At 33.6% G+C, this 72,089-nt stretch overlaps 1 pseudogene; it reads left to right on the top strand.

Moving 5' to 3' along the window:
• Positions 1-17,590: 17,590 nt before the first annotated feature.
• Positions 17,591-34,352, top strand: LOC120607732 (transcription initiation factor TFIID subunit 12-like; annotated as a pseudogene).
• Positions 34,353-72,089: the final 37,737 nt, after the last annotated feature.

Genomic DNA, 72,089 nt, shown 5'->3' with positions numbered 1-72,089 from the left:
GAACACTATTGTATGTAAGTCAAAGATATTCTAGTCCAAGAATATTAACAAGGCTTATCATATTTGAGAATGATGGAAGTTTAGTGCAGAGAAACAAAAAAAGTAAATATTAAAAATTTTATCACATAACGTATTTCACAATATGCATATCTACATAAAATTATATACACAGGTATAAAAAGAATCTTTAAATGAAAAATAGACTCTTTTATATTTTTCATAGATACTTTAAATAAGCTTTAACTATTGAAAAGCACACTATTCTTATTTATGCCAAAAGTATTGAAGCTTTCAAATAATATTACCCTCCAGATATTAAAGTCTCAAATAAAACACTGACAAGGAATTGATTTTGTAAATAGAACACTAAAATTTAAGCCTTCTTTATCTTTAAATATTGTTTTTATCAAATAATTTATTTTATCAAATAACTTGAGAGTGTTTTGTCTATCTTTGTGTTAAAGTTAACTCTATCCTTGGATAACCAGTTGAAGCTTAAATAAAGCCATTGTCACAGTGGATGTGATAGTCTTTACTGCATGCTTTATTCAAATGATGACATTTTATTCACAGTATTAAATAACGCTTAGCCACATTGTATACAGTTTAATAACTTGAGTAGAACACTGTAAAACATAAATCGGCATCACTCGCAAATTATATGTTAAGATTCATTCAAAATAGTGAAGCCTATTATTAGCCTATATGTCTCTTTTTATAAGATTTTCCTCATTTGTACAATATAAACTCACATGAGATGGGTTATTATATTTTGGGTTGAGCATAGACACACAGACATTTCCTTTGCCTGAAACTTTTAAGTAGTCACAAAGAATATTCCTCTGTTTTCATAATTTCTGGTATATTTTGTGAAAAAAATTCGCCCTCTGCCTTACATTACATGTATAACCTGAGACTGTATCAGAGTGTCTAGCACCTAGATTAGTGTTCCAATATTTTTTTGATGTGAAAAAAAAGAGACTAATGTGTATTGAAATCATAAAATAATTGAATTTTAAGAAATCTAACCTTTTTGCTGACTCTTACAAAAAATGAAAATATGTTCTCATATGAAAATAAAATTCCAAAATGGAGTGAACCAAAATCAAAATCAAAGTAATTATTTTACTAAGATGTATTTTATACTTTTTAGAGGAAATTAGTACTAAATAAATAACTACATATTTATACACACACACAATTTATTTGTTTATCTATTTATCTATTTAATTTTCTGATGTAGGCAAAAACTAGGCTGTGTTCACAAATCAACCTTGAAATCTCAGTAGAATAAGATAATAAATGTTAATTTCTTGCTCCTGTTGTGAGATGTGAGTCTGGCAGCTTTCTTCCAGGTGGTGACTCAGATTGAACTTCATCCATGATGTAGCTCAGCTATCACAGAATTTTTTTCTTCCAGCTTTGATTATTGCAGACTAAGATAATAGTAGATCATATTCAGTACATGACAACTAGATCCTAAAGTAGTGTATATTATTTATATTGATGTCCTGTTGTCCTGAACTAGTGCCATTGTACCAATCTAAATGCTAGATCAGCTGAGAAATTGAATTTTCCTATGCCTCAGGAAGAGAAATGGGAGTAGTGAGACTCTAGTATGTTTCTGCCAAAGTGTGTATATAATGGTAAAAATTTCAAAAAATAGTAATTTATTATACCCACTTAGTCTACCACACAACCAAATTCAGATTATTTATGCTTCAAGAAAATTTCAGTAAGTTTAGAAGAAAGTGTGTGTGTGTGTGTGTGTGTGTGTGTGATATCATTAGATTACATGTATCTATTGAATTCTTTTAAAATAACTGTAAATTATTCTATGTATCAGTCTATCTTTTTTTAGTCTTTTCAAATTATAAATGTATCTTTGAACATGTTCTTTTGTGTAGATTTTCAAATGTACTTTTAGGTTTACAATCTTGGTCTAATGATATGTGCGTGTTAAAATTTTGTAGATATTTCTAATTTTAGTTACAGGCAAGGTATACCAATTAGCATTCTCACCAATAATTCATGATGTGCATATTTTCTCAAGCTAGTCTAGATAATACTTTGTTACATTAAACTGTTTTCATAATAAATAAAACATATGTATTTATGTTGTACATTTTAATTAGTGTTATAAATTTATGATCAGTTTTAGCATCTTGTTTTTTTGTCTATCCAGTACTTATATCTTCTCCCTCTTATTCTATACACACACAAACCCACACATGAGATATATATGTATTTGTGTGTTATACAAATTTATAACATATATATAAATAAATATATAAAATACATATTTATATATAAAACTGAATAATTTTACTCAATTGTTGATTGCTTAATGATTTATCAGTGATCTTTATTAAACATTACTGTTAGCTTTTTTGTATCCTATGTGAAATATTTTTTTTCATTTTATTGTTTTAGATGTGATTTTATTAATGGTTTCTTACCCTACAGAAATGTTTAATTGTTATGAGAATTTATCATTATTTTCATGGTACATAACTGGAATATTATGACCTGGTTAAGAAATCTTTTTACCCCAAGTTTATTCCTTGAGCAATGTTTTTTCTAATGCCTTTATGGTTTAATATATTGTTTTAAAAACAACTATGGAGATATTAAAATGTATTATTTAATTAAGAAAATCTAGAGGTCATCTTTTCACAGCTAATTTTGTCAACTTTTATTATATTAAAAATACGTTCATTTACATCTAGGTCTGTCTTGATTTTCTATTCTCTCTATTGAGCCATTTATTTACCAGCATTGAACTGTTTTTAGTTATTACAGCTCTGCCATCCATTTAATATTTACAAAGAAATCTGTTCACTAACCTTATGGTCACTATTCTTTAACAGTTTTGTTACCAAAGAAAAATATCAAGGGTAACTTTATTATAGTCAATTTATACATTAAATCAGGAATATCTTTAAAATGAAAAAAACTATAAAATTATACATTTTATAATGAAATATTAGAAGTGATTTAAAAATATACACATTTTATGTGATCAGCATGTACATTTATAAAAGACTTATATGTATGCAAATATTATTGCATTTTCTGCTCCAATATTCTATAAATTTTTCCATTTAATATATATTTTTAAAGTCCAACATCTTTTCTATTTCTTCAAAGTCCTTATATCTTTTATGCTCTTTCTAATAGAGATTTTTTTAATCTAGAAATACATCACAAATGATTCTTCCTATTTCATTCCGTTAGAATAACTTATAAAATTTTCTTTCCTTACAGCAGATCTTTGTTTTTCTTTCGAAATTTAAACCTTTATATTCCTCTAAACTATATCTTCAGTTTGGTATTTTATGAACAAGTACATCTTTTATCGGCCTTTATTAAAGATTTATCAGCAAATCATGTCTTTTCTAGTTAGCTCGCTCTTATAAGGGTACACTTCATTCCTATTCATCAGAAAGTCTCCCTGTTTTTTCTAGCTCTCCAAGTCCCCTTTGTAAAAATTCTCCTTCCTATTTTCATATTCCTCTTCCTTTGTTACCTCTTTTATTTATTTTTTAATCCAGTCAGAGAATTATGGGTTAAGTACTTAACACTACAAAGTGATTCTTCACTGTGATTAGGGTGTTCTTTCTAAAAATAAGTAAAGAAAAATAAAAATGCCATAGATTATTTTTGTTCTTTTTTTCTCCAGATTTTGAAAGAGTAGAGAGAAAAAATAATTATCTTTATAATAAATATATAAATATGATTAAATATAAAAGTAGGGATTAAAATTAGGTGTCTTTATGATAATAAGACTTGGCTTCATGAAAATGCTTTACCATGGTTAGGGATTCAGTCCTTGGTTTATTAGGTTCTGAAAGTCAAGACATAGAATGAATGATAATTTTACTAGGAGAAGTATTTGTAGAATCAAGATTGCTGTGGTCAATATCCCTAGAAACATGAAAGCCAAGTTTTTCAGGTGAATATCCATAGTGGATGCTTATATACTTCTTGCTCCAGCTACTATGAAGTTTGGCTGATAATAACTAACTGTTATTCCATTCTACGGAGAATTATCTTAAACTGTCTCACCAGGAGACTGTGTCCCCTTAGATCCCTCATAAAGGATAAAGCTGACCTCAGCTGAAAACTGACTAGTCTGGTTATAAGAGTCACATGGCCCCTTTGTCTGAAAGTTGGACTAACTCTGTGTGAAATTTAGCTTTGGAGCATCCCATGGAATCAGCTCTAAACTGTTCTCCAGCTGGGGCCATATTCTTCCCCCTCTCAATCCTGCTACCCTGAATCCACTTCAAGACTGACCCCTTATTAAATCATAATCACAAGGGAAACTAAGAAACAGTTACTTTTGAGGCCTCCAATAAACTCATGCCTCCTTAATTCATGCTTTGTGTAGTTCTCCTCTACTTTACTTTGAGCTTAGCCTGGTGCCTAGCTTTAGCCAATGGGATATTAGCAAACATGATGCAAGCAAAGGTTAGATAAGCTTTCATTCATTGGAATGTACCTTCTTTGAATACTCCTTCTTGGAAACTAGAAGAGAAGCCAAACCCACATGGAGGAGTCAAGTGGAAAAGAAATGAAGCATTTCAAAAGTTTCATGTGAGTTCACAGCAGCCAGCCAGCACAAGTGTAAGAGACATCTTGGATTCCCAGTCCAGTCAGGTGACATCACAGGAACAAAAATCCACCCAACTAAACCATGTCAATCCAGTGGATGATAAAAGATATTAAAATAATCACTGTTTTGAAATGAATTAAAATTAAAAAGAAATAAAATAAAATAAATAAAATAAACCACTAAGCTTAAGAGTGATTTGTTACAGAGCAATAGATAACTGAAAAAGAATCCAACTTAAGAAATCACATAATTTGAACAAATGGATTCATAGTAGAATATGTTTTTTATGCTATGGTAGAACCTGGAAAATTGCTCCTACGTTACTCTCTATTAAATAAATCCTTCTAATCACCAAATTTGTGTTTATTCCAGTCTCTCTTTTACACAGGGCTGGCTAGATGTACTAATTTCCTTTTGCCATTATTTCTTGCCAGGCGATTCGGTGACTTATGGAAGATTTTAACAGTATATTTTCATATTTTATTTCTAAAACTTGAAAATAATTTATTTATATTCCAAAGTCTTACTCTTTTTTTTGTTTTTTTTAAAATTAAAGTTATCGAGGTGACATTGGTTAATAAAATTATATAGGTTTCAAGTGTACTAGTTAATAATACATCATATGTCTATTGCATTGTGTGTTCACCACCCAAAGTCAAATGTCCTGTCACCATATATTTACGTCCCCCCACCCCCTTTCCCTCTTGTAACCACTAAACTGTTGTCTGTGTCTATGAGTTTTTGTTTATCTTGTTTGTTTGTTTGTTTATTGTCAGTTTTATATCTCACATATAAATAAAAGCATAGGGGCCTCAACTTTTTCTGTCTGTCATATTTCACTGTTTATAATAATCTCAAAATCCATCCATGTTGTCACAATGGAATATTACTCGGCCATAATAAAAGATGAAATAAAGCCTTACTCTTAAAAGTGAGTAATAAATCATATACCGATTGCAATGTAAAATAGTTATCTAACCAAAGTTCCTTAGAGTTGGTGAACATTGTCTACTGTAGTTAGGCCTGGTCAGCTTCACTTCTGAAAATGACACTGGCTGCATATTTCTATTTGGTAAGCAATAAAAGCTTAGACCTATGTATATTTATTTTAATTACACTCATCTTAAATTTTTTTCTGGATTATGCAATCATTATTATCCCTAAGCATTATCAAAATAGCGAATCAGTCATATTTATATTTTCTTTTTCTCAAGAAAATATTCAATACTAAGGAGTAAAAAATCCCAATTATATTAACAATTCTAATAAACTTATGGATCTGCATGAAATTCATTTTAATATACAATTATATACAGAGTTATATATTTATTTATAGTTATTAAGCATGCATGTGTATAAGTGTACATATATAAATGCATATAATTGAACAAGAATTAAGATAATGAAATAATAAACATTTTTATTATTTCATACAGCATTTTTTTGTTTTCTGAAATCAACATTTTCATATCTAAATATAAATTTATCTAATATGCTACCCATATGGGAAATAAATATATGCTGAAAGTATACAATAAGATTCGAATATACATTATCTAATAATAAATAACAAATAATCACAGTAAAATTGTCTACAAGCCTTAACTTGTACTAAAGGCACTATACTACTTAGGAACAAAGACTGCACTGTGAGAACCTCTTTTAAACAGGAGTTGAAGTGGTAAACAAGTCTTTAGACATATTTTTTTCCCCTCAGACAAGTTTCTGTTACCACATTATCTTGTCAACTCATATGAGGTTTAGATGGATCAATACTTATGTAGGTAACTTCTAAGGAACACCTGGCCTTCCAGGAGGTGACATGTTAATTAAATAGATAACATTCTCCCTCTTAATGTACAAATACTTAAATTTTAGTGCTTCTTTTGAATTCTTTAGTCTCTGTTTTAATACTTTTGTGAGCTTGAGGGCTAACATCAGCCAAGAAAGCTGGTAAAACATAATAATTTCAGAAACACTACTAATGACATTTTGGCTTAAAGAGAGAAAATGAAAATTTTTTCTTTTATCTCCTATGGCTTTTCTGTATCCCTAGTTCACCACCTAAGCAAGATGTGTATTTCTGAAGGTTAAAACAAATGTTTGGAACTTGTGGAAAATACAACCAAGAATCTTAACTAATAATTAAACTTGCACTTTAGTGATTTCCTAAGCCAAAATGTCAGAGTTTGTTAGTTTACAGATCTTCAGAGCAGGAATTCAGAATCAGTACCCACACCACACCAGGAGAGAATCACCTTTAACCTGACCAGGAAGAGTTTAACTCTGTCTGCAGCACCAGATGAGAAGAATCCTGACAATTGATAGATTACTGACTGAAATAAGTTGTGTGGCAAGTATGATTGATAGAAATTTTATAAATAGTGCATACATCTTGGGTCCTTGTTCGCTTATTTTCACATTTATTTGTAATCATTTTAATCCAAATAAAATGTGAACAATTTTTAAGTAAACACGTACGTTCTCTCATACACACGCTATACCTTTGAGTTTTCAAAGTTGTTCTCTCCCACCAAATCATAGGCCTCAAATGATAAAATATAGAAATAGAAAAAAAAAGTTAGCCATCTCTATGTTCTCAGTACAGAGATATTGGTTCCTTTTGTAAATATTTTCCTGTACTGATACTTCATTACTTTTAAAAATTTGCATATAGAGTCTATATTTGCATATAGAGTCTATACTTCATTACTTTTAAAAATTTGCATATAGAGTCTATATCCTTGTCTTATTTAAGACTTATTTTTTAGAAATTCAGAGCTAATTTTATTCCAAATAAAATGTGTAACATTATTTTTAAAAAGGAAAGTAACTTACTTTGATACAATTTCAAAGAATACTGTTATGTATAATATGTATCTCGTATAGCACAGAGATGATTTATAATAAGTATATATGTAATAGAGAATATAAGCCTTTTATTTATACATGTGTAATAGTATATTTCATGATTTTTCCATTTTTATGCAGAGATATATGACATTTGTATATATGTAAAAATAATCTCAATCCATAATCTAAATACATATATACACACACATACATATATATTGCTGATATTAAAGAAATTATATTTCAATTAAAAATTGTTTTTCTCCTTAAAATAGGAATACTTGGCTCAATATTAAAGTTCAGTATTACCACTTTTGCTACTTTGAAACTTAAACACTTCTATACACTTTAAAATAGCAATTTCATTCATTTTTATTGTGGCTTATGAACATCAAACATCAGTTTTATATGATATAACTCAACATTCTGTGATGAGAGATCTGATATTATAAGAAAAAAATGAGCCTAAAAAAAAATATCTAGTTTCTTGGATTGACATAAAAATAATGCTTAAGTTTATTGACTATTTCAATTAATTCAAAACCATTTGTGACTCAACAAAATTTAAAACATTTGTTTTTTCCCTGTCAGTTTTTTTTGGTAATACTTCTATTTTTAAGCAAACATCTTTTTTTTTTTATTTATTTAATTAATTTATTACAATATTCTTGGTTTTCAACACCTAATTTCTAAGAAAGGAGCCCTTTGAGAGGGCAATGCTCTCACTAAATTCCACATAACCTTTTACCATAGAAATAAGAATAAAACATTACTTATTTAAAATTATCTAATTAAAAGACCATAGAATTCGAAGTCAAAATTGGTCTTAAATCATATTGATCCCACTTAGTAAAGAGAATTTCTGAAAACTTAAACTTTCTCAGATTCAATTTCCTCAGCTACAATATCAATAAAATCCCCAAGTTGTTATAAGAATAGACATGTTCAAAAATGTTATTTTTTTCCTTCATTCTTAAAAATTGCCTTCATTATTCTGTTTCATATAAAAAAGACTTTCTTTTGCATTTTTTAATTGGCAAATTTTTATTCTAGTCCCTTAAATTCAAAGAAGTAATAAAATAGATGATTGTTAGTTTTCTTTCTCTAAATGTTTTGCTAAAGCAGGAAGTTATACATCAATTTTATTAATGATTAAAATTATTAATAATTGATATTATGTGAATTAAAAGAGTGAAGTTACATTAATAAAGTTTTAAAGCAATAATAGTCAATGTTAGAATGGGTAGAATGAGACATAAACTCATGAAATACTAGTGAAATCTTTTATTTGTACAATTTTCTTGGAAAATATTTTATCAATAAGTATATAGATCTTTAACTCTTTATATCCCTTATCTTTGCTACTATATCTATCAAAATTCTACTTCTAGGGATCTATCCTAATAAAATTATTAAAAATACAAACCAAGGATTCTGTACAAAAATATTTATTGTAATATTGTTTATTATGCCAAAAATTTGGAAAGTTACCTAATAAAACTGGATTTTTAAAATAAATGATGATCTACCTATATGGCAGACATTACTTAGTTATTTAAAATGATTCTCTAAATTAAATAGAAAAGAAAGAAAAATAAAATGCTTATGGTATAGTGTTAAGTTAAAAAGGAAATTTGCGAAACTACATATGTATGAAATACTAATAGATATTTGTTCCATCTTTCAAAAAAGCAAAATAACCAAAACTACTCTAGTTATTAATATTTTTCTCCATTAATACATGTTGATTCTAATGACATTTGAAATAAAAATTTATCTCTCCTAAATTCCATTTGCTACTGAGAATGTACAATTTTCTGGGTTTCATTTTGTCTTTTTGTTTTGTTTTATTTTACTAGAAGTCATTTTCAGTGAATTTTAGAGCAAACGCTACAAAGGTCTTTAAACTTCACATAGAGGCACAGATAAATAATCTTAATCCTTTTCCAAAAGTCAAGTAACATCTACTCATCTTCCAAACCAGAACAGCCACTTCTTAAGGTTCTAATTCCAGATACTTCAAAGTCTTTCTGCAGTTGCTTTTTTTATATGAGGTAATATGTGAGTTTAAGATTTTAATGGTTCCACATAGTTCTGGTGAAACAGGATCTGGTCTAGAGGAAGCTGAGAATCATACTTTGGTTATTGAAATCTTGCCCAGCCTCTCCTTGTAAAGCACACATGCTGAGTACTTCCTTCTCAGACGCAGAGCTTCCTTCATTCACACTTTCCTCAGCACAGAGTTTCCCAAACTAGGTTGTGTACTGGAATCACCTGAAGGTCTTGTAAAACCACTAATGCCTGACTTCCACTCCCAAATATTCTGATTAAATTGCTGTGGGGTGCCACCTGGGCATCAGAAGTGATGCTAGTGTGAGGCAAGTTTGAAGTTAGAAGGAGGTATAAGTAGCTATTGACTACCAAAGTATCCTAACCTGATGTAGAAGGAATAAGAAAAGATAGAGAGTAAGATATATCAACAAATAAATAATTATTTAAAGTAACAGATTTCCTACAAAATTTTCTATTTAATTTTTTTTAAGTAAGAGCAAACTCTTTCACAGATAATAATCTATGTGAGAGGAGGTAAGGAAAACTATTTAAATTAAAATAGAAATAAAAGATATTTTCTCATTAACTACTTTAACATTAGTGATGCTTTTAAGATATAATACTTTTTTACTGTATCCCAAATTTTTTTTACAACTATAAAGTTGTACCTATATAAACCTCAGACATAGTACTTAGTAGCTCTGTTGAAAAATTAACATGTTCTTCCAACCCCTAATATGAATATTTTCCCAAGGATTTGTTCTTAATCATCTTTTCTCATTATTTTCTTTTCATTAGCAACCTAACTTAAGCTAATGGCTTCAACAAAAAATAGAAAACAAATGTCAATTCCAAGATAACCTGTCTCCCAGATTCCAGTCCTACACTTTCACCTGCATGCTGCCATCTCAGCATGTGAGAATATTTCATAGCTAGATCCCATATGAGCTCTTTATTATCCCAATGTCATTCTGTTTCTGTCAATGACATCAGCATCTTCCCGGCAATTCAGTTTTTAATATTGTCATTTCTTGGGGCTCCTCTCTTTCTTTGCTTACTTCTAAGACATATCAGCTTCTTTCCAGCTTTTCTTATCTCCCTGGTGTTTGCCCAACTGGGCCATATGGGGGTGTCATATTAAACTAGCATACATGACCAGGAAACATGGGCAGGGGCTTACCGACGTAAGGGAAAAAAAAAATCTGATGTAATTATTGGTATAGGCAGAGAATTATTATGCACCAATGAATACAAAACAAATTGAATACTTTCCAGCTAGAGAGAGGGAGAGAGAGATTGATTGATCGATTGACTTATATTTTGGACTCAGTTTACTTGCAGAAGTTTTTAAGAATGATAGTCAGTTCATAGTTTTCTTTTTCAGTTTTGTTTTTAGGTGCCATCAGTGATAGGAAAGGTTAAATTCTACTCTTCAGCAGTGATAGGAAAGGTCAAATTCTAGTACTTCCTAACGAAATACTTCTTTTAAATAAATACATCTATAATTCGGAATGCTGATTTGCAAGTTTGGAATTATGGTTCTTTCCTTAGTCTGTCACTATGTTTTGTGGCTTGCAGTGAGTCAGTTTTTATCCCATTGCCTTTAAAAACAGAAAAACAAAAGTAGCCAGTATATTCTATTGCATGACTACTCAGCTCATTTGTGAAGTTTAATAAAATGACACAAAATTACAATCATATTATAAAATATGACATGGTGACAAAAATTACAGTATAATTTACGTTATGATACAATGTTAATTTTAAAATTTACTTTAAAAATCAATCCACCTCATCTCCTCATTTAACAATAAGAAATCAGGTCCACAGAAATTAAGTGACCAGTCCAGGATCACAAAGCTAGTTGATGTCACAGCACCCAGGCCTTCTGATCAATCTCAAATCAGTATTTTTTTCCAGCATATTTCTCTTCCACCAGTACATTCATAAATATCTTCATGTAACCTTGTAAAATGAGCACAGAGAGATTTAAAAAGTAGGAAGGATTCTGGGATCCATGTTGGGTCATGCCTGAAAAAATGCTTTGTCTATAACTGTTACTCAACTATTTCCTGAAAGACAAATGAGGTGCAACAAAGAACAAGAGAATCCATCTCAAAGGTCTCATTTGAGTCCCCAAGCTCCTACTCAGATCATTATCAAACTCGTTAGGATGTTTTTCCTTATAACAGAAATCACAAATTTAACTTACTTTAAAAACAATTTTAGAGAAGGTCATCGTAGATATAGAAAAATGCAGTTTTATTTGAGAAGTATGGGTAAAAATTGTATTTTTATGTAAAATAAAATTATGATACCAAAGTCTTATCAGATACCATATAATTTTATTTCAATTTTCTATTCTATACAATAAAGAAGCTCTGAGTCAATAGGAGTTACGAAGCATTTTGAGACTTTATTATTATTATGCAACAAGCCTTCATTTCTTTTGTTATTTTCTTTTCCACATCTGTTCCATTTTTTTTAAAAAAGTTATTTCCAATAGTTGCACATAGTTAGGTAGTGATGAGCTAGTATGAGATTAAAAACTTAAAACATAAGACAAATCTAACGTTTTCCCAACGTTCCAACTAAACGTGTTATATATTTTTTTCTTCCTTTCCATTGACTTCAACGATTGAAATTTTATTTTAGGAATATAAAAAGAAATCAATCTCTAAATCACTTTAATTTCTGTAGCTGAATTCACAAAATCTGATGTTTGAAAAACTAAAGAAATATTCTGATAGTACATTGTATATATGTATATATCATTTTTATATATATGCGGATACCAGTATATGAAGCATTGTTTCCCTTTTAATTATTAACCCTCTAATAATAGTTACATTTTATTCGTACATGTGTTCTTTTATGTGCATTATCCTGTAATTTAGAGTCTTCTGCCAGTATTGTAGAAACATTTTTCTCAGCCTCCAATCTATCTTTCAAGTAATCTGGTCTTTGTCTAACTATCTGACTTATTTGTGAATTCCTTTGTGAGCTTTCACTGTGTTAGGAAATGTTGTGGTGTATGTTGTTATGCCCTGTTTACCAATAATTTTATGCAGGCAGCTAGCTTAGTTAAAATGTTGGGTTATTGTGAAAAGATGAGTTGTTACTTTTTAAAAGAATTTTAGTATGTTAAAATAAAATAAAAGAAAATGTATAACAAATAAAAGAATAAATCAATTATTGATATTGATTTTTATATTTCTCGGATAAAACTTTGGTAATCTTTTGATATATAGTTCAGTCCTTATGCAAATATGATCCTTAAATTTGTATTTCATGATGAAAACCTATAGTTTTAGAACTCCCAATGAAAATATAATTTCATTTTTGAAATTACATTAATCTTTGCTTTCTGTCATTCCCATTACTTTTATAATCATCTTCCTTTAGGAAGTGTGGGTAGGAGGATGAGCAGTTGATACACATTTTAGAAAGCCCATTTTCTTAGCTCCGCTTTAGGCCTATAGCCTTTGTAGCAATTTTCAGTGGTCTCTACTAGTGCAAAAGTTTGGTCTCCTGTTAAATTGCCACCTGCGCTAAGGAGAGCTAATCCATTAGAGCTGAGCAGCACTGAGAAGGTGCCATGGTGCCTGGGGCAATCTCTTGAGTTTCAGTTATAGCAGCTGCTGGGAGATGAGTTTGGGATGGTCCTTGTTACAGAAATTAGAAGGATCAGGAAGTAAACAGAGGTGCCTTTCATCTGACCCAGCTCTGAGACAAAAGGGTGGGGAATGGGGGGAATTCCTCTTCTAATTACTTTACGGGTCAGTTCTCTGAGACTGATGTCAATGTCTGACACTCCTAATCTTTAGGGGAAACTTCTGAAAAAGAGAAAGAAAAAAAGTCACATGCAATTGAAGCTGTCAAGTTTTTCCTTCTGAAAAAATCTTGCCCTCTTGTGTTTGCAGTGCTGCTGCCCTCTATTGGGTCCTGCCCTTTCTCCATTGAGGAGCAGCTGTAAGAGGGAACTTGCAAGTACAGCTCTCCTGACCTGAAAACTTTCCCCTAAATTTCAAGAGTACCCCTCTTTCTATATCAGTTTGTTATTTTAGATTTTCAGACTGAATTTTATTGCACTTGATGACTTGGGACAAGTTCTAACTACTATGTTCCTGTTGGTCTTATCATCTTTTAGAGTTGACCTCTCAAAATTTCAGCCATGTTGATTAGCTGCCAGCATCCTTACTGAGCAAAATATGAACAGCATACAATCAAGCGTCTGTTGCCAACGTATGATGACAAGGTTGAAGGAAAGGTAACTAGATAAAAGATGTGTGGACTTACTTGAGGTAAAAGAATAATTCAAGTATCGGTTCAGGCAGATAATCCCCAATTTTTAATTTCTTATTGCTCTAATATCAAGTATATGTTTACTTCTATGTGACGGGTTGTCTTTTTTGTTTGTTTTGAGCACAGAGATTCTCAAGCTATATTTTAACAATGAAAAGTAAGCTATTGTTTTTTTTTCCATTTAAAAAGTCAAAAGATTATATTTATATAAAAGACATATTTTTCCTTAAAGAAAATGTAAAATGTTTAAATAAGGGGAAAAAAAGACAAACTTTATATTTTGAATTATAGTTTTATAATTATTTTTCTAAACATATCCATATTTGTTTCTCAAATGGAATCATAAATGCATGAGAACCACATTTTTACTTAGCAATAACAAGGATGTTTAAACGGTCTGTGATATACTATTGTGTGGATTCCTGTTGTTAGGTAGCTAGTCAGACCTGAGTGACAGGGGAACAAAGGAATAGAGGCCTAGCTTAGAGACAGCCCAAAGAACAGCTTATTGGTAGTTAGAGAATCCTTCCTGCAGCACCAGAGATAAAGGACAGGAGGGCCATAATCTACAGCTGGTTTATTCTGGCCACAGATGTCTGCTCAGAAGATACTACCCTAACTTGCTCACAACCTCAGCCTCATTATACTGTCATTATAATACCATGTTTATGCCCAGAAGTTCATGAACTTAATTATAACAGACTGAATTCTGGGTAAGCACATGCACACTAGGTAAAGAGTTATATAGCAGCGAAGTGGCAATCAAAATGACCTTAGGTGCCAGTCACCTAGGAATGCCTTTGTAACGACCCATCTTGGCCCTAATACAATACAATCTTTCTCACTTCTAGGGGTTTACAGATTGCTTTGATGAAACCCCATTCTTCCTTTGGAGCATGCTCTGTCTTTCTAAAATATACTTTTAATAAATCTTTCCTTATTCTCACTGACCTGTGATACTTCACTGCATCAGTGAGGAAGAACGAAGGAAAAATTCTAATTATGCTTCTGTGTCGTTGTCCCCCCACCCCATGTTGCTGGGGTGACACTGAAGTTCAGGTAACACTGTGCCATAATATTGTGCACACTATTCGTTATGTAATTACCTCAAGGGCAAAGATAAGTTCATTTCTATGCTTTTCTTTGATGTGATGTAAGAAATAGAGAAAAGGTCATTATAATGATTAAAAGTTCTTTTTTTTTATTTTTGGTGGCCTACTTTCTAAAATTTATATTTAATACAAGATTTTACTTTTTCCTATACCTTTTTCAGTAAAGATATAAAACTTTTTTGACATTTTATATTAATAAGATTGATTAAAAAAAATACTCTGAACTAAGATAAATATCTACTTCTAATAGCAAAATGCCATCAAAGATTATTTTTCTTTTTTTCTTTTTAGTAATTTTTTTTATTTTTCAATTAGAGTTGGTATACAATATTATATTTGTTTCAGGTGTACAACTTAGTGATTATACATCTCTATAACTCACGAAGTGATCACTCCAATAAATCTAGTACCCCACAAACACAGTACATAGTTATTATATTATTGACTATATTCTTTATTCTGTAGTTTATAGGTCCATGACTGTTTTGTAACTATCCATTTGTATTTCTTAATTTTATCCCCTTTTTCCTCTGACTACCCTTAATCACCCCCTCATATGGTAACCCTCAAAATATTTTCTGTATCTATGAGTTTGTTTTTGTTTGTTTGTTTATTTGTTTTGTTCTTTAGATTCCACATGTATGTGATATCATATGGCATTTGTCTTTCTATATCTGTCTTACCCACTCAGCACAATACCCTCTAGGTCCCTGATGAAATATCTTTTCCATCCCTTTACTTTCCATCTGTGTGTGTCTTTTAATCTGAAGTGAGTATCCTGTAGGCAGCCTATGTAAGGGTCTTGTTTTCTTATCCATTCAGTCAACCTAACTTTCGATTGGAGCATTTAATTCTTTTTCTTTTGAAGTGCTTGGTAGATATGTAGTTATTGCCATTTTTTATTCATATTTTTGATACATATTTTTTCTTCTTAAAGAAGTCCCTCCAACATTTCCTGTAATACTGGCTTGATAGTGATGAACCCCTTTAGTTTTTTCTTGTCTGGGAAGCTCTTTATATGTCTTCTGAATCTTAATTATAGATTCATCAGGTAGGGTAATCTTGGTGGTAGGTCCTGGGTTTTCATCACTTCGAATATTTAGTGCCAATTCCTTCTGGCCTGCAAAGTTTCTTTTGAAAAATTGGCTGACAGTCTTATGGGAGCTCCGCTATAGGTAACTAATTGATTTTCTTTTGCTACCTTTAAGATTCTCTCTTTGCATTTAAACGTTGGCATTTTAATATGATGTGTCTTGGTGTAGGCCTTTTAGGTTCATCTTGTTTGGGACTCTCTGAACTTCCTGGGGTTGTATGTCTATTTCCTTCACCAGGTTAGGGAAATTTTCCATCATTATTTCTTCAGATAGGTTTTCAATTTCTTGCTCTCTCTCTCCTTCTGGTACTCTTATGATACCAGTCTTTTTACTCTTGATGTTGTCCCAGAAGCTCCTAAACTATCTTCATTTTTTGGATTCTTTTTTCTTGTTGCTGTTCTGATTGAGTGTTTTTCGCTACCCCATCCTCTAAATTACTGATATGATCCTTCACTTCATCTGCTATGTTGACTCTTCCTAATGTGCTCTTCATCTCAGATATTGTATTCTTTATTCCTGAGTAGTTTCTTTTTATGTTTTTCATCTCCATTTTTATGTTTTCTATTTGTTGTTGTTGTTGTTGTTAAAGTTCTCACTGAGTTCACCTACTCTTCTTTTAAGCTCATTGAGCATCCTTTGAACTCTGGATCTGGTAGATTGCTTGTCTCCATTTTGTTGAGTTCCTTTTCTGGAGCTTTGTTCTTTTGTTTCATGTGGGACATGTTTCTTTGTTTTGCCATTTTGGCTTTCTCCTTGTGTCTGTTTCTATGTATTAGATAAAGCTCTTAAGTCTGCTGGTATTACTATATAAAGAGTGACTTTATATAGTAGGTGTTCTGTAGGGCCCAGTGGCACAGTCTTCCCTGGTTACCTAAACAAAGTGTTCAAGATATGTCCTTTGTGTAGGTTGTGTGTGCTCCCCTATTGTAGTTGAGATTTGATTGCTGTTAGCATGTTAATGGTAGGGATTGCCCCCTTGGGATGATTGGCTGTGAGGATTGGCTGATGAGGTGCTGACCCTATGGAGCAGGATTCACTTTAGCAGGGCTCTGGGGCCTGCCCGATCTGCCCTTCAGATGTTTTCTCCTCAGATGCACCCCTGGGTGGTATTCTGGCTCTGGCTCTTGTGCTGGTTGAAGCAGGACATTGTGTATGCTGGCCCAAGGGCCTCCTGGGAGGGGTCCAGGTGCAGGCCAAGTTCAGCTGCAACTGTGTACCTCCAGGGCCATCTAATAAGAGTCATTAAGCAATTCACAGATGACTGCCACCAGTACTAGGCTTATAAGTGCCTCAAGAGGCCAAGCCAGAAATGGGCTGGCAGCCACTAGTACTGGGCTTGGGGATGCTCAGCAAGAGGTATGGGGCATGCTGAGGCTAGATTCTGCTTCTTTAGGTTTTGTGAGCCTTGGAGAGATTTTAGGAAAGTCTGTACCATGAGCCAAGACAGGATATTTGTATGAAATAAAACACTGGAAGCAGTTTGGTGGTCCCAGAAGTTGGGAGAAGTGCAATCTCAAGGAATCACCTGGGTGGGGCAAGGGCTCAAACAAGGAGTAATGGATACTGCCAGTACTTCTATCCAGGAGAAAGCCACCTCTCAAGCCCTTTCCCTGAAGCCCAACAACTCAGTGTCTCCCTGCATGTTCCTGGCATTCCTTGAGCAGCTAGCTGCCCCAGATGGAGCTCAGAGCAAGTGAGTCTATCAGCGAGTAAGTCCAGGTATGGGCCCTTTAGGAGTAATACCTGCAACTCCTACAATCCTCTGTCTCACTCGGCCACATTTTCCTCTCTGATTTTCATAGCCAGAAGTTGTGGGGACTTCTCTTCCTGGCACTGGAGCCCAGTATGGAGCTAGGACCCCTCTCTCCTCAGGTGGGGGTGGGGGTTCTGCAGTCAAGATAATCATCCCCCCGATTCTCAATCACCACACAGTGGTTGTGAGACCAGGCCATTTTGCATCTCCTCCCATCCTACCAGTTTGAGGTGACCTCTCATGTTTGTCCATAGATGTAGGGCTTCTGTTCAGCCAGACCTCAGGTGACTTCCAGTGACAGTTGCTTTGTAGTTTTATTGTAAATTTGGTGTGATAGCAAGAGGATGCATGCACAGCATCTACCTTTTATGCCATTTTGACTGGTCCCCAAAGATTATTTTTCTGAATCAATATGATAAAAGATCTCCTGCTAGAGGCAACAGGATTGGTTATAAATTTTGTTTTCTATGAAAACTAACAACTTTGGAAGTGAAATCTTACTTATTCAACAATTTAGTTTTTGCAGATTAAAATAGAAAAACTTAAATGCTGCAAAATCTTCATTTCAAAAGACAAGTGAACAGTTTCAGAAACTAAGGAATTTTTTACTACAAAATCCCTTGAAAGGATAAAGGCCCTTCAAGAAATGGATCTCTGTAATCTTTAAAGATCCACTTCTAATCAACTTGTACCTAAGTGATTTTCCAAATGAGTGAAACTCTTCCTTCCAGTTTGGAGTAAATGTCAATTCTAAAGCTTAAGTTTCTACAAACAACTCTCAAACACTCCCCCTTTGCATGACGCTTGAGTACAAGGTGAAAAAGAGACATTTCAAGTTTAATATAATATAGTCTGTGTGTAATAAAGTTAATATAGAAACATACCTAATATGTTATAAAGGCTTAAATATTTTTCAGGCACAGCATATGTATTCAAACTTTTTACACTTATTATTATAAATTTTGATATGATCCCTATTAAATGTGTTTTTAAACCATAATTCTAATCTCTTATGCATTTTTGCATTGTGATTTTTTTCAGGAAGTTACAATACTATATACACATCAGGATTATTGTCTATAATACATTTTCATTTATGATATAGATATATTTCTCTGTCTCTATATATTTAATGATAAAATTGTTTGTAGTGGCTGGAATGAATATACTCTAATTTAGCATTAGTACTGTAGAGATAGCTAATTGTCTCCTAGGTATGTGCCCAGCTACAGACTATACACTAAATACACACACACACACACACACACACACACACACAGATATACTCACAAAATTATACATACACACAGAAACATGCAAAAATGTACACATACATGGTCATAGGAAATAAAACTGAAGAAACTAAATGAAGAAATTTGCAGTAGTTATCTCTTGGTAGTGGAAATATTGGCACTCTTTTGTTTTATCTTTTGTTTACTTATATTTGGTATTTCTCTGAAAGTTTAATGTTGGGGTGTGGTAAAAAGTATTGTATCTTAAGTACATTAATACACAATTTGAAATAGCTAATGGTATAGTATCACTTTTTATTTTAATTTCCATCAATATAATGGAAATAATTGATGGGATCAGCTAGAGAAAATAGGTAAAAACTTAATGGGGTAAATTTCCCTACTTACATTATATTTGTGTAAATCTGAGCTAAGATCGTGCAAGAGTATAATAAAGAAAACATGGTAATTTCTTAATGAAAACTGGTCAGTCAGGAGAGTCCATTTGTTGTAAGAAGCCATTAACTTCTCCTGTAGGTATATAGTGCCCTTGACATTAACTCAATCTGTTTTTAGAAGGTGATCAATCTGTACAAAATGAGCCCTCACCCTATTATAAATGAATTCCAAAAATATTCCTCAATTGGGAGAGACAAGATACTATATCACAGATGGGAATAGATGTATATACAGTTTAACAACACCAAATCCAAACAGAATTTTTTTATATTGCTAATTTCCTTCACAAGTTGTAATGAGATTTGGTGTTAGCATTATCAGAATTTAATAATGAATGAATATTGTTATTTTACTCCTGGAAAGATTATGCATTCACTTTAACAGAGAAACATTTATTCTCTTTGATTATGACGGTATTCATCAATTTTTCATTTTTTTCATAAGTGCTCATGATAAGGATAATGAAGTTGAGATAGGCAATTCATCAGTTTCTGATAAAGGTTTGTTGAGGACTTTTATTATTCTAGAAACTTGCCCTCATTTATTCAGTGCAACACTAATATTAATCCCTTTCCTTGCCTTAAATTTTTCTTCCTCTTTTAGAAATTGATAAATGAGATAATGTGCATAAAAGTGCTTTGTAAACTCTGAAGTGCTACGCAAATGTAAGGTATTATTATTTAAAATTATGATGTATGCTTGGCCTTTAGAATGGTGCTTTTTGTTTAATAATGATGTCTAGTTCTTTCAATTGCTTGGAGGATCAACTAAAATAGTTCATTGATTGGTAAATTAATGCTACAGTCTTCCTTTTGTAGAGGTTTCTGAGATGATAATTTTTCCTGTCTTGAGGATTTCATGTGATTCAGAAAGGAGAGAAATGTAGCTTTTTAACATTTTATGACTTTGCCAGATAAAAGGGTACTACTTTTAGACCTACTTTCTGTACCCTGGTATTCAATTCCTCTTTGAATCTTTTTGACACTAATGGCATTGAAATGCTCTATACAATCTCATCACTAAAGGAAACTTTATCTTAGGGGGACTTGATCCCTGGGAGTATCTTGCTGTTCACTTAATTTTTTTTTTCTTAATCAAAACACATTTTACTACAAGGAGTAAACAATCTTCTCCTGGGCTCGATTTTTTCCACGCTCTAAAATGTCCTTCTCTTTGGTGCTCATAGATATTCTAAATTAATTTGTATTCTGAATTCTTCAGTGGGATCTTAAGGAATTACCTCTGAAACAAGTTATCTCTACTTTCATTTTTTAAGTTTGGATTACTCATTCTAATTTCTCTGCAAGAGTCATTCTCACCCAGGCTTTTACAATCCACATGTATATTCTGAGCCCTTGATAAATGTGCCAGTAACGTGAAATGACTTTGGGAAGAGGGGAAGTTACTTTAACTGTGTAGTTATTTGTAGGATAATGTTTTTCAGACAGAACACCTTATAGAATGGATCCTGTGAAATGAGGAACAGCAAAATTCAATCTGCTATCTGTTGTAAGCAAGAGGTAAGAGGCTTAGTTTTCGTTTAAAGGAAAGTTGGTAGCAAATTAAGAGCCTAGTGTTTACCAAAATTAGTTGAAATGTCCTTGTGAGTATAGCAAGTTCAAGGCAGAAATTCTTCTATGTAAGACCAATGTGGTTCTAAAAGTGTAAATAATCAAATGACTATAGACCTCTTTGAAGATACTTTATATCAGAGTATGGTTGTGCTATAGTTTTTGCTTATGTGTTGTTTTGAGACTTTATATTATTTTAGCTCTGCTAACTAATATTCCAACGTTTGAAAGTATTTGCTATAAATTCTAAAAGGTTGAGGACTACCTTCCACAGGATTAGCCAACTTTAATCTATCCAACAAGAAGATGGTTACTAAAGAAGGAAGATCTCGTTATGAAATTGTTTTATTTAATTGCCTGCATAAAGCTTTCTAATGAAATGATACTTGTAACCGGTTTTAGTCAGTGTCTTATGACTTACATTTCCTACAAGTAATTTATTTCAAAATTGAAAGTCAAAGGCAATACTACCCACAAGCTCTTGAAAGAGTTCACCATAATATACCACATAAAAATGTTTTGGTCAACAATAAACTGCATATATGAAGGTGGCCCCATAAGATTATACAGGAGCTGAAAAATTACTATCACCAAGTGACCTCATAGCCATAGTAACATCGTAGCTCAATGTATTACTCATGTGTTCATAGTGATGGTGATGTAAACAAACCCACTGTACTGCCAGTCTTATAAAATTATAACACATACAATTATGCACAGTGCATAATATTTAATAATGATAATAAACAACTGTGTTACTAGTTTATGTATTTACTATACTATCATTTTTATTGTTATTTTAGAGCGTATCCTTTTTACTTATAAAAAAGTTTGCTATAGAACAGTATGGTATGTTATGCCAGAAGCAGCCTCATATACATCTCATGTTTACCAAATGTCCTAATTGCATCATCTCCCCTTGTGCTTGACTTAATCTTGTGTCATTTTGTTCATCAGGGTCCCTACGCATACAAGTTGCTAAAGTTGCCAGTAAGAAACCACACTGAGTGATTTACCTGGGAAAAAAAATTAAAACTGATTAAGAACTACTAAGGTGGAAAATCAGTGATGGTTATTGATTGCCAGTCAGACATGTACCATTCCACCATAGCTACAATCTTGAAGAACAAAGTGACAAAAGCTGTGCTGTTAAAGCACATGTTTCCTCAAAGGCAATGAGTAACAAAATTCATTAAGGGCCTATATTAGACATGGAGAAACTTCTAAGACCCTGGTTGAAGACCAGGCACAGAAGCATATCCCTCTCAGCACCATAATGACCATAGCCAAAGCAAAAACTTTCTTTGCAATGTTGAAAGAAAAGCCTGGACATGACTCCAAATGTTGAATTTACTGCTAGCTCTGGGTGGTTGAAAGGATTTATGAATCATTGTTCATTACATAATGTAAAAGTGAGTGGTGGATCTGTGAGTGCTGATGTGAAGGCAGCTAAAAAAATTATGAAAACTTTAGATAAGCAAACTGCGAAGGAAAATTACTTGCCAGAGGAAATAAATACCTTCTTATTCTGGAAACAGATTTCTGAAAGGACTTTTATCTATAAGAAGGCCAAGTCAATGTCAGTTTTCAAGGCATTTAAGGACGGGATAAGAGCATTGCTTAGAATAAATGTTGCAGGCTATAAATTGAAACCTTTTGTGATCCAGGTCAGTGAGAATCTCAGTGCTTTCAGGCATATTAATAAGCAAACTGCTCCAGTGTACTATAGGAGTAATAAGAAGTCAGAGATGACCTAAATCCTCTTCCAAGATGCCCTCCTGAATTATCATGGCAGCAAAATGGAGAAGTATTATTTGGAGAATAACATCTTTCAATATTTTATCAATTGTTCAAAATTCTCCCAGACATCCTCCTTTTATTGGTGATCTTCATCCCAATATCAAAGTGGTTTTTGTCCCTCCAAACTACCTCTTTCATCCAACCATGGATAAAGGGGTTATAGCAGCTCTTAAGACCTACTACCTGAGGAAGACCTTTGCCCAAGCTATTGCTGTAAATGTGGAAGATGTTGAGAAGACACTGATATAATTCTGAAAGTATTAAAACATCTATGACTGTACCAAGAAACTTGCTTGGGCTTGGCATGATATTATTGAGGAGTATATGAATGACATCTGGAAGAAAACACTCAAGAGGTTCATCTATAATTTCAAAGGATTTACCAAAAATTAGGAGGTTGCAAAAGTCAACAAGACTGTGGTTGAGATGGCAAACAACTTTAACCGGGGTGTGGATGAGGATGACATTGAAGAGCTCCTAGATGTTGTTCCTGAGGAACTGACTAATTAGGAGTTGTTGAAACTGGAATAGGGATGCATAGCTAAAGAAGAGGCAATAGGAAAGGAAACTACAAGAGAAGAAAAAGAACCCCTAAGAAAACTCACAGTGAATGAGTCATTAGATGTTTTTTCTGATTTCAACAAACTCCTTAAAATGTTTGAAAACATAGGTCCCAACAAAAGAAGTTTTTATTAACAGAGAGGAATGATCATGGCACATTATTATTATCTGCTTTTAAGCAAATTTATGATGACAAAAAGAAATAAACCAAGCAAGTTGCCATGGACATATTTCTGAAAAGCACCCCCTGAAGAAGAGCCTCAGGCAGGTCCTTCAGGAGGTATTCCAGAATAAAGGCATTGTTATCATAGGAGATGACAGCTCCATGCATGTTATTGCCCCTAATCATCTTCCAATGGGACAAGACATAGAGGTAGAAGACAGTGATACTGATGATCCTGACTCTGTATAGGCCTAAGCGAAGGTGAGTGTGTCTTAGTTTTTAACAACAAAAAATAAATTTAAAAAGTAAAAAACAATTAATAATACAAAAATTCTTATAGAATAAGGATATAAAGAAAGAAAACATTTTATATAACTGTACAATGTGTTTGTGTTTTAAGCTAAGTGTTATTATGAAAGAGTCAAAAAAGTTTAAAAATTTTTAACTTTATAAGGTAAAAATGTTACATTAAGCTAAGGTTAATTTATTACTGAAGAAAAAATTATTTTATAAATTTAATCTAGCTTAAGTGTACAGTGTTTATAAAGTCTACAGCCATGTACGATAACGTCCTGGCCTTCACATTCACTCAGCACTCACTCACTGACTCACCCAGAGTGACTTCCAGTCCTGCAAGTTCTATACATGGTTCTATACCTTTTATGACATATTTTTACTATACCTTTTCTATGTTTAGATATGTTTAGTTATACAAATAGGTATGATTGTAGGTATAGTAGCATGCTATACAGTGTTCAGTATAGTAGCATGCTGTACCAATCTAGATGTGCAGTAGGCTGTACTGTCTAGTTTTGTGTAAGTACACTCTATGATTTTTGCACAATGATGAAATCATCTAATGACATATTTCTCAAAATACATCTTCATGGTTAAGTGAAACATAACTGTATTTTCCTTATGAATTTACAAACTTGTCAAAGAACCGTTGATTCTTTTTGAGCTACTATAAAATTTGGATGCTCTATATACTTTTTTGGCACGTGTATTTCAGAGAGGAGAAAGGAAAAATTTTATTTTTGTAAAAAAAGAAAGCAAGTTTATTTTCTGAACGATAGAGCTGTGGAGGCATGAATAGTTTGTGATGTGAGATGAGAAAAAATAGTATGGAACCATGCCTGAAAGGTCCCACTGGGACTGAAGAAAACTGTCAGGAACCTGGCTCAGGATTGCAAAACTATATTTTGGGTTCTAATGAAATCGCAGACCACAGATCTCATGCACTAATATATGTATATGTCAATTATTTAAGCTGTATAGTGTAGTGTAAGTTAGTGAAAAAGTGTATCTTAAAACCTTAGTAGCTTAACATAGTAAATATATTTCCTGCTCATATTGATTCCAATGTTGTTGGGTGACCTTTCTCATATTCCTTCAGCCACTCTTGGTTTTTCTATCTTGTGGCTCTATCATCCTTAGGGCCTTGGAGTCCTTTGCTGGATACTCTGTAGTCAGCTGACATATACAGAAAGAGTTTAAGCCTGGAGAATAACAGAAAACATGCTTAGCAGTTCTATCTAGAAGTGATACATTGGTTTTATTCTGTTGAACAATCTCAGTGACACGGACAGATAGAGATGCAATAGAAATATTGGAAAATGTAGAACTTGGCCAGGAAGCTGGTAAATAGCAACAGATCGACACTGTGAAAAGGCAGCACATCTCTTTTGCAGCTAGCTAGACACCTCTGTCTCAGCAAAGCTATGTTTGTTTGTCTGTCTGTTTGTTTGTTTGTTTGTTTGTTTTTCCTCCAGAAACACCAAATGGCTCAGGTGTAAGAGTGGAAAATGTGGCTAGTTGATTTCATTTGTGTGTAATATTTTTCCAAAGGAGTTTGGCGGAAGCAGTGGTTAACAAGAAAGAAGTTCACTAAATAATAACTGAGTACCAAGGTGTTGAGGAAAGAAATGAATCCATGGAAAGTCAATATACTTGGAGAAAATGGCAACTACATTGAGGGAAGAATGTATAGTCAGTGAGGGATAAAGTTAGATCAGATAAAATGATTTATTTATTAAGTATGTTTTTGGAGTTTAGATCGAGAGTTCAAACAATAAAAGCTGACAGTGAGACTACAGGAGTTGTAGTAAAAGGAAAGTAGAATGATGTCATTACGGCTCAAGAAGAAAAATCTGTGAGTCTAGGGTGTTAGGTAATGCATGTGACTTTTATTCCTAGGATAGTGACGTGTGATAAATTTATAAAAGTGTTCTCTATTCTTCACACTCCCAGTCTTGTCCTTTGTTCTTCCCATTGTAGGAGGGATATTCTGCCCATAACTTGATTCTGGGCTTTACGACATTATTTGCTTTGGTCAATGTAATATTGGAAATTGTGACACACGTAGAAGCTGAAAAAGAACTTATGTTTTATTCTTTCTTTCTCCTTTGTCTTTTCCCTGAGAACATGCTTAGGCCAGCTTGCTGGTTGAGGAGATATTCTGAGCAGAGTTGAGTTGCCTCGCTTGAACCACCTGAGATCATTGAAGACCAATCACAGCATGAAGAACTCAATCAAGGTCAACAGAGCAGTCTAGGGTATCCCTGCTGGGTCCAGATAAGTGAAGAATAAATCCTTTTCTTTAATACGGTTTGAAATTTTGCAGTTGTTGTGAAGAATCATTGTGGCAATAAATAACTTATACAAGAAAATGGCTAAAAACGAGCTCCACAGAGAATGTGGGGTAGTGATATGTATATCAAATAGGTAGCAACACCTTTTTCAGATGCTTGCTACATCCATTTAACTTATTGGCTAGCTTAATTGAAACCCATGCTCTTCTGCTTCCATGAGCTCAGTTCTAGGCTTATCTCACATTTGTGTATCTATGACTGTTAATGTCAGTGGTTTGTTACTAATAATTATGTACTTTAATTATCATGTAAATAGAAGACAAGAGTACAAAAAGAGATAGGAAATATTCCTTTGAAAATATATTTTACTGTTTTTTAATTATCTAGAAAATACACATCTTTAATTTTTTTACTGTATATATGAGAAAATTTAATAAAACACCAGAAGGATTAGTTTCTGAAATTAATGCATAGGTTCATGCTTTACCTTAATAAGACCAACACATGTATGTGGCTAATCCAAAAAAAACTAAATATCAGGTACCTCAAGTAAGTAGTCCGAAACACAATGGACTTAACATCAAAATAATTACAGAATAATTATTGTAGAATTATTTTTATATGTTTTAATTTAAAACAAAATATTTAAAGGATATGTGACTCAGTTTTGTGCTCATTTTAAAAGAACTCTTTCAAACTATTAGTCAGCTATTTATTCCAAACTAATTCGATAAGAAAGCTTCAAACTTTCCATTTTCATATAAACATAGAGCTAGTCACCCACTCTGAATGCATGGAATGCAGAAGCCTGTGTTTTAGTCTGGGACATTTTAGTTTAAGGCTTTGTTTTCATTTCAAATACTTATTAGGTTTTTTTATAAGAAATAAATAATAGTATGCCAAATTATTATAAAACAGATTTTCCAGATTTTGACCACATTTTAAATTTTTTAAAATAAATTTGTTTATATAACCGCTTTATTGAAGTATAAGTCACATGCAAAAATAATGACCCATTATGGTTGTGCAAAATTAAGTAATTCCTAGAAAATTTAGAAAGTCATACAACCATTATCTCATCTAGTTTTAGAATATTTCTATCACCCAAAAAAGTTTCCTCATGACTTTCAATAGTCAATTTCTGTAAACCCTCCCCTAAATCCCACCCCCAGTCCCAGGCCATTCCTGAACTGCTTTCTGTCACTATAAATTTGAGTTTTCTAGACATATCATATAAATGAAATTATGTAATATGTTCTATTTTGCATCTGGCTTCTTTAACTTAACATAATATTTTTGATGGTCATCCATATTTAAGCATGTAATGTAAATTGTGATATATTGAGTTTTCATTTTCATTAAGTTCAAAACTTTTTCTAGTTTTCTTTGTTGTTTATTCTTTGATGTATGGATTATTTAGAAGTATATTGTCTGATTTCTAAATATTTAGGGATTTCCCAAATTTTTTTATATTATTCATTTCTAATTTTATTTCATTGTTGTTAAAGAACATACTGTGAATAATTTCAGTTATTTTAAGTGTTTTGAGAGTTTTTTTTAATAATCTAGCACTTAGTCTAGCTTAGAGACTAATGTGTGTGTGTGTGTGTGTGTGTGTGTGTGTGTGAAGTGCATGCTGCTCTTCTTGGGTGGAATGTTCTATAAATATCAGTTTAGGTGATGGTGGTTGAGAGTATTGTTTAGGTGTACTATTTTCTGTCTAGTTCTATCAAATATTAACAGTAGGATACTCAACTCTGATTTTAATAATTAAATTGTCTATTTCACCAAATTGTCTATTTCTGTCAGTTTTGCTTCATGTATTTTGGATGCTCTACTTTTAGGTGTGTATTTTTTCATGATTATGTATCTTCCTGACATATTGACATTCTTATCACTGTAAAATGTCTCTTTATCACTAGTAGTTTTTTTTGTCGTGTTTTTTTTTTCTGATATTGATATAAATACTCCAGCTTTCTTATAGTCGCTGTTTGCATAGTATATATTTTTCTATCCTTTCACACTCAACCTAGTTGTGTATCTAATTCTAACATGTTTCTCTGGTAGACAATTGGATCTTGAACTTTTCATCCAGTCTTACAGTTTGTGCTTTTGATTTAAATGCTTGTTCATTCAAATTTAATGTGATTATTGATATAGTTAGAGTTTCTGCCAATTTTTCATTTATTTTCTATATGTCTAACTTTTGTTTCTCTTTTACTGCCTTCTTTTATGTAAAAAAATGTTTTATTGTAAAAATTTAGTTTTCTGTTGATTTTTTAAAATCTATCTTTATGATAGTTGCTGTAAAAATTACAATATGCCTCTTAATTTTTCGTACTCTATTTTAGGTTAATAATGACTTAGTTCTAGTAAAATATAGCAACTTCTTCCCATTCCTTATGGCTCTGTCATATATTACATGTGTATACGTTATAAAGCCATAAATATAGTACTATAATTATTGCTTATGACTGAAAAAATTTAAGAAAAAAGTGAAAAATTATTATTATATGAATATTTATACACATATTTTCCATTACTAATGCTCTTTATTTTTTCCCCTGATTTGAGTTACCATTTGGTGTGATTCTTTTTCAGTCTGCAGAATCTTCTTTAGTATTTCTCCTAAAGCAATTCTGCTCATAATCAATTCTCTCAGCCATGGTTTATTTAGGAAAGCTTTTTTTTCTTTTTTAACTTTTTATTTTCGAAGGACGATTTTGTTGGACATAGAATTTTTGGTTGACAAGTCTGTTTTCATTTGTTTTCAGGACTTTAAGTTTACCATTCCACTACTTTTTTGCTAAAAAGTCAACTTTTACTTAAATTGTTGTACTCCCGTGAACAACTACTTTATTTTCTCTTGATGCTTTTAAGATTTTCTTTTTGTCTATCTTTCAACAGTTTAACCATGATGTGGTTGGTATGGATCTCTTTATATTTGTCCTATTTAGTTTATTGAGCTTCTTGAATTTATACATTAATTTTTTTCATCTAATTTTGATAAAAAATATAAGCATTTATTTTATAAATACATCTGCCTGCCCCTTTCTTTCTCTCCTTTCTTTCCAGGACTCCCATTGTACCTGTATGTTGGTACGCTTGTAGTTGTCCTACAGTCTCTAATTCTATATTCATTTTTCTTCCATCTTCTTCCTCTCTGATTTTCAGTTTGGATAATTTCAAGTACCCTATATTAGGGCCACTAATTCTTGCTTCTGGCATCTCAGATCTGCTGTTGAGCGTATGTAGTAAATTTTTCATTTCAATTATTATATTATTCAACTCCAAAATATCCACTTGGTTCTTTCTAAAGTTTCCATTTTTTGTTGTGATCCTTATTTGTTGATTCATCATCATCATATATTTTTTTAATTTCTTGAACATGTTTATATGCTATAACTGTTTTGAAGATTTATCTTCTAAAACCAACATCTTTACCCATTATAGACAGTTAATATTACATTTTGTGTTTGTGTGTGTGTTTGTGTGTGTGTGTGTGTGTGTGTGTGTGTATGTGGCTGACACATTCCTGTTGTTTGCATGTCCTAGAATTTATGGCTAAAAACGCTAAAATTTTAGATAATTTATTTTAGCAATTATAAATTCTAATTATTTCTCCCTGTGGGTTGTTGTATCCATTTTATTTTGTTTTCATTAACTTGCCTGGGCTATATATATATATATGTGGTTGTTCTCCCCCTACAATGTGTAGCCACTTTGTCTGAGTTCAGCTTTTTAAAAAATATTTATATTTTAGCATTGAATCCTAAGGATCACACCCATTTCTGCACAGTTTAGTGGTTAGCAATCATTTGACCACATTTTGTGTTCAAATACCTCACTCCAATGAGGCTTCCATTTTTTCTTGACAGATCTTGTGGTTTAGGGTATGCATTTAAATGTCTTGCAGTATCCTAGTCAGCCTGGCATGTGTAGAGAGCTTATATAGTTGTGCTATGACTCTCTGACTTCCACGATCACCTGGTTAAGTGCTCAACTAGTACACCATTCTGCTGCTCACTCAAGCAGGCCTCCACCTTCTTATTTACTCTTTTTGTTTCCTACTGAGTTTGCTGCTTTTATTGACAATGCCATTGCATGTATAATTTTTGCCCTTTGACAAATTAAATTAGCATCCTGTAACAACAAAGCTGCTCATTTTTCAACCAACCCTGCTTTAATAGTACTACTTCCTCAACTGAACTGAGAAAAGGGGAAAATGATACATCCCCAGGTAAGAACCCCCTGGTAAGAGCAGACTCTTCTGTTCTTGCATAGAACTCAAAGGTTTTTCATGAATAAATATTTCTCTATTTTGTTGTTTACTTTTGGTCATTTTCCAGAGCTTTAAAGTACTCATTTTTAACAGTTTTGTCCAGTTTCAAAGTTGTTTTGGGTGGAGTAAAATTGCTGACATTTCTTTACACTAAAAGTCTCCAGTCATGTTTGTATTTTAAAAATTAGTGACCTGGAACCTTCTATATGAAACATTGCATCCTGCTTCTCATACTTGCTAGTTACAGCATCCAGTGTGAATCTCATCCCATATCTGACTTTCTACCTTCTCTCTGCTTGCTACCAAGTGGTAGGAAAGTTATTTCATATATTTTTGCCCTGACAAATAACTAAGTGATAATTTGAGTGAGAGTCTTTTAGTGCTGCAAAAAATAAAAAAAAAAAAACAGTTTCCCTACCTTCTACAATAGAATCACGGTGGTCTGGACTCTGTATAGATATTTAACTAAGATCTCTATTAATTAAAAGTCAACTCTTTAGTTCTTTTGCATTTTGATGCTCTCTGGGGGAAAGATACTGGGCCATTGCTGTCTGCTCAGTAATGACAAAAAAAAAAATATTGCAGTGCATTGTTAGTTGACTGCTGAAGAATCTTATCATGACCGGAACACGTCTTTCAAATTCCTGGAGTGTTCCTGCTACAAAAATATTTCTGTAATTAAAATTAGTAGATCTGCTCTTGGGCAAATGACAGATGATTAGGACTATGTTTCAGAACCCATAAGATAGGTAAAGAAGGAAGTACCTCAAACACAGATTCTATACCAAATATCTTAGTAGCTATGTCATAGAATTGACTTTTTAAAATTATTATTATTGTTATTATTATTATTATTATTATTATTAAAGGCTGTGAATAAATAGAAGGAAAAAATTGACTGAGTATTCTGAAATAATTATCTTGCAGAAACCTCATAAGAGACGGATTAAGGAGAATCACCTTTTGGACTTATGGTGATCAAGGGTTGGGCTTGTGAGAACCAGAAGCCTCTCAGTGAAAGGACTGACTATAAGGAGAGTAGTCTTTTCTGATTTTTTTTAAAACAGAGGAGGAGGAAGTTTATGTGAAGAAACAGACGGATAGAGGTGCTTGCTGACAGATGGAGGCTCCAGAGGATATTGTCAGACATGATAGAGCAAGGAAAATTGGCAGAAAAATTAGAAGTGGGGTGAGAATTCTCCAAACAAAAATATAACCTTAGGGCCTGACATTTGAAAATGAAGGCAAAAGAAAAAATTTTCTCCTGTCCCAAAACAGGGACACATAATCACACACACACGAAAGACAGTTTCTAAAATACTAAATGTACCTTTAAGGGAATCAACAGATAACTACAAATTAGTAATTAACCTGTCATTATTATCAGTGTTATTATATTTTTATTATATTAAGTGAATTATTATTTGAGACTATTAAAATACCCAGTGTGACTACAAAGTTTACTTTTACATTTCAATGTATATTGTTAATGTGGAAACCCAAATGTATACCTGTAGAGGCTTTCTTCTCAGGTGATGTCTCTCTACCACCTGTCTAACAATTCACTGTAGCCCCAGGACAGTTTTTGGAGTTGGCTATTTGTAGTGAAAGGGAACTAATGAATAGTGCAAATGCCGCTAAAAAAAAAAATTAGAGTGCCTTTATCAGAAGGCACAGATGTTAACTTATCAGATGCAAAGGAAAGAAACTCTTGCTAATTGGATCCTATTCTCCCTCTGTCAGTTTCATTTAAGGAGACATTTAAACAGCACGCAGCTGGAATTTGGAAGTTCTCCTTAAACAAGACTACATAAAACCAAGCTAGTTTAGAGTACTTCTGTGTCTACTTTTCATTTCTTTTTTTCTAGCTTGGCTCATCCGTTGACATGAAGATGTAAATAGCATTAGAGTAAATTATTAAGCAAACAGATAATGTTTCTAAAAGATGTGAAGGGTTAGGGAATTGAAGCCAGGAATAAAATTTGATTACTTCCCAAATTCTAATGGACTCAACCAGGCAAGGTATATTTCCAACCCAATCTCAATTTAGAATTTATTTTAAAATAACTATAAGACTTTAGAGTTGAAAGCGACTTTAGACACTACTTAGTCAAACTATTCATTTTCTAAGCTAAGAAGTTTATATTCAGAGAGGTAAAATGGCCAGATGAAAATTATAAAGTAATATTCATGAAAGGCCCTCATTAGAATCAAGCTTTCTTTAATTTCAAGGTTAATGCTGCTTTTAGCATATCATCTTGCCTCTCTCTCAAATCACATGAGATTAAGATGCTATCAATTCTGATACTAATTCCAGTGTTTATGGATTTTACCCCACACCACTAAGCAACATTCCAACACCAGATGGATGTCCTACAATTCAGTTCTGACACTATCTACCCAGAATTAGCATCAGATCATACAGGTTAAGGCCAGAGTCCCAAAAGACTTCGGATGCCAATTGCAAGTCCAGGTTGTAACCTGTGCTTCTGACCAATTTGCTATAAATCAGAGGTTCCCAGACTCCCTTCTTGGGTTTGGTTAATTTTCTAGAGCAGTTCACAGAACTCAGAAACCAGTTTACTCACTAGATTATGAGTTTATTATAAAAAGATGTAACTCAGGGACAGCCAGATAGGGCAAAGTATGTGGAAAGAGCCTGAAGATTCTATGCCCAATTTGGAAGCCCACTCTCCCAAAATCTACATGTGTTCACCAACTGGGAACCAATCCAAACTTCATCCTTTGGGGGTTTTATGGAGGCTTAATTATATAGGCATGATTGATTAAACCGTTGACTACTGGCAATTGATTCAGCCCTCAGCTCTTCTCCTCTTCAAAAGGTCAGAGGGGATAGACTGAAAATTCCAAACTTTTCATCATGTGGTTGGTTCTCTGGCAATGACATCCCACAGTTAGGTGACCTAGAAACTTGCCAAAAGTTCCCTCTGTAAAATAACAAAAGACATCTTTATGGTGCCCAGCACTTAGGAAATTCTAAGTGTTTTAGAAGCTTTGTGCCAAAAACAGAACAAAGACCAAATATGTATTTCTTATTATCACAATCGTCAATATCGATATCACAATATATTGCAGATATATTCATCCTTTCGTGTGATATGTTCTTGCATATTCTGTGTACTTCTCTACTGCTATTCTGGTGTGGGAAGGAAAGAAATCAAATAAATGAGACAATTTTGAGGGAAGGACCGAGCAGTGGGATCGGCAGCTTAGAGGATTGCTTCACTAGGGCAGTCTTCACAAATCATGGGGAGATAGAAACTACTGCCTTTGACTGGCCTTGGTCCTCATACCTCCAAAAAGAAACAGGATCTTGACAAGCTCTATGAGCTGAAGTCCAAAACTCCACAGATTATGTGGATCCAGTTTGGCCCCTCAGCTCTAATCAACTTCTCCAATTTCTCATCCATAAACCCAGAGCCAGCCAGCGCCCCTCCACAAGGCTCCATGGCCAATAGCACTACAGCAGTAAAGATACCAGGCACTCCTGAGTCAAGAAGCCATCTCAGCCCTGAAAACAATTAGATATTGACAAAGAACAAATCGTAAGACTTAGTAAAACAATCCTAGTGAGCAATTGGATGGAGATGTGAAGGAGATGATGCTGCAGATTGCTGATGATGTTATAAGGGTATGATAAGAGCAGCCTGCCAGCTTGCTCAGCATCCCAAGTCCAGCACCCTGATGGTGAAGGATGTCTAATTGTATCTAGAGTGCCAATGGAACATGTAGATCCCAGGATTTGGCTCTGAAGAAATCCAACCTACAAAAATAGCTTGTACCACAGAAGCTCACAAACAGAGAATGGCATTGATCCAGAAAATGACAAGAAATAATACAAGGACAGGTCAGGGAATGGACAACAATGTATTTGGAGATACTTGATCTGAGACCTCAGCCATCTCATCCTCGGATTTTTTTAATGCTTTACAGAGCATTAACAGTGCAGCAATATCTATAATGACTGAGAGGACCTGCCAAAAGACTAAAGCCTCCTACCCCCGCTTTCCACACTGTCTCAAGGAGAAGCAATGTATCTTCCAGAGAAGATTTTATTTGTGGTTTATTATATATGGGACAAAGCAGTATGATCTTGTCTAGTGAGACAGTATTAGCAGGATTTGTAGAGGTTTTTGTTTCTCTCTTCTCCTTTTCTCTGTACTTAGTAATTTCAGTGTTTATATGAATATGATTTTCATTTACTTTTCCAGAATAAAAAAGTTATTTGAAAAAAAATGAGACGTTTTCCAGATGAAAGTAAAAGAATTGTTAAAATTCTCTCTCCATTGAGTCATAGGCTGATTATCTGAAGTGACTTTGCTGCTGTTTCCCTAAATCAAACAATTTATGTTTATCCCAACCTATTAACCTTATTGCATAGTCAACATGCCGTATGTCATATTGGTCTATTCAATGACTCAGCTAAGTATGGCGGGCAGTTTTCAAGTGTTTTGTGGTCCTTCCACAATTTATTTCACATTTTCCTTGGCAAATTCTGAATTCTGTGACCTGGTCACACATATAAAATATAAATTTCATGAGAGGGGTTTAACCTTAGTGCCTGGAAGATTATCTGACATATTTAAGTTGCTATCTCCTTCTTTAGATTCATGTTCTCCAGTTTTCATGTTTATTTTCTGATTTAAAAACATCGTATTCATGATGTGTGGTGTTCACATGTTCATATTTTGGACAATAATCCCAATCCCTTTATTTTTGTTTAATAATTTTTAATTTTTTAATTTTTTTTTTTTTGGTGGAAAACCAGGGCTTCATTGTAAAAGAGTTGCAAGGAAGAATTTTGGAATAACAGGCTAACACTTCTATTTTAAAAAACATTTACTCAACCAATAAAGAACTTTAAGAACTCTATCCCCATTACCTTTAAAAGCTAGTGATTCAATAAATACTAAATGACTAGAACTCTGACAGAATCATCAGAAGTAACAGTCATTTTTTATAACCTCAGTGATGACCCACAGACCAGTAACACAAATAACTACTCTCCTACTTCTCCAGGTACTTAAATGTATCCCTGGCCCAGTAAGTGGGCAAATAAATCTGGAGAAGTAAAAAAGCAGGATCTCAGGATCTGTTATAGTCCTAAAGACAGTGATCATTAGGCCGATGGCTTCTGCATCTAACATGGAGAAATTGGTTTTCCTGGCAAGCTTTTGGGCTAGAAACTTAAAGCAGTCCTATGTAGTAGTCCATATACTCTTATTATTAGAAAAAAGCTGGAAAATCTGCATTAACTAGTAGTCTCTCTGAACTTCATCATTTATGGCTTTTAAACAATTTTTGATGAGGGTATCAGGTATGGCATTCACTGCTTCCCTTGATGGACTGTCCAACCCAAAGAATGCAGCTCAGCTTTTCTTCTCCAGTTTTACTGAGCTATTATCAACATTAACATGTATGTTTAAGGTATACAATATGATTAGACACATGTATATATTGCAAAATGATTACCACAATAGGGTTAGTTAACATCTCCACCCTTCACATAATTACAATTTTTTTGTATGTGTATATACATGTGTGTGTACATGTGTGTGCGTGCATGCAGTGATAACATTTATCTGTCTTAATAACTTTTAAGTATAATGTATTATTAATTATAGTCATCATGCTGGCTGTGCATTAGATTCCCAGATTATATTTATCTATTAGCTAGGAGTCAGCACCTTTTGACCAACATTTCTTCATTTCTTCCACTTCCCAACTTCTGGCAAACACCATTTTACTCTCTTTTCTATTAGGTTAACTTTTCCTCACATGAGTGAGATCATACAGTATTTATCCTTGTCTGATTTATTTCACTTAGCATAATGTCTTCAAAAATCCATCTATGTTGTTACAAAAGGCAGGGTTTTCTTTTTAATGGCGGAATAATGTTCATCTTCTTATTCATTCATCCATCAATGGACACAGGTTGTTACCACATCTTGGCTATTTATACAATGCTGCAGTGAACATGGGGGGTGGGGATATCTCTTTAAGAGTGTTTTCATTTACTTCAGATATATACCCAGAAGTGGGATTGCTGGATCATATAATAATTCCATTTTTAATATTTTGAGGAGCCTCCATACTGTTCTCCATAGTGGCCGTACCAGTTTATATTCCTATTAACAGTGAACAAGTGTTCCTTTTTCTCCACATCCTCACTCACATTTCTTGTTTCTTGTCATTTTGATGATAGCCATCCTAACAGGTGTGAGATGATATTTCCTTATGATTTTGATTTGCATTTCTCTGATGATTACTGTTGTTGAGTATCTATCTCTTCATGTACCTGTTGGCCATTTGGAAGTCTTCTTTGGAAAATATCTATTCAAGCCCTCTACCCATCTTTGCTTGGATTATTTGTTTTGCTATTGAGTTGTATGAGTTCATCTTTTTATTGTTATTGTATTTCTTATTTGCAAACCATCTATCTATAGGATTATTTTAGATATTAACCTCTATCAGATAAATGGTATGCAAATATTTTCTCTCACTCTGTAGGTTCCTTTTTTAGTTTGATGATTGTTCTTTGCTGTGCAGAAACATTTTAGTTTGGTGCAGTCTTACTTGTTTATTTTTGCTGTTGCTGCTTGCACTTGTGGTATCATATCCAACGTAATGGTAGTCTGCCAGACCAACATCAAGGAGATTTTTGCTTGTTTTCTTCTAGTAATTTTACAATTTCAGATCTTTCATTTAAGTATTTAATCTATTTTGCGTTAATTTTGTGAGTGGTGTAAGATAAGGGTCCAATTTCATTCTTTTGCATATGGCTATCCAGTTTTCCCAGCACCATTTATTAAGGAGACTATCATTTCCTATTGTTTATTCTTGGTTCCCTTGTCAAATATTAGTTAACTGTATATGCATGGATTTATTTCTAGGCTCTCAATTCTGTTCTATTAGTCTGTATGTCAGTTTTTATGCCAATCCCATACTATTTTGACTACTACAGCTTTGTAATAAAGTTTGAAATCAAAAACTGTGATCCCGCCAGTTTTGTTTTCCTTTCTCAGTTTGCTTGCATTATTCAAGGTCTTTTTTGATTCTATACAAATTTTGAAATTATGTCTATTTCTGCGAAAAAAATGTATTGGAATTTTGATGCAGACTTAATGGAACTGGAGATTCAAGCCCACTGAAAATTGCTAGTACCTGGATATGACAGGGGACTGAATTCCAGAGAACTAGCAGGGAGGCCTGCTGTGAAAAGTGCCTGTATTCCTGGGAGGTGCTGAGACTGTTGGAGTAGGCAGGTATTAAAGTGAGATGGTGTTTCGATTTGCAGGAGTTGGTCAGGAGCCTAGTGTCACAGGATCCACCTGGGTCAGCCTGCTGCACAGTGTCCACAGTGAAGTTGCACACTCATTTTGCTATCCTCCTCCCTCTTAAAGGGTCTTTCTCTGGGCTCTGCTGCCTGGGCTTGGGGAAGGGGTAACAGGAGTAGTGTGAATAGATCGTTCCTAAGTTCCTCAATGATTCCTTTTTTCTGTTCCTCACACAGGTGAGGAACAAAGATTCTCACCTAGAATCCTTGGCTCTTCTTAAGGTATTTTTGTGTGTAGGTACTTGTTCCAACTGATGTTTCTGGGGAGGGACAAAGAGTAGAAGTTCCTGTGCCCCCATTTTGCTGGTGCTGCTCCAGCTTTTTTTTCTCTTTATGCTATTAGATTGACTAACTAATATTTCTGCAGTGCTACTTCTAAATAATAATGGTCCTAAATAATACTTTTAAATTATATTATCTAAATTATATTATCTAAATAATATTTCCAAGTTCTAAATATTTCATTTATCCAACAGACACTTTTGAATATGTGTTTCTCCTCTACTAAAAATTTTGTTAAGAAAACTAAATCTCATTTACTTATCCACTTAGCTCTCCTGACAGGAAAAGCGACAGAAGACCCAGATTTGGACTGTAGACTGGACCTTAACCCTTTAGGTGAATATAAGGTCATTCCTCATTCAGTATTCAGAAGGATGAAATTAGACAGAATAGAACATTCCAGAACTATCTTCCATTAAAACACATTAAAACCAGTGATACGCATGTCAAATAAACATAATGGTTTTACATACAATAAAAAATAAATAAAGCTGAGTGACAATGAAGATATTTATCTTGAGCAATAACCAGTATGGTCTCCCATTGTCCATTCAAAGGAGGTGGGAGGTCATGTTGGGGAGGAGGAAGGAGACTGAAGAAGGGGGATTTGAGAAAGCTTTTTGTTTTTCAAATGAGGTCTCTTCATAGGATACCTTAGGATCAGAGATGGAATCACTGAAGCGAATGATCTATCTTATAAATTAGGCTTCAACTAGTGTAAAAGCTGCTGTAGTGAGGGACCGATTGTTTTGGTAGCCTGTCAGAAATAATTGCAAACCTGACAGGACAAGGAGCAGTGTGGTGTGATCTCCAAGCCTTCACCTCTCATGCTGGGAGAGAAGCAGAGTGGCACAGTAGAAAATCCTCATCACAAAAGTGCCTAGCATTGCCATTCGCTTCATTCCACCTCCCTCCCTCTTCCCCACTCCCTTCTGTCCTCCCCTATCCCCTCTCCCTCCCTTGGTGGGTATAGAATTTAGTCTTTTATGGAATCAGAATGAGTTGATATAAGCAATAGCAAAAAAACAACATCAAAAGAAATTACACCACCATCAAACTATCTCATAATATCATTAGTGACCTAAATAAAGCAAGATAATTGTCCCAGCAGACAACAAACAGACATGAAGAATACTAATAATGCTGAAAGCATGTTCCAGTACTCTGTCAGGAGTCAAGTTTCACAAGGGTCCCACAATTTGTATACAGATTGACAAAGCTTTTTATCAAGTTTGGGATAAGAAAACAAAACCACAGAAACTCACCTGTATGTTTTTTCTTTGTCATGTTCAGGATCCTCCTTGTTAAAGTAATAAAAGCAGAAACAGGACCCTTAAAGCTCTGCTGAATTTTGAGAAAGTCACTTCCAGATGAAGGCTGAGAAATGTTAAATAAGCCATGGCTTTTATGAGAGAAATAACAATGCAATTTCTGAAATATAGATCAATGAAATATCGGCTGTGGTTCACTTAACTTTCTGTAATAAATTAAGTAGTAACTTTACTTCAATTTTTTAAATATTATCAATTCTAACAATTGTTTCATATCAGCAGGTGTTCCTAATGTTAAAAGTGAATGCTGAAATTTTCTTATTTTTCTCCCCTTATGTCTTTCGAGTGTCAAATTTGACCCTAGTACATTTGAGTAAAATTATTAACTATGATTTTTTAATAAACTGGTTTTCTCAGTACCACTTGAGAAGTAACTGGGTAAGAACTTGCTCTCGAGTTCTCATGAGCTATACTTGATGAGGTTAAAATGGAAGCTGAGAATCCCTCTTAACAAACCCAGTACCATACTCAGGCCACTCTTAAAGTGATAGGCAGATATATGGTAAGTTAGGCCTCTGGAGGCAATGAGGGCAAGGTATAAATAAATGTCTGTTAGCAAACCTCAGAATTTTTATACTTTATGCTTTTCTTTCTAAAGGAGATAAGGAATGAAAATGAGCCCAATACAAACCTTTGCATGATTGTTTTTGCTTACTACAGCTTCATTCTCTATGTGCTTTCTTAGGAGGGCAAAAGAAAGAGGGCTTGCCTAACAGGCCACTGCCTATATTGTTCTCACAGATGCTTAAGGGTCAATCAACCAGGGTCTTCTTCCAGGGCACGTGTGCTGTCCAGACTGCTAAACTGCTTTAGGGTAAGCAGCCAAGATCTAGAAACTTTCATTTCTGGGAGCACTAGCATGATGACTGACATATCAAAAGTGCTCCACAAATGCTCTATGGAGTGAAAACTAGCAACCTGCTCTATATCCATATCTGTGTAACATTGTCTTCATTTTGATTACTTAAATTGCAAATAAAACCTCATTTTATTGCAAGATAGCTGGTACTGACTTCTGTTCTCTTGTATCTTTTTATATGTCCTCCCTTTAGTCAGCTTTGGTACACCTGAAGACAGATATGATATAGAGAAAAGGCCCTGGCCATAGTCAAAATGCCTAGACACTATTGTGTAGCCTTGGGAAGTTATACAATGGAACTGGATCTCAGTATCTCTATTATAAAAAATGGAAATAACATCTTTCACATAGAGTTATGTTCTTAGTATTACTCTTAAAAACTATTAGCTAAATATCAATTACACGTGGTTATGACCTATGTATAATAATTGATAGCAATATAAAACATAGGCATCACCATAGAAATCATATAGCCCACCAGCTCCAGTCTACATGTTAGAAAATAGCCCTAAAAGATTCAGTGATTTCCTAAGACTGTAAAAGCTAATTAGTAATAGAGATCAGACAAGCAATACCACCTGAGTTCTCATCCTTGCTCTTTCCCAACATACTACAGTACCTCATTATCAGATCGCTTTGTTTGAGTGTCAGAACTCATTTTGATGTATCAAAATGTCCACACTGATGTAGAATATGTATCTTTAATATAATGCATAGTGCAATTAATGTTTTGCTTTGTTTTGTTTTAAAGTCAACAAACAAAATATTTTTAAATGATCAACTGGATTACTGGTTCCAACCTGGGGGCAATTTGCTACTCCTCCCCAGTCCATGACATTTGCAAATTTAAGTTTTCACAGCTTGGGGAGAGGATACTACTTAGGAGCATCTTAAGGGCAACTAATGGATAAATGCCAGAGGTGCTATTAACATCTTATAATGCACAGAACAGCCTCTCACAGTAAGGAATTATCCTGCCTATATCATCAATATTGCTGAGGTGAGGAAAGCTTCAGCTAGATTGTTCACAATTTTTAAGTTATTTATCTTTTAGTTATAAAAATAATTTATTCTTACTAAATTAATCTTCATAATTACTTTGAATTCATTTTTTTATAAATAATATAAGAAAATAAGTTGTTTCAAGTAGCCAAAAAAAATCTGGTAACAATAGTTTGGTTATATTTGCTTCTTTTTGATTACTTGAAATTACTTGGTTCAAATTTAGGAAAATTAGGCCCCCAAAATAACCTCTTTACTTGCAAACTGGAGGATACGTTTTAATGCAATGGTTCTCCAGCTTTCGCGTGCATCAGAAACACTTGGAAGGCTTGTTAACACAGCATTGATGGACCTACTCCCAGAGTTCTGGATTCAGAAGACATGGTGTGGGGCAGGAGAATTGTAGTTCTAGCCAATTCTAGGTGCTGCTGCTGCTGGTGGGGAACCTCTCTATGAGAATTACTGTGTTAATGTTCTAATTTTACCATTAGGTTTAGGGGCTTTTTTGTTTGTTTTAGATTCTCCCTGCTTTATTTTGAATGTGAACGAGCAAGGCCATTTGCTTTTGATTAAAAAAATTTAAGTGGATCAAACTGGAATTTAAAATGGACCAAAAAATCCTGTTCTTGAGGCTGTGTTGTTTAGCATGCAAGCATATATAAATCAAGTCTTCTCAGAATGCCATAAGAATCTGGAAATGGCAGTCTTCTATAACTCCTTCCCTGTACTCCCTAACCCTTTCTTATATCTAAAATATGTTACCATTGATTCAGTGAGAGATTAGACATTTAGACAACTGCCAGTCTGACATTAACAGAGTTAACTATGAGAGAAACATCCATGTAGGTCCCGTTTATTAGATTTGCATACCATTGATGCCTGCTCGCTCTCAGGGGTGCATCTGTGAGATAAAGAAGGTAAGACAAAAACAGAGGCCAGATCTATGACAAGTTCTTACTTCACCTATTATTCCCTCTCTTGCTTGCAACATTTGTTTTTCTACCCTGTGAATCAAATGGAAACCAGGAAAAACAAGAGTAGCAATAATAGTGCTTACTCTGGCTGGAAAATTCAGGTCCAAAACAGCAGGCCTGGTTTTGATTATATCTAGTAATCAAGCTGTGTACAATATGACTTGACTTAATGTCTCAGGAAACGTTTGTCTGCACATTGGAAAGCTTGATTCTAAAGATTGCATGATCCATTGACTTGGACAAGAAGTCACAGTTCATCACTTTTTTTTTTCAGTATTATGTTACTGTTTTCAAAATAGAAAAGACTCCTTAAGATAATTGGGAAGTTGGTTAATAATTGAGTAATATTCATTGTGTAGGCATAGCGGAACAGTATTAAGAAAAAAAACAATATTTTAATGCTGCTGAATTGAGCTAGGTAGCAGTGAGTTCTGTTATATATCAATTATAAATTTCAACTGCAATTAACTTTGCATTTCAAAACACAGTAAATTATACGTCCTTGGACTTTACTCAGTTTATATCTTTTAAAATATATGCATATACATACAATGATTGGACCTTGTCCTTTGTGAGAGGTGAGGGCACAGAGTACATCGCTTTGCTATGATTTTCAGGTCCAGAGAATGACTATTTTTTGCTAAACACTTTCAAACTTATATTAGTTCTATTTCTAATTGTTATGCCCTGGAGAAAGCTGTTTCAGAAGGCAGGGAACACTTACCTGATATTAAGTCACTACATAAACACATTCAGACACACACACACACACACACACACACCCACACATATCATTATCTGTTAAAATATATAACCAGGAATATAAACAGCTGCTTATTCTAAATACTTAATTCTGATGTTGCTAACTCACTGTTAAATAAGATCATAATCTGGAACATGTGTTAAATTCATTTGTTCATTCATTCACTTTTTCTTTTATTTATCTAGCACATATTTATTGAATGATGTATGTCAGATACTAGCTACTGTTCTAGATGTAGCTAACCCAGATTCCTACTGGAAAATTTCCCTTTGTACATTGATTTATCAACTGGTTTCAGTTTCAAACAAGAGCTTTTTATATAAAGTGAATGAAATAACACAAAATGTAACTATAATGAGATTGACTTTTAAAGTCATATTTGATCTCATATGAGTTGATTGACAATTAGTGACAATGAAAGATTATGCACACATTTTGCAGTATTACAATTAAAAGCAGTTTAGAAGCATTCTTACTTCACACATCATAATCTGCTGGAAAATACATTCTGCGAAAAATTTTTTGATTTAAAAAATTGCATTAAACCTCCAGAATAATCAAACAAAGATCTCAGACCATTTAAGTAATTTCAGCAATATTTTCTCATTCTCAAAGGATACTGTAAAACATAATCTTTAATATTAACAGTGAATTAAGAAATTACTGTCAAGAGAAAAATTTGAATTGTGGTATCCTTTGAGGCAGTCGGAAACCTCAGGTTTGTAAAACCCAGGTTGGAAACCCTTCCCTAGGATGATACTTTAACATAAATTTGAAAATAAGAATAAAATTAAACATTTTATTTAATGATAGCTGTGTGCTAAACCCTCTAATAGGTTCTTCAAGAAATATACACAAGAGGAAGAGACCTTGCTCCCAACCACTCATAGAACTGATGGGTGGAATCTTAAATGTCCTTTATCACAGTCATTTAGATATCTGTCATCCTAAAAGGGTAATGTCATACTGGTGTTAATGTCCTACTTAGGGGGAAAAAAAGGAAAAGTAAGGTCAGAAAGAAGTTATCTTATTTTAGAATACATTTTTTGAGAAAGAGAAATAGGAATAACTTGACTTTGAACATCATTTTGCCTAACTACAAAAACTCCTTGACTTCTAGTATTAAATTTTATCTCGCTAAGAAAAAAAAAGCTTAAATATGTTTTAGGAATAAATAATTCATTGAAAATACACTCTCCCTTTGTCTAACAATTTTTCAAACATGAATAAATGAGGGAGCAAATCTAAGATTGGTACGAAAATGCCCCTTTCTGACAGAACGACCTTGAGTGAGATTAGAAGGGAGGAGAAGCTGTTGCACAGGAAGGCTGTTCTAAAAGCATTACCTTTGGTGTTGTTCACTTGTTCAGGTGATTTGGGGGGATAAGATTCATCAACTTTGATGCCTGTTATTAAACAAATAACTGATGTGTTTAGGAGAAGCCACTAACATTCCATTTTGATTAACCTGATTTAGGAATGAGAGTGATAAAAACCCTCAGAAAAACTGAGAAGAAGGGTATCTATGATAGGATGCTGAGAGAGTACAAAGACAGCATCAGGCATATCTTATCTCCAGGTGGAAGCTGATTTTCTCTAAAATTCCTTAGGTTGGTGTTTCAGAAATCTTCGGGTGACCTATCACAAATAATGTGTCTCTAGATTTGGGGAACCAACATTATTATTCTCTTGATTCTATTTTCTTTGGCCCCACTTTCACTCCCTCATTTTCTGCACTACCTAAGATGCCCTAGATTGATACAGAGGGCTGTTTCCCACAATGTGTTTAAAGGACACTGTCTATCAGTGAAGAGCCATAACTGAACATTCTGGCTCCTGCATTATCATTTTATTGTTGGTCTTCGTGTGTGTGTTTACCCATACATTCATGCCCTTTTCATCTCAATTTTCCTCACACCAAACAAAAGACACGGAGATGTTTATTTTAGTCTTTATTTTAAATCCAAACTTGATTTACAAAGGAATTAAGGAAAATCCCTATTACAACACTATACACAGTACACCAGACAGTTTGGGGAGTGGATTCCCATTGAAATGGGAACTATTTTAATAAGTGTAACAAGTCCGTTGAAGTTTTATTTATTTACAAGCTTTTGTAAAGTTGTAATATGAACTCTGGATACTCTCTTTGGTACAAATTGTTATTTTCTTCAACATACATATTCTACTTTTTCTGCTCTCATAAATTCCTTTGAGATGAACAAATGATCCATATGCTGAAAAGGTAAATGGTTTTTGCACATGAATGATACTATGGTTGTTAATTTACAGTAGGATATCAACATAAAATGAGGATTCTATTTGCATGGGAAACATTGTGTGTGTGTGTGTGTGTGTGTGTGTGTGTGTGTGTGTGTGTGTGTGTGTTTTAAGTGAGGGGAATTTTCCTCATCTTTGAAAAAGAATTCTTTACTCAGAATGTAATGGTTAAGAGTATAACCAAATGTTTCCAGCCTTCTCTTTCACTTCTGACCTTACACCCATGAGAATTTGTCTTTAGTTTAAAAGAGGCCATTTAATCATAATCCCCTTTTGCCTGCCTGTCTGAATTTAAACAAACCTATTTCTAAAATGTATACAAATCAAACTCCATAGAGACTTGAATCATCTCAGTAGCGTTTTATTCAAGTCAACTTTGCTACTCAAAAAAATTAGTGAATCACAAATTATTGCACTTGGAAAATTACACACATTTTGTTTAATTGTGTATAAATGAACCTAGAGGGAACATAATTCTGTAATTTTCAAACCAGGAACGGAGGCAAACAGGTTTCTAGGCATTTGACTAATACAGTACTTACGCTAGTGGCACACATTATCCCCACAATTATGGAGCCATAATGCAGCCCTTTTCCCACTGAGCATTTTGTTAGTTGCTATACTGGAAACGTTTCTTTATCTAAGAAAATTTCTAAATGTGAACTATAGTTAATCTTTCAGTACAAGTCAAACAAGCCATAAAAAGAATAAGAAATAAGAAACCACTAGTTTATGTTACATGTTAAAAGAGAGATTCTTACTGTGAAATTCTATCTGCATTCCTTGTCAACTATATTCTAAATGAAATATATAAATTTTCAAGTAAATACTTTTTTTTTTTTGCAGACATAATGCCAGACTTGATTGAGCTACATAAAACTATGTAGAGCACTTGGCAATTCTATGCACATAGTAGGAGCTTGATAGTTGATTGAAACAGGAAATTTTATTCTTTAGAAATATAACAACAAATATATTTTTCAAACTAATTTAAAAGTTTTATTCTAAGTGGCTTGAGTTAATCAATGAGATCAAAAGATAATTTATACAATATCCTCTTTGATTTTAACAAGAAAGAAAGGACCCTATACTTGAATGTGGATTGATTGGTTTCCTAATTGGAAGTTGTGATATTGTGATACAAGAAATATGTTTTTGATCTTCCTCCATGATTACTGGAATAAGAACTTCTAAAACCCTTAAAATTTCCTGAGTAATAAAGATGAGAGGAGCATCTTTTGTTATTCAAAATAATTTCCTTTCAACCATATCTGAGTTCATGCTAAGGAGGTGGCTCCTGGTAGACCCCTTCAGGATAGAATTGGCTGCCAGAGGAATCAGCCATGTGATCAGAGGTTCAAACTTGGAGCCCTACCCCAGAACTCCAGGGACTGAGTGGATTAAATCAAGCTAATTATCAGTGGCCAATGATTTAATCAATCATACCTAAGTAATGGAACTTCCATTAAAAAATATAAATGAGGTTCAGAGAATTTTCAGATTTGTGTACACATGAGATGCCGGGACAATAGTAAACCCAGAGAGGGCATGGAAGCTCCATGCCCTCTTCATCCCCACCAAAATACCTTTCCCTTCACATCTCTTCCACCTGGCTATTCCCGAGTTTCATACTTTATAATAATCCAGTTATAGTAAGTAAAGCACTTTTGCAAGTTCTGTTAGTTGTTCTAGCAAATTATTTAACCTGGGGAAGAAATCATGGAACCCTCATTTTATAGACAGTCAGAAGTATAAGAAGCCTATAAGGGCTTGTGACTGGCATCTGAAGTGGAGGTGGTAGCAGTCTTATGATACTGTGTCCTTACCTGGGGGTGGTCTGCGCTAACTTCAGGTAGTGTCAGAATAAAGTTGAATCCTTGGACAACCAGTTGATGACAGAGAGTTAGAATTGGTTCTTGGTGTAGAAAAACACACATCTGGTGTCAGAAGTGTTGTGAGTAAAAACAAATCATGGAAGCTGCCTCTAAACAGCTTCAAATTTCATAGAAATAATATTTTAAGCTCCTTATGTGTTCAAGTTACTAATGATTCTTAGGAGACAAATAAGAAACTGAAAACCAGTATTTTCTACACTGGATACAATAGCAACTTTTACCCTAAGACAGACAAGTATGTATATTTTAGAATTTATACCATAATTATAACTGCTATACCCATCAATAACTCAGCAAATGTCCAGCAGGATAACAGAGGATTTCTAGAGGAGTCTACACACAAAGTCCTGACGTGGCATGTCCTGAAATAAATCTGTCAGTACACGTGGAGAAAATATGGATGATCCTATATCCTACATTACACTGAAAATGGCGAAAGAAAAAAAAAAAGAGCAAGTGCACTACTGAATGTGAAATTTCTACAAAAGCAAATACAGATTTACAAAACTATAAAATTGATGAATTTTATTATTGTAGTTTATTCTATCACATACACCTCACTATCTTCACATATACAATGGACTAATTCCATTTAATTCTTTGCTATTTTGTTCTTTCTTATCAACTATTTCCATTATTTTATTTCAATAAGGCTTTATTGCATGTTTGCTAAATGTTAATCGCCTCTTTTAAAATATGTTATTTGTGTTGTTATTATATATTATTCTATTATTCAGGTATGCATTCTACAGATCAGAAGATAATAGTCATTGAAAAAAATAGCTACTCATAGATCCCAATAGGAGGGTGAGTAGGCAGTAGAAGGAGAGAGCTACATGGGATAACACCAAGGTCAGTCAAGAAGCTGAGGGAGCAGGGGATAGTATTGCAAGAGCCTTTACTGTGTTTTCTGCGAGAAGGAATGGGTGTGATAGGATAAGTAAATTTAAGATTGGCTAGTTTAAACAATTTTAGCAGGCTTCAGGTGTAGAAGCTGTCCATGGTTGACTAGTACCTGCCTCTGGAATGATTAGGACCAGAATTTAAGAAATTCATAAAATAAGTGGTTGGGATGGGCTCTGGATTAGTGGTTTGCATATGAAAGCCATTCTCCCTACAAGCTTTTTGCTAAGTCTGGGAATTAGCTAGGCCTGGGTGTGTGTGTGTGCGTGTTGGGGCGAGGGCGGGGGTAGGGAGGGGGTGGGTAAGGGCAGTCAGTCCCTTTAGAGTCATCAAAGCCCCAAGATGTTAAAGCATCAAAAATACAGAATAAAGGGATATGATTAATGCAGCACCACATTAGGCACTGAAGCTGTAAGAATTAATAAAGGTATAAAGGAAAGAACAGTATATGGGGAGTTTAAATCTCAGTACCACACTTACTTACAGTGTGAATTTACATAAATTATAATCTCCTCTAACTTATTTTTCCTTATTTGCAAAATGAAGAATATATCTATTTACCTCCAGGGTTGTTACAGGCATTTGTAGATACCTATTTTACATATGTGTGTAAAAATTCAGTGCCTGACACATAGTAGATGTGTAATAAATGTTTCTTTTTCCCTGAAAGCCCTAGGAATCTAGAGAAATTCAACATAAAGGGAGCTGAAAATGGTGAAATGTAGCAGTAATGGGGTTGTTTGTTCAATGTAAGGACTACAAACAAGGAAGAGGTTGATTCTACAGGCATAAGCATCTCATCATGGGTGGAAGTGAGGTGAAGAATGACAAAAATATTACAACATCATTAAAAGTTTGCATAATCAGCTACCTTCAATTTTAAAAATAAGTCACAATTCCATCTGTTCAGGAAGAATTTTAAAATCATAAAATTTCCATCAGGATAAGAAATTTTTAAAAAGAAAATATATGAACTCTTGCTATAACAAATAAAATTGATTTCATACCTCATATATCTTCATCAATCTATACTCGAGAATATGGATGTATACACCATACCCTAACAGCCTTACTTAAATTTGATTTCAAATTACTACTAAATATTTATAGTCTTAAGCATATTGATAACTGCCAATCTCAGGACACATTTATGCACTCTCAAATCCCCTCAGCCACCTCTTACTATAACCACTACTGCAGTAACAAGGCCTAAACACTTTGGTACTTTGCCCAGCTTTCTCCAGGTGGCACCCGATAAGACCTTATCAGACATGTGGACAAATACTTCTTGCTTTCTGCCCAGAAACTTTTCTGATTCTGAAGCATGAAACAGTGCTGTGAACTGACTCTGCACTCACACATGCACAATATCAACAAGTTGAGGAGTGAACTCCTGCACCAACAGTTCTGAGATACATTATATCAGTCTCCTTAAAGGAGCCTACAGGAATAAAAGTTCATTATCCTGATTAGTGGTAAAATCAGGAACACATCCTTATATTACCTGCCTTCCCTCCCTCTTTCACATTTCTGTCCTTTATTCCTGCTTCCTGAAATCTCTTCGCAAATAAAGTACCTACACTCAAGCTTTGATTTGTCTTCTGCTCTACTTTGAGGAGAAACAAGGCTAAAATGAGTGGTATTAGACTTTCCTCAGAAAACAGGCCTTCCTAATAAAATGTGGATGCTGGATATGTGTGCTGGTCAGACAACAAGAATCCTATTGCAGGTAAATAGTGGGTGGTGATCCTTTCTGGCAGGCAGTAACAGCAAAATTAATGAGTAATACCTGAGGTGGATTGGGGTGAGATACAAGGATAAGGTCAAGTGTTGTGTTGTGCAATAGCTATAGCACCCTAACAGTATCATTTTGCCTTTGTTTCTTCTATCATTTACCTGTTTTTGAGTTTATTAATCTCTGCTCTTTACTTTGTTCATCCTTGTATTTGATATGAGTTTAATCTGTTTTGTTTTTAGTTTAGATTTTCAGCGTGAAAGCCAATTTTAGATTTTTCTTCCATTCTAGTAAATTTTTTAACGCTAGAAAATTCTATCTAGGCACTGTTTTAACCACATTCCCAAAATCACATTATGCTTCATTTTCATTCAGTTTGAAATATTTTCTCATTTTCCTTGTGATTTCTCCTTTGACTCATAGATTACATAGATATAATTACACATACACACACATAAATTTATTTAATTCCCAAATGGTTGAGGTTTTTCTAAACCTTACTGTTCTACATTTTTCATTAAATGTTATTGTGTTCAGAAGACATACTCTGTAAGATCTCAATCATGTTAAGTGTATTGAGACTTGTTTTATGGCCTAGCATAAACCTCAATAAATATACCAAGCACACTTAAAGATAATGTATATTCTGTATTTGTAGTCTGTAGTGTTCTGCAAACATCAATTGGTTGAAGGTAATTAATAGTATTCATATCTTATCTTCTGTCTTTCCTAATTTTTAATATTTTGTCTATTTGTTCTATCAATTGCTAAGAGAGGGGTTTTAAAATCTCTGCACAATTATATATTTATTCCTCTGATTCTGTCAAAGTTTGCACATGATTATTTATAATTGTTATATTTGCCTGATGAATAGTCACTTCAATAATTTTGAAATGTTCCTCCCTATCTTTTGTAATACACTTTATCTTAAATTCTATTTATCTTATAGTAATACAGCTATTCCAACTTTATTATGATTGTAGTTACCTGCTATATATTTTTTCACCCACTTACTTTGTTTCCCAACATTATACCCTGTGTGTCCTGTCTTCACATTCTTGACCTCTACCAGAATAGAAATCACAGTTTCAAAAAAGGAAAATGTTTCCACTGGGAAACATGGTAAGTTTTTCACTGAACTTATAGCTATGATTACAACTTGGTCATTTTGGATAAAGAAAAGAATTGCTCTAGTGCTGGGATAATTTGTTCTAATAATCATAACAAGCTAATACTGCTACTCTACCTTGAAAACAAGGAGGGATATAACTGTAACCTATAAGGTTCAACTGGGTATCTTTTGGTGCTTCTCGGTAATAATAGTAAATGGACAATTGCAGCAATTATAGCTGAACAAAGGCAAGATACAATAATCTTAAACTATTCAAGAACGAGGGTCTGGGTTTCCATAAAAATCAAGCTACCTAAATGAGTCTAAATACCAGTGGAAAGTGCAGAAATTCTAGAATGGGTGGTAGGAGAGAAAGATGATAAATCAGTTATGATCATATGAAGCAATAAAGACTAAAATTTGTTCCATTAACCCTTTAAAAATACCTTTTTATTTATTGAAGCAACTTTTCTTTCCCATTTGTATATTCTTGGCTTCTTTGTCATCAGTTAATTTACCATATATGCATGGATTTATTTCTGGGATCTCTATTCTGTTCCATTGATCTATGTATCTCTTTTTATGCCAGTACCATAGTGTTTTAATTACTATAGCTTTGTAATATAATTTGAGATCAGGAACTGTATGCCTCCAGTTTTGCTCTTCTTCGAGATTGCTTTGGCTACTCGGTCTTTTGTGGTCACATACAAATTTTAGAACTGTTTTTTTTTAATTTCTGTAAAAAGTTCTGTTGGGATTTCAGTAGGGATTGCATTGAATCTGTAGATTGCTTTGGGTGATTTAGATATGTTAATATTAATTTGTCCAAAACATAAACATGGGGTGTCTTTCCATTTATTGGTGTCTTCCTCAATTTCTTTCATCAACATATTATGGTTTTCAGTATAAAGGTCTTTCATCTTCTTGGTTAAATGCAATCTTAAGTATTATTTTTTGATGTTATTGTAAATAGCATATTTTTTCCTTTAATTTTTTTTCCCGAAAGTTTATTATTAGTGAATAGAAAAGCAACAGACTTTTGTATATTGATTTTATATCCTGCAATGTTACTGAATTTATTTATTAGTTCTAACAGTATTTTGTGGAGTCTTTAGAGTTTATAACATATAATATCACATCATTTGTAAATAAAGACAATTTTACTTTTTCTTTTCTGATTTGATGCTTTTTCTTTATTTTTCTTGTCTAATTTCCTTGGCTAGGATTTTCACTACTATGTTGAATAAAAGTAGAAAAAGTGGGCATCCTTGTCTCATTCCTCATCTGAAAGGAAAAATTCTCATATTTTTGCTATTGAGTATGATGTTGGCTGTGGGTTTGTCATATATGGACTTTATTATGTTGAGGTATGTCCCCTCTAAACCCAGTTTGTTGAGAGCTTTTATTGAGAAAAGATGTTGTTGTTGTTTTTTTTTCAAATGCTTTTGGTGCATCTATTAAAATAATCATATGACTTTTATTCTTCATTTTGTTAATCTGGTGTATCACATTGATTTCTGGATATTAAACCATCTTTATATTCCTCAAATAAATTCCACACTTGATCATGATATATAATTCTTATGATGTTTTGTTGAATTCAGTTTGCTAATATTTTGTTGAAGATTTTTGCATCTATATTAAGCTAGAATAATGACCTGTAATTTTCTATTTTTATAGTGTCTTTGACTAGTTTTGGTATCAGGGTAATAATGCCAGCTTCCTAAAATGAGTTGGAAAGTATTCCTTCTTTTTTTTTTTTTTTAAAAAAAGACTTTGAGAGAGGTTGGTATTAATTCTTTAAATGTTTGGTAGAATTTACCAGTGAAGCCATCTGATTTTTTCACTAGTAGGTTTTAGTTACTTATTTAATTTCCTTACTAGTAATCAGTCCGTTCGGATTTTCTATTTCTGCATATTATAGTCTTAAATTGTATGTTTCTAGGAGTTAATCTATTTGTTCTAGGTTGTCCAATTAGTTGGTTTACAATTTTTTATAATAGACTCAAGATCTTTTGTATGTGTATACTATTAGTTGTAATGTCTCCTATTTCTTTTATAATTTTATTTATTTGAGCTCTCTCATTTTCCTTGTGAGTTTAGCTAAAAGTTTATCTATTTGGTTTATCTTTAAAAAAAAAAAACAGCTCTTTTTATTCATCTCTTCTATTGCTTCTTTAATCTCTATTTTATTTACTTGTACTCTAATCTTTGTTATTTCTTTTATTCTACTAACTTTAGAATGAGTTTGCTTTTTTCTAAAAGAAAACAAAAAAAGAAACTCAAAGAGATAGCTGCACTACCATATTCATTGCAGCATTATTCACAATAACCAAGAAATGCAAACAAACTAAATGTCTGTGAACAGATGAATGTGTAAAGAAAATGTGAGCTCTGTGTGTGTATTCCATAAGGTTAATAAAGTTAATTTTAAAAACCAATAGCCTTCCTATAAAAAAATAATGGTTAGAAATATAATGGATAAATAAAATATAAAATATCTATATATCTATATAGATATAGAAATAGATGATATATATATAGATATCAATAGAGATATAGACACAGATAGAGATAGATAGATAGATGATAGAGATAGATAGATAGATAGATAGATAGATAGATAGATAGATAGATAGATAGATAGATAAAGATAGAGATATTATTCAGCTAGGAGAAAGAATGACATCCAGCTATTTGCCACAGCATCAATGGACCTAGAGGACATAAGCTAAGTGAAGTAAATCAGGCAGAGAAGGACAAATACTGTATGATATCACTTACATGTGGTACCTAAAAAAGCTAAACTCATAGAAAAAGACACTATAGTGGTGTTTACCATGGGGTGAGGGGTAGGGAAAAAGGGGAGATATTGATCAAAGAATACAAATTTCCAGTTATAAAATTAATAAGTTCTGGGAACATAATGTACAGCATAGTGATTAAAGTTAACGATATTGCATTGTGTATTTGAAAGTTGCTAAGAAAGTATATCCTAAATGTTTTTACCACAAAAAATAAATGCCAATTTGTGACATGATACAGGTGTTAGCAAACTGCTATGGTGGTAATCATTTTGCAATACATAAGTGTATAAAATCAGCATGTTTAATACCTTAAATTTATTCAATGTTATATGTCAATTATATCTCAATAAAGCTGAAAAATAAATAAATAAATAAAAATACCATGCAGAGATTATAGTTGTGCACTGCTTTGAATGGGAGTTGATTGTAAATGGATTAGACTTAATGCAGAACCAGGCATATCTGAGCAGTACAAGGGAACACGGTACTGGATTCCTCTCGTGTGCTACTCTCAATTCTTCTCTTGTGTACTTGAGAGTCACTTCCATATTAAGTTCCTGCACACAAGTCTTTATCTCAGACTCTCTTTTTTGGGGGGTAGAGGGGTAGTTGGGAATAAAACACAGGTAATATAAGTGGCTCATAAATATTACTTTATTTATTCCCCCATGATAAACTTATAGCTTAGATACAATATAATCTTTATGGAAGGGGAACTTAAAGCTGAGAATATTCCTCAACTTTCTTGCCTTAAATGGAAGCAGGGCTATGTTCTAAAGACACAATTTACATTTCATCTTTCTCGGGTATGGCTGCATATCCAGTTCAATGCTCTCCCAACTAAGTTATTTTGGCTGTCCCTTTACATATTCATTAATTTAATAATCTATTCATTCTACATTCATAAATATTTTAGAGTGGTCAATAAGTGCCAGACACTGCTCTAGGTATAGAGAATCAAAGTGAACAAAACTAAAACAATCTCTTCTTTCTTAGAGTTTATATCTTATCAGTAGGAGACAAACAGTAAAAAGAAAAAGAAAAAGAAAATCATGTAATGCCAGGTAGTAATAAAGGCAGCATCAGACGTAGTGGATTGGAGTACTCAACATCTATTCTATTCCAATGACTTCTAGTGTGTTCTTCTATACTGAAAAAGCTGAAAAGCTAAAAAATTTTTTCTAGTTTTACTTCAAATGATGCTGACAATGTGACTTAGGTTTTATAAGAAGTGAAATCAGAAGAGAGTCAAGTGGTGAGAACAGTACGAGGCCTCCATTTAATTGATACAAATCACAGGAAGCTTCCTGATTGTAAGGGGAGCAGCAGACTTTTTGGTGACTTAGTAGAAGCAGCAGTAGTAGTAGCAGCAGCAGCAGTAGAAGTAGCAGTAGTAGTAGTAGTAGTAGTAGTAGTAGTAGTAGTAGTAGTAGTAGTAGTATGCCCTCATGTAAACCCCTCAAAGCAAGAGCTATTGTGGCTTAATTTAAATTTAATTTGTTACTATATATGTTGAGCTCTTACTCAATGTGACAGGTCCTGGGTGACGAATTAAATGTCAGAAAGGTAGGTTTGGCTTCAAGATGAATGATACAAAAATCTCTGCTTTTGCAGAGTTTACAGACTAACTCTAATAATTCAAGATTATATATGTGACAAATATAATCTCCAGAACTTTGCCCTGGAGCAGCACCCAGGGAAGAATGATTGTTTGCTTCTGTATGCTCCTGAGCATCTCCATTTCGCCTCCTGACTGAAACCTGCACAATGTCTTTCTATTAAAAACAGCAAAAAAGTAAGTCTGACACATGATTGCTGCATTAGAGCATCACCATTTCTCTTACATATGCCAGGCCAAATCATATATGCCAATCATTAAAATAGCATCGTTAGTAAGCCCTGGAGAAGAACAGACCAATACTTTGACTCAAGCCTTAAGGATACATCATTCTGACTCCATGTCTTAATATTTGTCATAATGTCCTATTTTCCTCCCTGTCAATCAGTGCTCCCAGGACATCTGATATGGCTCAAACTGTGGAACATTCAGATTAGATTATTCTCCTTCTTACTTGCCCTGTGCTGCCTAACAGCCCCTTTCCAAATGGGTTCTGGTATGAGTTTTCCATTGCCTTAGGAGCTAACAGTCTGGAGCTGCTCCTACAGCTACTGTCAAAGACTATAGAGGTTTCCACTCACTCACACACTATGGAGTTAATTTGCCTTCATGACCTGTCAGACTCTAGAGATCACCTAATGTCATCTTAGTTGTGACATGGATCCAAGAATGACGACTACTTCAGGGCAGCTGGCTACGCTGGCTCAATCTGCTCTTAACAAACCAAGAAGATGGGCTCTGCTTGTACTTCATTATGGCCATTTATGTCCAGAAAGATCAATCACATATTATTTAAAGATGAAAAAACAATTGTTAAAATATCTCCTTTACATTGTTTGGTGACAATTCAGTTGCCGAAAACCTTAAATAACAAAATGTTCAATAAAAAAAAAAATTTCTCATACAGAGAGGAACACGGTGTGAAAAAAATGGAGAAGAAGATGCAAAATATTCTTCTGGTAAAGTTTCAGTGTTTAAGGAACAATTACTGACAGTTTAACCTTGACCAAACCCTTTCCCATATATTATATCAATTAATTACCACAATAACCAATGTTATAATTATTATCTCCATTTTAAAAATAAGTTAAATGACTTGCCCAAGACCTTGCAGCAAGTGGTGAACCTGGAAAGGGAATCCAGGTTCCCTTTATGGGAAGAGACTTACAGGATCCACTTCTTCCTTTAGCTTTCGATAATTCCAGATCTCTGTTCTTAGTGTAAGTGTCTTGGGAAAACATCTGAATACAAAGGAAGATGATTATGTGGCTCACATTTTTAGATCATCAGGTTCTATTCATTGGCCATGGTCACTGAGCCTCACAAATTTAAAACTGTAATAATTCTCATAACCTGTGACATAAACTGAGCTTCAGATTATTGACTTCCTTTATAAATGTGACTTTAAATTTAACTATTTTCACCAAAATAATGCTGAATTTGAACACAAATTTAAAAATACTATCACATACTTTTTGTTTAATAATACTTGCTAAGTGAAGTATATAAAAGGATTCTATTTTTTAAATGTGTTATTTTAGTTATGGTTTAAAAAACTGCTTCTTTACAACCTTCTGTATTCAGTCTGGGGGCTGATGAGAGGTGTACCCCAATGGTCTCATAAAGGACAGAGAAAAAGAATGTTTCCTCATGCCAGCTCCTGACCACTGATATAGTAGGTACATTATTGATCTTCATTGAATGAGCCAAAACATGGATAAATGCAGAAAGCTCTGGTGTACTTTTTGAACTGGCTGTAAAACCGGTTTAACTTATCTTCTCTATTTCATTTTCAGAAAAGAAGCCCTGAAGCTTGCTAAAGTATCTATGGAAGTAGTCAAACATATATGGATAATGGCCTTATAATCATTTAAGAATATCTAAACAAGAGAGTATTAATGGTTGAAAGTAATAGAGGAACCTAAAAGTTTAGAAGGGAAAATATATCTTACGAGTTTTATGTATTATGAGTTATAAATGCCACAGTGATTTAAAATAAACTCACGTTACTTTTAAAATAATAATAAATTCAAAATGTAAGTGGACTCTGTTAACATGACTATGCTCTAGTTGTTTTTAAGGATCACTATACACTAAAGTATAACTGAATCATCTTAGAAGATAAATTCAGTTTCCCTAGTTTTTTATTTCTGGTGTTGTGTCTAATTATACAACAGAAAACAGATATCCTCAACTAAACAATTAATTTACTTGTAGACAATTGTGAAATATTTCGCTTTTGTCTGAATAATATTTTAATTATGTAAATTCATGAGTACAGAAGACTTTGTTTTTCATTTTTTTTTACATTTTAACAATATATTTTCTAATTGTTAATGATCCTATCAGATAATGAATATTGTACTTGAAGTCATTATTGCTAAAAATAATAATGTTGATATTTTTAAAATGTCTATTTATTAAACATTGTAAAACATAGGTGCGATCTTATTAATTACATACATTACATATATTACATTTCACATACGTTATCTACAATGCCTCTAAATGCTAGCTTATTCAGTCTCAGAGGAGTTAAGAGTTCATACAAGAAGTTAAGAACACATGACTAGGAAGTGACAGAGCTGAGTTTTCAACATTGTATTATGCTCTTTACGCCCATGCAACAGTTAGCAGAAACCTATATACTAAATGCTAACAAACCATGAACATAAAAATAACTCAAATTAAATTTGAATTTTAATATTCAGTTATATTCCTGAAGTACAGTTTAACATGGTTTTTTATGTAAATAGATCATATATTTATGGATGAATCATCTAATTATGAGAAATCTCCTGGCATCAGTAGCACTTTAAATTACATCACATTTATGAAAGATGAGATAGTACAGCTTGAGACATATTTTTCATGCTAAAAGCAAACAAAGTCATTTTATTTTAGAATAAAATTGCTCACTAGTTATAAGTTAAAAAGTATCTGTACCTTTTCTGATGTCACGCTCTAACTTTTATTGTGTTATAATGACAAATATCATGAGATATTTTATTGGAATTTTCTATGGTTTTGTTTGAATTTTTATCGTTAAGGTAATTTGAGGTTTATACTGCATGTGTATGTGATGTCATAGTCATGAAGATTTAGTTAAGGAAAAAAAAATCCTTCCACCACCTTCCGGATGGTGACAACAAAACTTTGAACCTAGACCAGGAAAACATAAAGAATTGACCTTGAAAATGAGAGCTCATAACCAAACATATATGGGTAATGGAATAGAAATGAGAAAATGGGTGGCTGGATTATATACTTTTGGATTAATTTCCCTGAGAGCTCCTTTCCTTATATCTAAAATGATAAGCTTAGTTAACACTGCAGTTAGGCATAATTAAAAGTTGCTAGGAGAGTAGGTCCTAAATGTTCTCATCACAAAGAAAAAAAAATTGTAACTAAATCAGGTGATGGATGTTAACTAACATTCTTCAATATACATATATCAGGTCATCATGTGCTACCCCCAACAGTATACAGCTGTGTATTAATTATATCTCAAAGAAACCGAAAAAATAATAAAATAAAATATAAAATAACTAAACTAAATTAAAATGATAAGCTTATACCTGACAATCCTCAGGGCAGTTAGCTCTAAGACTGTGATCCTAAAAAATCATGGCAGTGCCTGTTTGACTAAACATGATCCCTGCAATCAGGAAGTCATGGGGAAATGGAGATGGTGAAGGGGGATTGCTGCATTCAGGACTCTGATGACACTTCAGTGTCCCTTGCTTTTTTAAATAGGTGATGACATATCCTTAGAGTGTTTTATGGAAAGATACTTGTTAGAAAATGAGTTCTAGTCTTGTCTCTACATTTAAAACTCTTTTAAATAATAATGTTGCTTTTCTATAAACATGTATGTTATTTAAATGTGTTCATTTTGGGTTAAAAACACTGTCAAAATATATTTTGAATATATATTTAGTTTTGACAATTTCTGCTTTAATAAGTACTTGTTTTAGTATAAGTGTGATACGAATACATTTGTAAGTACTTCCTCACGTTACTACTAAAAAGAAAATATTTTTAATATTTAGTATTTAATAATAACACTAATATAATATTTTTAAACAAATGCATAAATGAATAGAACGATTGTCAAAATAGTTCTTTCAGTTTTGATTCAGTCACTTAAAATTTTATATAATACTTCAGTTCTAAGTTTTTTTTCAAAGGTTGTTGCTATAAAAGATTGTTCATAAGTAATATTCTAGTAACTCTGGAGGAATATTTAGTTTAAGATTGTATTTAAATTTGTTTTTGCCTTGAAGTTGACATGGTAATTCTACGTATTCCTAGCAAGATTGTACTAACTTAAAATTCATTTTGATATTGATTTATTGAGGAAAGTTTTAATATAACATTTATTTAAATACCTATCAAAGAGATACAAAAAGATTAAAAAAGAGGAATGGCTGCACATGACTAAAAATAGTAATACGATTGCCTTTAACATTATTAACAATATCAAACAAAAATATAAAACTTTGCTCTCACTCAGATTTTTATCCTTGTATTTTTTTAAAATACTCTCAAATATTTTGAATAAATATTAAATGCTAGTCATGTTTATATTTATTTGAATGGATATAAAAACTGCTAGGCATCTTACATAATATGATGATGAACCATTTTACTTCTAACTGAAAAAAAAGTATTTATTGTGACAGAGTAGAGGACCAAGACAGGAGACCGGGGAAAGAGATGTAGTGGAAAAATTAAGCTATTATTTTAGAAATTTACAATGTTAAAAGTCAAACTAGGCATCCACTGTCGGGGCTTGGCTTTCCAAATACTCAATGCAGGTTTGCGCTTATGACCCAAACATCAGCATTGAACATTCCCTCCTCTGCTGTGTCATCCACTGCTCTAAGAGACACATATTGGTTTACGTTGGATGTGCATGGAGTTGAAATTTCAATTTCATTAAGATATATATATCTTTAGGAACCAATCAATGTATCTTGCATTTTATTTTTATGATCTTATTATGAAACACTAGACCTTCAGTGAAACATGAGAGTACGGTTTATCAAAAGATGAATTTGTAAAAGAGCTGTAGAATTGCAGAGGGGGTTAGCTTTTAATGTACACATAATCTTTCTGCATTCCAAAATTTTAAGTATTTGTAAACCAGCATTTTGAATAACAGTGTATATATAAGGAGACGGTGGATATATTTCATAGATTGCTATGATTAAAAGGAACAAAAAAATTATGTCATAGAATTAAAATATACCCTTAAAATAGTGATTTATTTGATCTACCTGACACTTGTTTGTATAGGTCAGTTTTATTATCTACACTTACCGCTGAGGGAGGCACTGAAAGCTTAAAGGAGGCTGAGGTATCAAAGCAAGTTAATGGAGTCAACAAAGCCTGAATGCAAAAGTGTAGCCTTTGTGATTTCTGCTTCATAGTCTATGCCAAAGTGTTTTAAGACATGTAAACTGAGAAATAAACAACAAATGAGTAGAATAAGGACAAAGGCATATACGCAGTCACTGTTTTGCATTGTTATCTGCTACTTTCTAACTATATCCAAGTGAGAAAAAAAATGTTCACGGCCTCAGCCCAAGAATATTTTCATTTTGATTTATAATCATGTTATAAAGACATCTCAGTAAAAATATGAACAGTTTTCAACAACAAAAAAATTTCTCCTTTCTCAGTCTATTTCTCTTTCTTTAATAAGACAGAGTCTAAAGGATTCTAAACTTTTAAATTTTTTTCCAATTCAAAAGCACCTACAGGATTTCCTGGCAATTGTTTTAAACCTGAAGATGGAATGAGGCATTAATATATCTGCCACAAAACCTTCCTCTGCATATCCATTTTACCTAATCCAAAGGTTTAGGTAACGCTGTATACATTGCCTACCATATACAACTAGTCTTACAAAATGTACTAAGTGTGGTGTTTAAATAAGAATAAATGAAGGGTGTAACTAGACCATTATGATATTATATCATCTAATATTACCATCTTTTCTATTGTATTATTGGGTATTTCATATTCCACTGATAAAGTAAAACTAGAAAAAAAAAAGAATAACAATGTATTCAAAACTAAAAACAAGTTTAATCTGAAAAAATATTCTTGAAAAATGGAAACTATATTTGAGGTCAAATGTCTAATGGTTAGATACAGAGAATATAGGCAATAAGTCTAAAATAGTTTAATAGAGATTGATCCTATAAAAATACTACAAATGTATTTTTTTTCCTTAAGCCAGATAAAAATGGATATTTTGGACTCATCATTGTTTTTTTAGCTATGTTGTAGCAGAGATAGCTGATTGTCTCCAAATATCCAGTTTCACAATCTTCCGTTGGTCTTTTGTTGGGCACTTGTAAACTCAGATTAAAGATAATAACTGCCAGCAGCAGCAGCAGCAACAAATAGCCACATGACCAAGTTCTAGTCTGTGGAATGCAATTACCACATGCATGTCCTGCCTTTTCCCCCTTTAGATGATGTAATACAGTGATCGAGTCTGGAGCAGTCATCTTAGACAAGAAGATGAAGCCATGCATTGAGGATAACAGATTGAAAAATAAAAAGAGTCTGGGTCCACTACCCCATAAAACCACTATGTCAGTCTTAGGTTTCTTACTTTTAGATTGTTACATGGGAAAGCATCAATTTCCTTTTTTTCCAAAGCCACTGTGAGATCTTCCTTAGAGAAACCAAACATCACTCTTAACTAATACACTGTGTATGAAAAAAAAAAAACAACTATCTTTATCTTTACATTTTAAAACTTGTATTGTTAATATTATTTATGCTTTGAAAGGCTTTAGAGCAGAACTAGAATTAGTCAGGAGCACATTAATATTTATTCATTGCTTTTTGGAGTTTTTTACTACACTTTTAAAGGTAGTAAATTTACAATAATTTCAATAGAAACATGCAGAATTACTAAGTTCATTTTGTAGCATAGTGTTTCTATGTGAATTTGGCAGACAATGTTCAAGATGAAATACACTATATTAAGATGTTGAAAACAGATTTATTTGAAATTTCATAATACAGGTGAAAATAGAACACAATTTCCAACAGCTTAAAAAATAACAATTTGAAGTTTCAATGCAGCCTTTTGTAAATAAAAAAATAAACAGTTATAATTTCTTTTCTGCTGAGGCAAAGGAGTGCAGTAAATTTGCTATTTAAATGTACATTTTGTCGACTTTACAATAAGAAATGTGCAAACTTCTTTCGTGTCCCCGTAGGATTAAAAACTAGTAAATATAATTTATTCTAAGGAAATTGAAGGTCCTGAGACTGTGATTATTATAGATATTTGTATTATTGAAATTTTTCTTTTGATATATGAAAATATATTTATTGAACTGCAGCAATGGAGTTTTTCTCTGGTATGTTAACTTTAGCTAAAGAAATGTTAATACTGCATATGGTGAGGTAGAGGTAGTCAATAATGGCACAGAGTAATACTCTTTTGAGCTCATTAGCTAAAGTTTTCATTAAAATTAAATTAAATTAAATAGTATTTTACTTAAAAATTTAAAAAATATATTTTACAATGAAATGTGTGGATACAATTTCCTTATTATTTCATATTTCCCTCATTATTAATTTTATTAATTTCTATACTTGGGAGAACAGCAATAGATGTACAAAAGAACATTCAAAATTCATGTTCTGCCCATAAAATATCCAACTCTCATTCCTAATTTTGTCATTTTTTTCTGTTCAAAGCGATTACACTGTATAAAATAATTGTGCAATGCTACTGATTTATTTTTTGATGTGCATTGGTAGTTTGAATCTAACACATGTAATCTACCTTAAAATGTGATTAGTTAGAATATTTAGATTTTAATTTCTTAAACTTAGAAAGCATCACAATAAGTTTGAATGTGAATTAAAATAAGGACCAATACTTGCATATAAAAATAATTAATTTTATAATATTTTTGAATACTCAATGCAATTCCCTGCATTAAATGAACCCCTAGGTATTCTCTGTAAATTAATGTGAATCAGGAGCTAATTCTCTTTCAATAGTTTTTATGTCAAAAGATAATCAATAGCACATAGGCATTAATAGAAGCCATTTTTGGATCAAACAAGTAATAAGCAGACCACTAAATAGAATGAGGTCATAAAGGATGGATTGTAACCAATAAGCTTGCTGGCACAGACAGTTGAATGCACTCTCATTGGAATCTACAGGGTTCAGATGTGATTTCCTCACAGGCTGTGCTACTCATGTCTGAATCTCCCTTTCTCTTTCCCTCTCTCTCTCTCTCTCTCACACACACACACACACACAAACACACACGTGTGTGCGCACACACACTTATTTCCTAAATTTCAGCTGTAAGTCTTTATTGTTAGGAACTAGAGCCATAAAGTAAATAAGGAGCCCTACTTTTAAAGATTTAAATTTTAACAATGATAAGAGGATGATACATTACAGTGTGTTGTAAAAGTTCTGTATGTACCCTTTCCTTACTATTTCATTTTGTTTGCTTGTCTGCTAGGATCTTGGCATCACCAGAAAATTTTTATAGCAATATTTGGCTCTGATGTTATTCTCTATAATAGCTAATAATTATACCTATCATTTACTGAGTGCTTATTATATGACAAGCACTGTTCTAAGCACTGTACAGTCATTAACTTATTAAATCATTATAACAACCTTAGGAGGTAGCCACTATTATTAATCATGGACATAACTACTGCTCATTTGTTGTTTTCTTATGATGGTGATTTGAGTTGCTGATGTTACGCACCTCTAAATTGAATGTAATGGCAAACGAGCAAACAAAAAACCCACAAAGTTTCAAATGTTGAAGTATCTAAGCAATATTTGTATATTTTGCTATATATTATTGCTTTGCAAAACATGCGAAGTCTAAAAATCCCAAATATTTCATTAAACATTTGATACATAATTTAGAATATTCTTAAACAATATAATTTGTTAATTTTTCTCCTCCTCATCTATTGCTGATGACTACTGTGCTCCCAGCTCAGCAAGAGCACATTAAGTCAAATAGAAAAAGTAACTGGCACCCATGGGATTCATTCCCAAATAACATTTGTAGATATACACATTTTTCTCTCTGATAGATGTGTTGTTGAATACATACTCTGCATCCCTGGCCCACTGGCTGCCTAGGATCTGACATGGTCAGTGAATTCTTTTATTTCATAGCCATTGCTTCACTGGTAAATGAGAACTTGATCAATGAAATATTTGAAGATATAGTCAATGACATTGAGACTACATTTTAATTTCTTTTAAAATGATGAATCTGAAAACTCTAGAAGCTATAGAAATATGGGATACTATGTAACATACTTCTTTTTTAATGCATATTTGAGTTTTTAAGATGTAAAAGACTGTAACATCAAGATTTAACCCTGATGTGAGCTCTGGACTTTGGGTGATAATGATATCTCAATATTGGTTCATCAATTGTAATAAAAGTATCATTCTGGTAGAGGATGTTGATAACTGGGGAAGCTATGCATTTGTGGGGTGTGGTATATAGGAAATATCTGTACTTTCTGTTCAGTTTTTCTGTGTATGTAAAACTGCTCCAAAAATACTATTTTTTTAAAGATGTAAAGGAAATCTTTGGGGACCATATGTGACAAAGGAACTAAAAACCATAGTGGAGTGGTATGAACAACAATTATGTTGTTCTACTAAGGGGATTTGCCAATAGAAATAATGAAGTTTCTTAGATTTGAATAATTATTTAAGGATAGTAAAAAAGGCCTTCGGCCTGCCTAGCTAAAATGAAGACACACCCAATGCATAATTCTAACATTCTCTAATGACTATTCTTACTGCAAAAAAATATTAGAAGTCTCAGCCTAGGCTCTGGGCAGTAAAAAGGGGTCTTCTGAAAACTTGGATCAATAGGTAATAACTCTGAAGGGTCTAAAGTGCAAATGTATACTATCTAAGTGATTAAAGAAATCCACCCCCACCAAAAAAAAAAAAAAAAGTAGACTTTTTCCAGGTCTACTTTAAGCACAATCATTTTACCATGATAAAATACTTGTGGGGTGGCTGAGAAAAGCAAATACTAATTCTCTCAGAATGAATGTCTCATGTTTCAAGGATTCTCATAGATAAAGCTCTGTCAAGAATGACCTCACAATCAAAAATTTAAAAATATACAAAGAAAAATAAACCATCATGAGCAAAAGTCAGTAGCACTGGATACCAAAGAAATTGTGGTAATGCAATTGAGTTTTAGGTGCAGAAAATACGTATTATTCTCAAGCACATCAACAAAAACAATAATGCAAAATTATTAAAACATGCTTTGAAATTTATCAACACATTTCCCCATAACTTAAGGGTCCAAGAAAAAAATCAAAATGGAAACTTGAAAATACCTGGAACTGAATAATACCAAAATATTATCTCTGACAATATGAGTTACTATTAGAGTATTACTTATATTGAAATGTTATTACATGTTATATATATACTATTTTAGAATATTATATATTCTAATTATATAGAATTATGTAATTCTATATGCTATTATTATATAAAAATATATAATATTCTAAACATGTAAGTATAAATATACATTTAGAATATATAGAGAGAACATATATTATTTTAGAAAAGAAGGGCTAAAAAATAATTAGCTGATTGTCCAAAGTAACAAGTTTGCAAAACAAACAACCAAAATCAACTGCCAATCCAAATAAAGCAGAAGAAAATACTGAAGATTAGAGCAGAATGCAAAGATAAATTAGAAAGAATCAACAAAACCGAAATTTGGTTCTTTATAAAGATTAAGGAACTAGACAAACCTATGATCAAGAAAAGAGAGATGGCACAAGTATATAGTATTAAGAATTGAAAAGGTGAAACAACTACAGAGAAAGTAGAAATTATAAAAATATAATATAATGATGAACTTGATAAAGGTAATTTGAAAATTTACATTAAGTGAAGGATTTCCTAAAAATATAACTTACTAAGAATATATTAGTAAGAAATAAAGAACCGGAAGGGACTTATAATCAGATATTAAATTAGTTGTAACAGTATGTACACACACATATTGACACAATCTCACAGACCAGATAGTTTTAGTGTTAGGTTCTACCACACTTTTTAGGGACCCTGAACTACTAAAACAAACTGTCTTAGAATTGAACAGAAATCGAAGAACATTGAATAACTCATTTTATAAAGGTCAATAAGCTTGATATAAAACTGCATAAGGACAGTATAAGAAAACATCGCTAGAGGTCAGTCTCTTTATAAATGAATTTATGTCCGAATATTTAAAAATATTAGCAAGCTGAATTCATCAACAAATATGTAAATATATAAATTTGTCTAGATCAATTTGTGCTTACCACAGGAATTTCAAGTATATATTTGCATTAGACAAATCATTATTGTAATTTACCATATTAACAGATTTAAAAAAAGTAAAAACAATTGCTCTTCTCGAAGATACAAAAATCTTATAATAAAATTCAAATATCACTGATGGGACAAAATATCTAGTGAATTAGACATGGGATAGGAGGAAATATCCTTATCTTAATACGTAGTATCTAACAAACCTCGATGGCAAAAAGGCAACAAGGATACTCTTTTAAGAAGAAATGAGACAGAGGAGGGAGGAAGATAACAAACTAGGTAAAAGCAGGGTTTTCCTCCTCTCAGGCCTGAATTGAAATTACAACCAAATTATAAAATAATCAACATGGATAATCACTTGAAGTCCAGCTGATCATAACACGTAGGTCTGATAATATAAAGAGCCACATCAAAGCTGGTAAGAGGGGCAAAGTCATGAATCAAGATGGACTCACACTCATGGGTGGTAGAGGAACACCAGGAGGGAGAGTAATCCTGCAGAGGCTCCTCTGAAGAAGAGAGAGGTCCTAGCCTCATTTGGGGGCTCCTGAACCCAGGATCCCAGCCCAGGGAAGAGGAGTTCCCAGTAACTCTGACTATAAAAATCAGAGGAGATTCTGGCCATCTGGGTGAGAAAGAAGGAGACTGAAATCTTAAATGCTTCTCTAAAGGGCCCACACACGGGCTCTTTCACCTGTGGACACTCACCTGGGGCATTGGTGGTGGGTCAGAGGCTCAAGCAAGATTCATAAGGGGAAAGACTGCATTACCTAGTGTCAGAATGAGGGTTGGAAGGGCAGTCGCTATTGTGCTTTAGTTGAGCCCCACTCCAGGCAATCTATAGACCGCACCAGCTTACCTGTCCCTCCCACAGGCCAATTCAGAAGAGGCACTAGCCAGAGGAGATTGGCCTACCCTACCCAACGTGCAGATTGCCCAGGGCTTTTGTTGCTGGATGGCTGCCACTCCCTGCACCATTTCAAGACCAAACATTTGCAGCACACAATCAGTGCTGTGAGTGCGCATTTCAGAGACAGTTTCAGGAAGATCACTGCTGCCAATATGAACTTGGGTGGATCTCAGAGATTTGTGGGCCAGTCCCAGACAGCAACTGGTCTTGCTGTGATCTGTGACTTTTGTGGAAACGTACGAACAGTTACTGAAGTTGCAGCAAGACTAAGGCTGCACTGACCTGATGGCCATTTTCCCTGAGACCACACCCCATCCAAACCACAAATTGCCCCAGGCAGCCCAGTGACAAACAACTGCCAGGGCCCTGCCCCTCCCCTGGATTTCACATTCCACACCAGCAACAAACTTTGGCCAGCAAAGTGCAGGCCTTGTGGAGAAATCTGTTTCAGGCAGACCTCTGTTGCCTGCAAGAGCTGCAATATCGCGTGGGAGGATCTCAGGAATCTGTGGAATCGCTGCAGACAGAAACTGGTCTCACTGTGATCTGTGACTATAGCGGAAACATGTGGGAACAGAAGTTGCAGCAAAACTGGCGCTGTATTGGCCTGATTGCCATAGTTTCCCTGAGATCCCACTTTACCCAAGCCACGAAGTGCCTGTGGCCCGATGACAGGCAACTTCCCCTACCTTGCCCTTCTTAGCGGCTGCTCATTCTGCACAGGCAATAGATCTTGGCTAATGCAGTGAACACCTTTTAGGGAAAATCGTGGTGGGCAGACCACTACTGCCTGTACAAGCTTCAATATCTCTTGAGGGGATCATGGGGGTCTGAGGGACCACCCCAGACATCAGCTTGTACTCACTCTGATCTGTGACTACTGCAGGAACTCATAGACACAGAAGTTGCAGAAAACTGAGGCTATATTAGCCTGATGGCCCTTGATTCCCTAAGATCTTGCCCCATCCAATCCACAAAGTGCCCATGACACATTGACAGGAAGCTGCACCTACCCTGCCCTTAGCCTGGATGGTGCATTCTGTGTAGTCCACAGACCTCAGCCAGCAAAGTGAGCAAAGTTCAAAGAATACAGTAACAGGGAGATCACTGCTGTCAGCACGAGATACAATATCAGTTGGGCAGATCTCAGGGGTTTTGTGGGCCTATCACAGATGGCAGTAGGACTCACAGTGATATGCAACTTTTGTGGGAGCCCACAGTCCCAGAGCTGGCAGCAACTCTGCTGCTGTTTAGGCCTAACAGCCTTGTGCCTCACTGAGACGACGCCCCACCTAACCCACAAATTACCTGTGGCAAGTCTGGTCCTAGACAACCTAGTCCCATCCTGTGCTTTTCTTAGGTCATGAATTCAAAAATAAACAACAGCACTCAGTTTGTGCAGACCATGCAAAACTTGTACATTTAGAAGAAACTTTTGGCAGTGGACCACAAACACATGCCCATGAGCTTCTAATTCTTAAACAGAGCTCGGATCTTTGCGGACCTGAGATGGGCAGCAGCTGGCCTTGCTATGATTGGAAACTTGTACTGGGAGCCACAGAGAGAGCGCTGGCGTAAACTGGTACTGCAGTGCAGGGGGAAATTTGTTCAATAGATCCAAGTGACTCCCCAGTTCCCTGCACCACCCAACACACATGTCATCCAGAAGCTCATCCAGTTACAGAGACTTATGGGCAGCTGACAGGCAGTGTCAGGCCTTTAGGATCACTTATCCTTCTGCTAAACTGCCCTACGCCAGGTACCAGAGATAACCAGAATGCTGCTACAGCACTGTTTCACTTACCTATAGATCCAGCATAGGTAACAACCATCCGTGGATTGCTTTGTAGCTCCCACCAGGTAGTCCTGAGCAATAAAAGGCAGCAGCTGACCTCATTCTACTGAGTAGCCCTTCCCAAGAGGCCTCAAAACCAACACATCTGGAGGCTGGCACTAAACCACAACAAAACAACTCCTAAATAGCCCCGTAAGTGGTACCCTGTGGGTGCAGCCAATTCTCATAGTCAATCCGAGCATTAATCCCATCCACTGATCTACAAAAACAATAAAGGCTTAGCTTCAACAGAAGATCACACACAACCCATGCAAAGATCACGTGGAGAGCCCCTGGTACATATGATAAGGGAGAGTGTGACACTGGGTTATACAGGACACCTTCCACATAGGCCATCTAGTGAAGGCTGAGAGACAAAACAATTATTCCTAAAACATAGAAATGAACACAAAGAGGCTAATAAAATGAGAAAACAAAGAAACATGCCATAAACAAAACAACAGGAGAAAACTCCAGAAAATAAAGTAAATGAAATGGAGACAAGCAATCTACCAGAAACAGAGTTCAAAATAATGGTTATAACGATGCTCAATGAACTTAAAGGGAGGATAGATGACCTCAGTGAGAACTTCAACAGAGAGATAGTAAACATAAAAAAAGACATAGAAACCCTAAAAAAGAACCAAACTGAAATGAAGAATACAATAACTGAAATGAAGAATACACTAGAAGGATTCGACAGTAGATTGGATAAAGCAGAATATCAAATTAGTGAACTGGAAGACACCCAATCAGAATGAAAAAAAATAAATAAATAATGAAGATAGTTTAAGAGACCTCTGAGACAACATGAAGCATAACAGTATCTGTATAATAGGAGTTTCTGAAGGAGAAGAGAGAGAGCAAAGGATTGAGAATCTATTTGAAGAATTAATGACAGAAAACTTCTCTAACCTGGCAAAGTAATTAGACCTACAAGTCCAGAAAGCACAGAGTCTGAAACAAGAAAAATTCAAACAGACCCACACCAAGACACATCATAATTAAAATGTTAAAAATCAAAGACAAAGAGAGAAATGAAAGAGGAGAAATAACTACAGACTCCACAGAAATACAGAAGATCATAAGAAAATGCTATGAGCAATTATACGCCAACAAATTGGACAATCTGGAAGAAATGAATATATTCCTAGAATCACACAATCTCCCAAGACTGAGTCAAGAAGAAACAGAAAATCTGAACTGATCAATTACCACCAATGAAGTCGAATTAGTAATCAAAAACCTCCCCAAAACCGAAAGTCCTGGACCAGACGGCTTCATACGCAAATTTTACCAAACATCCAAAAAAGAATTAACATCTATTCTTCTCAAACTATTCCAGAAAATTCAAGAAGAGAGAAGACTCCCTAACTCCTTTCATGAGGACATCCTTATCTTAATTTCAAAACCAGACAAAGTTACATTACAGAAAAATAAAATTATAGGCCAATATCTCTTATGAACATTGATACAAAAATCTCCAACAAAATATTAGCAAACCGAATTCAGCAATACATTAAAAATATCGTACACCATAACTGAGTTGAGTTTAGTCCTGGGATGCAAGTTTGGTTTAATATCAAAAAATCAATTAATGTGATATGCCATATTAAATTGAAAAGTAAAAATTATATGATCATGTCAATAGATGCAGAAAAAAAGCATTTGATGAAATCCAGCATCCACTTATGCTAAAAACTCTCAGCAAAGTGGGACTAGAGGGACTATACCTCAACAGAATAATGGCCATATATGACAAACCTACAGCTAACATCATACTCAACAGGGAAAAGCTAAAATGTTTTCCTTAAGATCAGAAACAAGACAAGGATGTCCACTTTCACCATTCCTCTTCAACATTGTATTGGAAGTCTTAGCCATGGCAATAAGACAAGAAAGAGAAATAAAAGGTATCCAAATTGGAAAGAAAAAAATAAAACTCTCATTATTTACAGATGACATGATATTGCATATATAGAACCCTAAAGATTCCACAAAAAAAAAACTGTTAGAACTGACCAATGAATTCAGTAAAGTAGCAGGACACAAAATTAATATTCAGAAGTTAGAGACATTTTTATACACAAATGATGAACTATCAGAGAGAAATTAAGAAAGCAATCCCATTTATAATTACATCAAAAACAAAGGAATCAAATTAACCACGGACATAAAAGACCTGTTCTCAGAAAATTATGTCATTGAAAAAAGAAGTTGAAGAAGATACAAATAAATGGAAGGATATACTGTGCTCATAGGTAGGAAGAATCAACACCATTAAAATGGCCATTCTACTCAAAGCAATCTATAGATTCAATGAAATCTCTATAAAAATGAAAATGATATTTTTCAGATAGCTAGAACAAATAATCTTAAAATTTATATGGAACCGTAAAAGACCCCGAATAGCCACAGTAATCTTGAGAGAGAAGAACAAAGTTGGAGGTATCGCTCTTGATATCAAACTATACTACAAGACTCAAGTAATTAAAACAGCATGTTGCTGACATAAAAAAGACATATAGATCAATGGAACAGAATAGACAAACCAGAAATAAATCCACACTTATAAACTCACTTAATA

This window comes from Pteropus medius, unplaced genomic scaffold (assembly GCF_902729225.1).
Source record: "Pteropus medius unplaced genomic scaffold, Ma_sr-lr_union100, whole genome shotgun sequence".
In the NCBI taxonomy this organism is placed as follows: Eukaryota; Metazoa; Chordata; class Mammalia; order Chiroptera; family Pteropodidae; genus Pteropus; species Pteropus medius.
This window is presented reverse-complemented; position numbering and strand designations above follow the sequence as displayed.